This window comes from Perissodus microlepis, chromosome 23 (assembly GCF_051167445.1).
Source record: "Perissodus microlepis isolate ML-2025 ecotype Zambia chromosome 23, ASM5116744v1, whole genome shotgun sequence".
Lineage (NCBI taxonomy): Eukaryota > Metazoa > Chordata > Actinopteri > Cichliformes > Cichlidae > Perissodus > Perissodus microlepis.
Window position 1 is genome coordinate 18,099,738 of NC_140482.1, and position 72,089 is coordinate 18,171,826.

The following is a 72,089-nucleotide window of genomic DNA, read 5'->3' on the forward strand; positions in this document are numbered from 1 at the left end:
GAAGTTACTGCCATTTTAATTGAAATACATATTCCAAAAAGGACAGAAGAAAATCCAATGTTTCACTTTTTCATTATATTAATTTAAATTTCTAACTAATTGGACATGTTGGTTTAATTGCTTGGTTAATCCACAGCAAAATATTTTGTTAAGTATTTGTATTGCTATTAATTTAAGGCTGGTGTTATCTATAATGTCTACTGAGTTTATGGAGTTAAACATAATCCAGCCCTATGTTGTTCCAGTGCTTGGCGATTCACTTACTTTATCTTTGACAGTTTGGCCCTTGGGAAAAGACGGTTGCTACGTTCTTGGCCAGGTCAGTCTGAAATAAATGACATTTATAATCTCAGCAAGGCTTTTACCTGGTTAAATAAAAGATATCCTTTAGATTAATGGGAAGATTTTAACCTGACAGCAGTCAGATTTCATTGCTCCTTCCCCTTTTTTTCCCCCATGTATCCCTCCAGTGGCCGGTAGATTCAGAGAGGAGGCTTGAGAGAAGAAAGAAGTGGAGTAGTTGTTAGAAGTGAAGAGGATTCAGGGCCCAAGGCAACTAATCAACGTGTTTCTCGTGTCACACAAGCTCAAATCAACTTTTCTCGAGGACTGTAGATATCTTTGAATATCGTCCTGCGAGACCTGTAAAATATTCACACAGCTTTAGTTACCTGCTGTTTTTAGTAGGTATGAAGAAGAAGAAGAAGAAGAAGAAGAAGAAGAGGAGTGGGGCTTTCATGCACTTCTGATGGCTTGTCACTTTGCTCAGTGGCACAAACGTTCTTATGCGAGGCTCGTGGCGGACACGACTTTTCATCGTTGTTAATCAAAATGAATAAACATGCATAATTGCAGAGAGTGGGGAGAAGTTAGGGAAATTCAGAGGGAATTTTCAATGCCCTATGAAGTATTAAAATGAAGCTTGGCCTCATTTTTTTTTTTCTTCACCTAAGCATACTTCCCCACCTAGCTTTCTGCCGACTGCACCGACATGTATATCTCTGGTTTTCATCACATGCGCTTTTCTCAAACACACAAACCATTAGGACAAAATATTTACTTTCTCACAGACGTATTCCCGTACTTCTCCCAACTTTGATATTCCCTTTGATTTCCAGCACCCCCTCCTCGCCTGCCCTTTTCAGACATGTAGAAGTTTAAGAAATCTGCGGGTTTGATGTGATTTTTCCCGCCTTTGTACATCATAGGCAAACACGGAGAGAAAAAAAAAATGCGTTAACAGACAGGCAACGAGCTCAGGCAACAGTGGGGAGCTAAGATTGACATGTTTTTTTATTTTGACAGCGCTCACCCTCCCTGCCCTTGGTTTATGATCATAAATAGTGCATGCTGCTTATTAGGAGGCTGCCGCCACGTTCCCATCTAGTGTTGCTTGCCGGTGTTAGCAGACAATTTGCCAGTACACATGTGAGACATTATTAGTGTTTCCCTTTCATCCTGCAGCTCCCCTCTCCGTCTCCTTCTCCCAGTCCTGTGCCATCCATGCAAAGCACTCTGGGATAGGTTGCACTCACTCACTGATTCACGCCGCTCGTCATGCAGCTAAATTTGATGGGAAAAGCGCATAATTTGCCTCTTCTTAGATTAAATCTAACTAATGTGATTATGTGGCACAGACGCAGGAGTGTACGCGAGCGCAAAGGCGCACAAAAGCCGGTATGATGACAGAATTTCAAGATGTTTCAGGGAAGAGGAAAGGGGTGGAAAAAAAATAAAAAGAAAGGCCAGTGCTTTTTAATGCTGCATGGAGCAACATCTGGCTCCAATTACCCACTGTGAGGTAGGTGCTCTATTATAAAAGGAAACTCAAAGGATTTCCTCTCTTGAAATACACGTTATCCCTTAATTCCTGCCTAAATTACCACTTAAGCAAGGCCTGTAATTCATAAACCCCTGGTAGTCCAGGTCTGTGTCCATGCTGGCTGCAGGAAAAACTAAACTCTGTGTCACCTTGACTGTGGAGGTAGCCGTCCTTGGAGAGCCGTGGAGGAGAGTGACATGGCCAGGGCAACTCAGAGCGAGAGATTAGTGGCGTGGTCACACCTCTCCTCCCCTCAGATAGCGCCCCGCTGGTGTGGCGAAAGAGGTGAGGAGGGACATAATGGCCGATGGACCCCCTCTAAAAGGATGTTTTGCAAGAGGTGGGAGAGGAGGTGGGGATGGTGCGAGGGCTCCAGGGTCCCGGGGGATAGATTTGCAAGTGGAGATAGTTCGATTCACCTCTCCCTGACACTGACGCCCGGGGCCCGGGGCGAGCAGTCAGCCTTTGGTCAAGGCGAGTACGACCCCAGCCTCCAGACACATACTGTCTCGTGGAGAAAGTACAGGTCCGGGCAGAGAGGTAGTTTGAAGCTAGGTTCTCTCTCGAGGCCACGCTGTTGTGGTGTGCCGGTGTCAGAGCTGAAGTTTTCCACTGAAGCTTTCAGAGTCTATTAGCAGGGAACAGTGGCCCGCTTGGCACACCACTGTCACAGGCAGGAGACTTGTCTCAAGTACAGGAATAAAAGCTCCAGCTGCACAACCGCTCTCATATCTTATGATTTTTAAAACAATAAACTCTGTCAAACTGCCTTAAACACAACACATTTTAAACACATGTTGTACAAACACTGCTGCTTAAACTGTCAAAATATGAATTAAAGGCTCAAATATTCTGTTCAGAGTTTGATTTTACTTGATTGCAAATGTTTTGGCAGTCACTGGATTCAGTAATGGAAACTCGGTGTTAAGATCTGGGAATATAGCAAACTGAAAAAATATCTGTTTACAGATCAAATTCCTGAACGTCAGGGGAATATTACCAACATTTAAGGTGTGCTTACTTTCAGCTTTTCTTCCATATTAAGTGGTTTAGATGACCAGGCTAAACCTTTGGCCTGTTTCCAACCCATATTTGTCTCGGTGCTCATGTTTTCTGCACTATTTGAAGGCAGTGTAGCAGTGTTGCCATGCTCCTTGATCACAACAGGCTCTTTGGTGAGAACGATGTTATCGTAACTGAGAAGTAATGGCCCATATTGCACTCAAATTGTGATAAGTGCGAGGTTTTTTTTCTGTCTTAATGGTTAAATTTATCAAAGCAGCTCAGAGGCCTTCCCATTACACCAAAGATGGCCAGGCAGTATATTTAGAACTGTCCTACATGTTATAGCTACGAATAAAAAATTACATCATTCCACTGTTTTTAATAAGTAAAATGTACTATTAATATATTTTGGAGATATTTAACAGCTTAAAATGAAATCTAAATCCATCAAATGGAATTTAGTTCCAGATGTCATCTCTAGTAGCATAATGCAACATTAGCAAGATGAAAAACACCTGGGTTTGGATTCTTTTAGCTAAATCAAATACAGATTGCTACCTTTGTTTAGGCCTGAAATCACCCATGTTGCCATTTTGCCAGAAAAGGCTTCTATTAGATAAAATAACTTTTTTTTTCTTTTTTATGTTAGCATATCTAACAATGTAGCTGAGTAGTTAGCTACCCAACATAGTGAGTGAGTTGGCTAAGTTTAACTTTCTTGCTTTCCTTTTTATTTTATTTTTTTGTTTCTATGTGGTATTTTTACTGGACAATCATGTAATATTCACAATTAAGATATAATTTATTAATATTTTTAGGTAAACTAACACACTTTTTCCAATCAAATCTTGCTTTAGCAATTATCCGCCTTAGCAAGCATGCTAGTCTTAGCTATCATTAGCTTTGGAGATTTATTGTTGTTGTTTTTTTTACTACAAAACTAAAAAGAAAGTCTCTCAATGAGTTAAATCCCTTGCAGATGTCGTCCTTTTTTCCTGGTTAATGTTGGCTAAAATTAGATAATGTGCTAAAGCTGATACATTTGTAGCCAGAGGAACCCTCCTATTCACTAAAGACTTTTTCACAAATTGTCTGGCAGAGAATCAGGCTTGGACTGGGACAAAAAATCGGCCTTGTCATTTTGGTCTATAAATATATAACCACGTATATCCTGTATACATATACTATGTGTATATATTCCATTTTGTTTGATTATTTATATTGAAACAAATTTTAATCAGGTTGATACGATTGTCGTTGGCTTAGTTCTTAGGTGCAGCATGTGACAATAACTAAAAGCTACAATTTAGCTATTAACAGTGCTTCATGGTCAAAGTAGCCATGTATTTTAACCCAACCCCTCTCTTCCCAATTATATTCCTCCGTCTATTTACCATGTGAATTTCCCCTTTATTCATCTCTTCCTCACTTCTCTACAGCTGATGCTAGCAGTAGCCTCCAGTCACTATGAGGCCTGGTTATTAGTTGTTGCTGGTACTACCGGTACTTGTTTTCCAGGGGCGATTGTAGGTTCAAACTTTTAGGGGGGCTCAGCTTCCAATCATAATGTCATGCATATAGTGCCTTGTAATTAATATTAATGGAATATGCTGCTTCCAAACATCCCTAACCCTTTCCAAACACATTTCCAAACCTCAATTCAATTGGATAAACATTACAATGTTACCTTCAAAAGAAACCAAATTAGTTGGATGACCTATTGTAGTGACTAAGAATAATTCAGAGTGAATAATCAGAGATTTCAGTCAAATCACGTTGCCACTACACAGACCTGTACAAAAAGCAAACTGGTAATAGAGTTGTTATATATTAAAGTTTTTGAATTCCTACAGTACAAACCCTCCCTTTATTATGCAGACATAGCATCATGTGCCCCCCATGTGTTTAGAGTGGTATGGATCCTGTAAAATGCTACCATTTAATCATGCTCTGTTTAGAATGTCCACTGGCATTTCTTAAGGGCGCTACTGGAAAGCACGCAAAACATCCATGAAAAACTACTTTGTGAAAAATAACTTGTTTTTCCAGCTAACTTCACATTCTTCCTGAAAACGGACCAAACTTCAGTGAGGAGAACAACTGAGATAATCCTTCCCCAGCACAAGGTTAGTCATTAATATACTGCTGCATGGTTTGGATTGCTCACTGTGAAAAATTTCTGCTCCTCAGCTTCATGCACTCATTTAAATCTTTGTTAGTCTCAGAGTGATTCTTTTGTGACTCGTTCAAATATTTGGTGTTTGGCAAACGGTGAGCCGATGGGCTGTAGTTACATCGTAAGGTTTCAAAAACTGAGCTTTAAAACGTGCTGCAGATTAATAGTGATATGAAAAAAGCCAACCAAACTAGCCAGCTATGGATAGCTTGCTTGTTAATGTGTGCTAAAGCTAAGTTAACTTTAGCTCATGTTTTGTTGTGTTGGCTTTGTAGGTGAGCAGAATGGAGGCTTTGAGGCAAATTAAACAAATCTTTTATTTCTATTAGAGACAGCTGACAGTCAAGGATGGTAGCATTTTGCATTTCATTACATTTCATTCATAACACTTTAGCAGTACAAAAGCTTTTAAGTATTGCATATACACTTTAAAGACATGTCTCAGGCTCACAAATTAAGAAAGACACTATTGAAGTAAAAGTTTTATATTTACACACTGACCAAATGAGCTATGGTTTCTTTGGCATATTGTTCAGTTATCTGCCTCTGAGTGACACAGACAGCGGGTGAAATAACTTACTTTCCTTGAGTTTCTCAGAGGTAGGAAAATAAACCGTAACCCTCAAATGCTTCTCCTGGACTCCCTTCATTTTCTAAAACCAGAAAGTGTCGAAGGCTCTGTTAACATTTTTCCAACCTGGAATTTTACTGACCCAGGAGTCCTGACTGAGCAGGTATTGGCACACCACAGGCTGATTTCACAAGGGTTGGGTGGATTTTTAATTTGTGGAAACATCAGTCTAAACCTATAGTCCAGCGACCACAGGGGAACCTCGTCTCCAGAAATCTGCTCCAACCCTGTTATTAAGTGGTAATTCAAACAACTCATTTATTTCATCAGGAACTGCCCAGAAAACACCAGAATTATGAAGTGTCTGTTTTTTGAAGGAGGATCTCTTTCAGGGTTACATGACCTGCATTTCATCTAAGAGCACATTTTATGAAAAACAAGTTATTTTCCTGAAATTACAGACGATTCACTGCAGTTTTGGCAGAATACCTTTGCATTAAAATTATAACTAATCCAAAAGAAACCTAAGACATTGCCAAAATTGATTTTAGTTAGATTCTTTGTACTTTTGTACCTTCATGTGGCAATTTTGTTTGATGTATTTCCCAAAAGTCAGTTGACTGTAATTGTGGGGCTTTTGTACCCCACAGTGGTCTGGGGCAGTTGTTGCCTTTGCCCAGATGATAATCATCCCTGACTATATTCTTGATGTCACAGATTATAGAAAGGATTATAGGTTCAAGTCCGGTTTTCTGGTTCTTGCAACTCTTGACACTGATGTCATGCAGTTTTACCAGCCCAAAATAAACCTGCTGGCCAGTGAATCTGAGGCTAAATCAGTTTGCAATAATGCTTTCTGTTTAATGCAAGTTTTTTTGGAAAGACAAAAGCCTGATCATTCACTATGGCCATCTAAAAGCCCAATGTGGAAGAGTTCCTTCGCTTTAGTCCAACCTGAACAGTGAGCGTTTAGCTAACTCACGATCATCTTTTAAAGTCTCTTCTGAAACTCACTTTCATAGACTTGCTCCTATGTGTTATGTTTTATTAATTTTTCCTGATGCCAGTCTTTTTATGTGATCTTTTTATGTTTGTTGCTTTGCTTTTATGTTTGTTGCTTTGCTGACATTACTCTTTAATAGGCTCCTCTTTTTTTACAACTCGTTTGGAATTTGTTTTGATAAATCATGGCTGGTACTTTTTTGTGAAGACAGCTAATAAAACCAGAATGTGCTCAATCTCTGCCTTGTTGGATTGAAGAACATATTTGTCTACCAAAAACATGCATGATGTGATCATGCCAGATATTTAGGTTAAAAATAAAAATTGAATTAAATCTTTTATAACAAATAGGTAATATTTTGATATATTTGTGTACCTTTAACTGGATGAACCTGTCTTTCTTCTGGCTAATAATACCTTAGGTCCTCTTGCTGGGGCAAAATTTGCCTTTCAGGACTGGTTGTGCGACTCCACAGTTCCCTATTCATTCTGAACTACGTTGAGTCGCGTTCCCTACAAAACAGGAAGTTCTGAGACTGCAGATTTGCCCATGTTTACAGAAATTCTCTGTTACAACTCATAATTGCATTCACCTCCTGGCTGCAATGATTATGCCAGGAGCAAAGTGGTGTAGCTGTACAGCAACAAAGTTGACAAAGTTGAGTCAACAAAACACTGAACTTCAGTATGGGGGAAAAAAAGGTAATTTGCTGTTTTAAGGCAAAGGTAAATTGTGGCTGGATTTAAAGGACTAGTTTTAAAATAACCAAAAGATATAAAGAGAAACTAAAATGCATCTTACTCAGTTTTCTACAGTTCTACACAAGTTGAAACTGAATATCTTTAGTAAAGTTTGTGTGTAATACTGATCGGATTCAGCGTAACATTTAAAAACCGATTGTCTTTAATCTTAACACTGGCTGCATGTGGTAAGAATACAGAAATAAGCCTTTACAACATTCCAATTGTGGCACTTGTAGTCACCTCTAAAATTTGACTCAGACAGCATTAAAGTTGCAACATAAACTGAATTTTCCAAATGACTGTATGGTCAAGCATTACCGCCTGAGCTGATTAATCTTTGTGTTCACCTTTAGTAGTAAACACAGCGTGTTGCTGCATCTGTGAAACACCACAAATGTGAGGATATCCTTCTTTAACAAGGAGGAAAGACAGCGCGGGTCTCTGGGAGTCTTTTGGGGTAATTTAACACTAACATGGCGAAGGAAACAGACTATTTCTGAAGGTAGTCATCCATCAAACACTGAGGAGAATGTCCAGTTGGTGGCTCCAGCAGGCTTAGAATAGCCTTTTGTTCAAACACCTTTAATAATTAAACACCTACTCAGCCCCTCAGGCTTCACAAGATTGAAGACTTTCGCAGGGGGGGAAGAAAAAAAATCCCCTTCCCCTCCCTGTGCTGTTGTAACCTGGAGAGCTTGCCGGAGATGAGGTGCGCCGTATCACCTAATGCCTTTTCCTTGCACTGAACAAATCCCCTCTGACTCCTTTAGTACAAGCATGCTTGGAATATGTTGCCATTTTAGAGGCAGTTTATGCACTAATATTACAGTTAGACTGATTTTTACCTTCTGAGTGGAGTTTCTGCCAATTAGTCAGTATCAGGACATCATAAAGTTAGCCAAACAAACTGATACAAGTGGAAAAGAAAAGATCAGAAAGTATGTGGTCTGCACTCCAAAGGTGCTTCACTATCTTTAACATCACAACGTTATCACACAGTCACTTCTAGATAGCTGCTGAAGTATTCTCCCAAACGATAGTTGTTGCCACGTCGCTTTTCAGTAGCAGAGACATAGTCATAACTTTTATCTTTATTGCACAAAAGGACAACAGGGTTATGGTAACGTGGAGGCCGCATCCAGGACATAAACCACATTACTGCTAACACGACTTTGGTTCTTTGTGGACATCTGCACAGACAGCATGCTGACATGCAGCAACAAACCCAGCAGCCAGAGCCAAAACTTTTAAAGGTAACAAAGGCAGTGATGAAGAGTCGGTGTTGGAGCCTCCGTTTCTTCCTGTACATCTTCCTGCAGTAGAATCACTGTGGCAATCGCTTCTTTGGGCCCTGTTTTTTTTTTTTTCAACATAGTTTTAATGTGTGAACGCAAAGCTGACAACACAAAGCAAAACAAAAGAGCCTACCTGTGTCCTCATCAGGATAGCAATTTGTGTCAGTGTGTGGGTCTGTAAGCTATAGTATATGTAACTGGTATATATTTAACTGGTAACTATGTGACAATGCGTTTCAGGGCATTGTACAGGGTAACGCAAATGTAATGCGTAGTGTCAAAAATTAAGTAATTCAATAACAACCCCAACAATCAGCACAACAGCAGTATTGGACGCCCTGGGAATAAGTGCAGGCTGCCCGATCTTAGACTGTTAGACTGCTACTGTGCTGGATAGGACTGCTGGTCCTAGTCCAGCAGAGGGACTTTTTTTTCTGCGTGTCTTTCTTTGGATAAAATGCTTCCAAAACAGATAAAAGACAAAAGGATACAGATCCATGCATATTTAGAGCTATATTAAGAGAGAAAAGTGTTGATATTATTGTGTTACACATTCACCGAGCTTGTGTCTCAGCTGTGTGCTCTCCTGAAGGGGGTCACAAGCATTTGTAAGAGTGTAGTTTTTGCTTCCTGCCACATTAAACACTCCTTCCTATTCTCCATCCCGTGGGACCAAATAATGACTAATGTAAAAAAGGGGGGTTTAAAAAAAAGGGCTGCAGATATGCTGAGAACAAGCACCTGAGAGAGAACAGCTGTCTTGTAAAAGGTCAGTCTCCCACTGCTCCTTGGTCTTTCTCTCCATTTCCGGCCTCTCAGGCCCCCCTCCTGTTTCCCACCCCCACCCATTGGACTCCAAAGTCACGTAGTTTGGCTTTTTTCTCACACACATTGCTCTCACTCCCTTTGCGCTGCACCTAGAGGATTCTTGGCAGAGCCTGACCACCTTGTAATCCCGTGCAGAGAGGAGGGGGGGGAGAAAAAGAAAAGGAGTGGGCGGATAAATGTACTGCGCTCTGGTTTATAAAACTTCCCTGCAAGTGGATATATATGGGTCTCTTGAGGTGTTTGTTTTTCCCCGTGTAGTGTAGCTATCATCGTTACGCACATGTGTAACCCACCCCCCGCCCCGTCCCCGCACACACTTCCACACAAGCTCTTCTAAACATTGACAAACAGTCTCGAAAAGGCAAAAAACAAACACGGATCGAATTGGTTACATTTGGGCTGCTTTGGAGAGAAATTTCTCATAACCCGGCTGACGAAAAGAGGCCGCTGCAATTTTGCAGACAAACAAACAATGTTTGGAGTGATCACTTTCAATAAATGCCCTACTCACATATTTGAGCTCTAATATTTATCATGAAATCGGCATGGCCGCCAGACCGACTAAACAAATACAGAGCTCCCACGTCTCTTATATCAACATACATGCAAAAACCAACAGTAAACACATGGAAAGCGACGCTGCCGTGTCACTGAGAGCGGCCTCAAACCCAAACTGTCAATAAGGCGTGAGTTGTTGTTTTACAGAATCACACTTGAAGCTGCGAGATGCAACTTTTCTTTTCACATTGTCATTACAAATAAACTCAGCATACAGTGATCACTCTGTGCGCGTTTAGGATACTTCCTGTCTCCTTGAAATGCCCTCTTTAATGTTACCAGGGACATTTTGAGGCGTTTAACATTTCCTGTGGGTGGATTGTGTGGGCGTGGCTGGCGGTGAGTGTATCAAGGTGACTGGCTCAGTTCTGAGGCAATTGGAGATAAGAGAAAAAGGGAGAAAGAGAAGCTGTGCAATGAGTGCAAATAAGTTTGTATGTGCAAATGATGGATTTTGCATGCGAGGTTATCGAATATCTCCTTTCCTAGAGCGCTAAAAGGAGATGCTGTCATTAAGATTCCCATAACGTGAACCCAAGGATCTCACACAAACAATTTGTGCACTCATTTTCATGGTGTATTCTGTTATGTCCTAGGTATGCTCCAAAAGGAAAGGAGTCAAAGTCAGTAGAAAAAGACAGTACAAACAGGGTCTTTGTCTTTTATGTTTGCATATGTACTGTAAAAGCCACGTGACCTACAGGTTATATCATTAAGCATGCCATTCAAACTTCATGCAAACTTCTTACGAATCTTCCTTTGCCAGTATATCAAAAGCAGACTTGCAAGGGCCCCTTAGTGGCTGAGAGCAGGTCTCAGAGCTCTGACTTGATGAGGGACTTCTTCTTCCTTTTTCTTATCATCTGCATGCAGAAACAGGAGTGGATATTTGGGGGTGGGGGAAGGTCGAGATGGTGGGATCACGTATGGACACCACCAGGGATGGCCGGGGTTACGTTGTGGTCAGCACTGCTATCTGGGTCAAAGCCTTTTAATTTTATTTTTAGGCATTTCGGAGTAACAAGGCTTCCGTCCCGAGCTCTGGGAAAAGTTTGAAAGAGAACAGGGAGTCAGGAAAAGACGGTGATATGAAATAAATCAGCATATAAAATAAGGAGGTAATGATGCCAGAGGAGGGGAGGGGGAGCGGGGCGGCAGGTCTCGGCGGGTATTTCAGCCAACCGCTTGTCAAGACTGAGGCGGCGGGAGAGTGCGTGACAGCTCTGACAAGAGTTAGCGGAGGTCCTTCAGCGTTTCTCTTTTGTGTGACAAGGGGAGGCGGGCAGGGAGGGCTGCTGAGCAGCTCTAGACAGCCGAGGTCGCGGGAGCGGTTTCCGGTGGGTCGCATTAAGACCAACCTGCCTGTCATGACTCATGAAGTTTGCTGGGAAGAAGACAGGAGAAGAAGACGAAAAGCATATTTCAAACAGTTACGCAGGGTGCAAGCAGGTGAGAGGTGAACCGGCTCTACATGTGATCCAACGTGTACTTAAACCTTTGAACAACATGAATGTTAATATTGCGTGCAGTTCAGAGCTGCCATGTGAAAGATGTTTGCATCCATCTTGACAAATTTATCAGCCATTTAGTAGAAGACAGTGTGTTCCTCTACCTTGAATGTGACGCTGGATGCAACCAAGGTAGCTTGATATCAAAAGGACTGATGCATCTATCTATTTCCTTAAAACCTTATGCAGATTCGTGTAGAACCTGGAGTCAACAGATTTATACTTTTACATTCATGCCTACTGCCAATTCAAATTCACCTTTTCGATCGAAGTCTTTGTACTGTGGAAGGAAGACGGAGTACCCTGAGAAAACTGTCTATCTGTCAAGTTCATCTCGGGGTCACCAGATTCACACATACCACTCTATATGTGGAATTTCCACTCTCTGTGGCAGACTATAGATGATATGAAGCATAAACATGCCCTCCAATGTCTCAGAGCTGCATTCATTTTAATGGCCACTAGGGGATGACACCTATGGTCGCAAAAAGTCTTTCAGACCTGCAGAAGTCTATGGAAAAATGGCCCTCAGCCCTCATCTATGTAAACGCTTTTGTGATGAGTTTATGGGCACTTATTTTGTAAGTCATAGTTATCTTAAGCTTGATGTAGACTCCTGCACTGAATCAATGTAAAGCACACAACGTAGCCTACACAAGTGACCAACGATGTTGACAACATTATAACTGTGCATGATGTACTTGAGTCAATCTGAAATCTCATGGCAGAAACTGTAGTTTTCAGTGGAGTTTCTCTCTTTCAGTTGATCCATTTTCTTCCAATTGTTTTGAAAACTTAAGTAACCAACTGGGCATAGGAGGCTAATCAGTCTTTGTGGCTCACAAGAAGGTGCACATCGAGCAAACCGACTGGCACACACACATTCATAGAGGGATTTTCCATTACAAGCCGAAGCGCCTTGTCTGAAATTCACACACACCCTCATTCTATGGTGAATGCATAGGGGGAAACTTGGGTTTCAGTGTCATGCAGATTGCAGAAGCTCGGGATCAAACCACTGACCTGCTGATTAGTAGGTGACCCGCTCTACCTTCTGAGCCTCCTAAGTAAGTTACGGCGTAGGGTTTCAGAGGGGTTTGGCGTACCTACAGCATAGATTTAATAGAGAGGTATAATTCCACTGTAAGAGATTGTGCAGTGTCCCCGCTCGTCTCATCTTGATTCAAAACAGCAAAATATAATGTTCAACTTCGAAAGTGATGGTACATCAATAGTGTCTGTGTCACATGACCAACTGGAAATCTTGAGATAGAAGACCTCATGCGCAAAAGAGAGTTAATTTGGAAGGTATGATCTAGTTTAAAGACCCATTTTTGACTTCTGTTGAATAAAAGTCTAAAATTCACCTTTAATCTCATCTCAAGAAAACTCTGCTATAATCAGAATTATGACTTAACTTGGGAGAGATCTACGGCTCCAGGTCCAAAAAATTTTAAGACACAGTGTAAAATGTAAATAAAAAGGGGAAGCAAAGCGAGGTTATTGGGAAGCAAGTTTATACGATTTGCAACAAGTTGCATCCAGACGATGTCTTTTTCAGGGAAGGACATGCACAAAGGTATCACACCTCAAAACCCTAATATAACACAATGCTAGGCTGCAGATAGCAGCTATTACCACAGCTTCACATTACTGTGAACTGCTACGAGCTAGAGTCCACATTCTGGATGCTGAACTGGCCTGTCTACCACTGGGACATTTGGCATATTAACTGAGGACTGGATGGGACAGCATTACTATCCAAAAAGTCCAGCAGATGATCTCCTCAGTTTGAGTTGTGTTGCTGTCTTTAAATTTTTGTTTTTAATACAATGGTACATTGTCTCAGTTTAAACATTGGATATGTTTTCCATATTCCACTGTTAATAAAATATGAATTTATGAGATTTGCAGATCATTGCATTCTGTTTGTATTGTCATTTTACGCAACATCGTTGTTTCGGTTCGGGTCGCTGCTCATGTGGTCGACCGGCCAGTGCTACCTAGCCTGACCTGTCTCCCCAATGTGATGTTTGTGTATTGTATGTATGGTCGGCAAGGTATCATCTATCTTAATTGGCCCTTGGGGATAAATAAAGTCTTTTTGACTTTGACTTGACTTTGACTTGATCCCAGCTTTTTTGGAATTGTGCTTGTATTACTTTTGGCATCTGTGGGATTCTCTACTCTCTCTGGTTTTTCTACCTTATAAAACGGATGCAAGAGCAAGTAAATCGAAACAGTACAAAGGCTATGCGGGCGGGCACAAACGATTAAAAAAGAAAATGGCCACCAAACACGTGAAGCATGCACAATTGCCCCGTTTCTCCTGTTTGCTCAAAAAGCCATTGTTTTAAATTTTTTCATTTTGCCTCGGCGCTCACTGAAACACGCGCTTCTCTCGATTCTCCCCAGTTCGCTATTGTCTTCGCTCAGCCTTTCAACCCGGCCTCACAAACAGATTCTCTAAACCAATTGTCGGTAATAAGAGTTCAGCAGATTCAACCATGAATATGTATATTAATCTCTCAGCACATTGCTAGAACAGTCCACCAAGACAAAAAAAAGTTTTCATCCAATTATACTTCTAAATCAGCAATAATTACAACCCTATACATCATCTGCATATTTCAATTAATATTCAAATCTTGTATAGGGTTTCGCATGCTAATTTATACTATATTCAGGATTAGGTACATTACAGTTAAATCTATCTCTATCCAGTCTCTACCTTGCCTCTCCTTAATAAGCTGTGTTCCCTGCTAATGTTACTGAACTTATTATAATACAATATGCTCAGGCATAAGAATCACACATCCTTAATATTATTTCTTGCAATTAACATGGAGCCGAAAAAATACAGAGGGCCTCCTTCATTAATTTGCTCAGGCACTCACATATAATGCAAAACAGAGGGGGAATAAACAGGTCTCTGTCTGACTCGTGCGCACGCTCACGCGCACGAGTCAGTCAAGTGTTGCAAATCTAATTTAAATATATGAATGTTTTGTTTTGTCCATTTCCCCGGACTTGACTCGGCCGTGCCGCGTCCTCTCAAATGGGAAATGATGCTGCTTAGTATTGCTGCCTAGCTTTCAGAGGGCGGGCAAAAAAACAAAAAAGGAAGGAAAAAAATAAAAGGCACACTAAGACATTTGTCAATACTTTCTGCATTCTCTATCTGTCCAATTTATATGTTCTATACTCTCAAAGCTCAGGGGACTTCAATTAGACAAGTACCTGTATCCGGCGCTCTGCTCTACAGCTCCCAGGAGCCCTTTGTGCTTTCATATTGAATCATGGAGAGACAGTTAATATTCCAGCGGAACGGAGGATCTATAAAGTCGCCACCATAAACCAGATAGGGGCCTTTGTAACATCCAAATAATAGCAGTAAATAAAGAGCTTACACCTGTATGGCAAAGGCCAGGTCCAGCGGCGGTGCCCTGATAGGATGCACCCGGCTGGCCTGCAGACAGCAGTAAATGCTCGGGGTAAAGAACAGCGAGTGGCGTTAATGGATAGGTTTATTTTAAAGCGTGCCATCTGCCATCAGTCACCTAGAAGTATTGGACAGCGGAGAAACAAGTTAGCTTAACGTCCCCTCTTTGTTGCTCTCCTCTTCCTCCTTCGCCAGGAGCCCGATAAAGATGGCGGGGAGGTGGGGAAGAAATGTCGGCGAGGGCGGCCGTGCGGGTACACAGGGATCCCTGAGAGAATAAAGCATCAAACCCACTCAGCAGCACCACTAACAATAATAAAAATGCCTCGGCTTAAAGGTGACATTCCCAATTTACGATTATTTGTGTCTATAAAGTGTATTCCTCGGCTCTGACTCATTCGCGCCCCTCCCTTACAAGAACAATGCATTAAGGAGGGGGTGCCGAGGGTAAATGGAAATTCTATCCATTTTATTAAACCGACAGGCCCCACTATACCTGAGACTTTCAATTTTGCCAGTGTGACCTCCAAGGAGACATTTCTGTCTCCTTTCTGTCTACCTTCGCCTCATTCAATTCCCTGTTTGCTCTGACCGGCCCTCCGAGCACCCGGGGGCCCGCAAAGCCGTTATGGATGAGCTCCGAGGCAATTCTGAAATGGAGAGAGGAAAGGAGCATAGATCTCCGCTCCCTGAGAAAGATTTACTTCAGGGTGCAAGATGGATGAAATCAGCCTTTGTATCTCTCTTAGTGATTGTTTTTCCTTGCGCTCTTTCTGCTTTTTTGTGTAACAGGAGGACGTTCGATGGGATGGGGAATGTGATGGATTGGGAGGCCGAGATCGGAGCAAATCTAACAGCAGAGGTGGAGATGCAGCGTTGACCTGAGTAATGTCGTGATCAGGGCCAGCTGATACGACCGCCGTGTCTTTTCCAAACACCTAAACTGTACCAAGACTGACTTGATTTGTCTCGTGTGTCATAGGCACAGAGAGTTATGGACAACGACAGTAGAGACTAGCAGTTTGATGTTGTGTAAGAAGGCGTCTCTGGTTTATCACTTGCCCAAAACTGTATGTTTCTCCATTTGAAGTTTTTAGTTTTCTTTGCCTGACGTGGACCAGCTTTGGTTTAAGTTTGTGTTATGACTGTCAACATTAGATCAAAATGGGGGTTAGTTAATAATTTAATTACTGTTAATTCATAACAGTAAAATACCATAAAACAACTTCTAGCCTGTAAAGTTATCCCCGCAGCTAAATGTTAGCATTTCCTTTCACTGGAGCGTCAAAAAGCAGCGCAGATGTTGGTTGTTTTAGAGACCACAGCTCATAGTCAGACCATCTGAGCAAGATGACAGATCACAGCCTTCTAAGGAGGTTGGTGGATTAGTTCCCTCATTTCATGCGTTAACAGCAAGAAGATCCTGCTTCTTGTCCAATGTGGACCTTTGTTTTGCTCGCAGTTCTTTATTTTTGCCTCACTTTTGAATTTCACGTCCAGTCCAAGCTTAGATTTATGCACTGAAACAACTTGGTTGGGTTTAGGTGCTAAAAAGACACTTTCAGGTTTAGACACTGCCAACAATTTGTGATCTAAAAAGTACTTTATTAGGTTTCAGAAAAGATTGTGGTTCAGTTTCAAGTCATTCCTCCACAAGAGTAACCCTGCTTGAAGACAAATGAGTTGGGAGTCACTTTTCACTCGTACTTTTGCCATAACCAAGTTCTTAACGGCACAGTTGCCATAGAACACCATGTACATAAATAAGCCACAGCAGTAGCGCTGACAAAGTGGTACTAATGAACATATGCCAACCATCTCCTGTCTATACTGTATCCATAATGGAAAACAATTGATGGACTCCCAAAATTTTCTGGACTCAAGCATCTTTAGTCTACCTATAGTTGTTGTGCTTCTGCAAGCTGCTTTGCGACCCACTCACCACCAACCTCAGTAATAATGTGCGTGATACCTTTCGTGCATTGTTCTTCGCCGTTGCTGACTCTAACTATGATGTATGTTTTGGTGAGAACTGACTTTTTTGGATACAGCATGAACAGTTCTGATGTGTGTCTGTTGCAAAATACAAAGTTTGACAGGCATGAATATAAGAAAAGATGATGAGCAGGTCTAGAAATTTCAGTATTACAAATGACTTGCAGAAAACATTTCAGCCATAAGTCAGCATCAAATCTCAGAGACAGGAAACTGAGTCGAGAACAGTTAGTTCTTTTGAAAGGAGCCATTATTGCCTGAAGAGCCGGTTGTGGCTGCTTTCTGTGACAAGCGTAATTGATAAAAGCTATTAAGGTCTACCACGCTATCCATCATTACATCTGTCAAGCAAATCAGCTCAAGCTCGAACGGTTTAGATTCAATGTTCTGCCAATAATGCAGCCTGGCAAAGTTACAAAAACAACGTCCAGAGAGAGCAAACCGAGCCCATCATCAACAGCAGCAGCAGCAGAGCTTTTATCAGTACACAGATCCACTGCTGCAGAAAACTCTCGGCTGCTGAGGGGGGAAATCTCCTGGACAGGAAACAGACATCACTTTCCCTTCAGTCTCTATCGTAGGGAGGTGATGGCACATAAAGTATTCCCGTGAAGGATGGCGGGAGAGAGGAAGCAGCCTGAGACACAGCCAAGTTTCTATTGAGTTATGGATGTTTTCAGCAAAGAGCCTTCAAGAGCGGCACTGCTCAATGTGACTGAGCTCACACTTAGCATGGACAATATAAATGGAATAGTCGACATTAGTATTTCTTCATCCAAACCCACCTCCCACCCACATCCCCTTTATGTTAAATGCCTTTTTTATGCCTCTGAGGCTGGTGAGGAATGGATGAAAAGCATATGTAGAGTATCAGATATGTCCACTGTGTGGCAAGGGTGCAAAATGTAAGGTTATTTAACCGTCTGTCATGATTGGAGTGCTGGGATTGTAAGTGCATTTCTGTGACAAGCGTGACATGATGTAGCAGATGAATTATTAAGTAAAGTCACAACACATGAGGGGATTGAAAATAATATTTTATATTGAGAAAAAGTTTCCTTTATCCCCTTTCATATTTAGAGATGAAGTAATATTACCGAGATGCTAATCTGCGCTCACTAACCGCCGCCATCGGCGATGGTGCTATAACCGTGGCTAATTGTATGTCTAAACCCTCTTTGGGATGAGCGGCGCGTCGGGAATACAGCAGCTCTGGGTTTGACAGTGATGGTTCACGGGATGACAAACAAACGCCACAGAGGATCAATGTGAGGAGGTCCATCTTCAAAACACAAGAGAGACGGGAAAATGACAAAACTGATCTTCCGTGACAAGTGTCCGTGTCTTATCAGAGAATTCAGCAGGGTGCTGGCGTGTTTGGGGGATACTGTTTGCACTTCGTGGGATAGTGTGAAGAGTTTTTGCTCTAAAATGAAGCCAACTATTTTTTTTTAAGTGCTCATGACTAACTTTTGACAAGATATGGCGCTTTATTGGATAATAGGATAAAGTCTTTGGGGCCTAGAATCAAACTTTCTTTTGGTATTTTATGAGTAATGGATACTGAACTGGATACGGCGTGAAGCTTGAATTGAAAATTAATCTAGAAGTTGGTGGACAGCTTGAGCTAAAGCATATAAAGAAAAAATAACCCATAAAAAGATGGGATTGTGGTACATATCCCATTATGTCTAAGTAGCCCTATGAAAAACATAATAAATAAAAAAGTAAATGAAATAAAAGTTGTTGTAGTGACCATTAACATAAGGTCTATTTAGATGTTCTGATTGGACACTACACTGAGGTGACTGGATCTCATGAGCATGGATGGATAAGAGGATAGCGTTGCTACATGCATTATGCCGAGAACAACTAGATTACATTATGAAAGATTGGGAGCATAAAAATAGAGTATCTCACATATGAGGTAAAGTTTTGACAAATAGGATTTTTTAAAAGTTCAAAGTCCTTTTGAACTCTCCCTGTGAGCCAGGACCTGGGACAGCTGACCCAGTGTTTGTGCAGTATTATCTTCCATTGAATAACCATATGAACTTAGCATGTGTGCCTCTTCTTCTTCCTCCACGTTACATGAATCATCGTGCAATAAGAACAGTGCTGAGATATTTTACAGAAATATGAGAGACTAACTGCTATCGCCAGTGTGACAAATCACAGCCAAATTGTCTGATTTCAGTGCTTTAGTCCTAATACTTAAACACATACTTTACATATGGTTCTAAAAATAAAAATGCATCAATTCAAAACATCTTTTGATCCGTTTCCTTCCTTTCAACATCTAGTCTCCCCGAGGCCCGCACAATCTACATGAACCTGTTGGATGTGTTTGTGAGTCTTAAAAACGCAGGGTTTTTTGTCATTTTTTTTCAGTTACAATTACTTTAAACAAAGACTAATTACTGGACAAATGAGCGACTGTACCACCAAGTCCAATTACTGGAAAAAATAGCTGCTTTGTGCCATTCGCTGATTACATCAATAAGATTCTCCTCGGCATGGGGCCATCATTACATCGGTTCAAACAGTAATTTTACTCATTTATATGGATTTCATAACGTAATATTCCCAGCAAAGTAAACATTTAGATGTGCGGGGAGGAAAAAAATAAACAAACGTATGCATATGAAAGTACAGAAAATATGAAGTTTCTCCCAGAACCAAATTGGCAATCACCAGCCTTCTACCCCATGGTCATAATGAAATTGCGCTAGCAGTGGTTGAAATAAATGACATAATTCTATGTACACACAATTAAAGGAGAAAGCTACAATCGTGCATTCAGCTCAGAGTTAGTTTATGATAGCACAAAGCAAAAGCAAACCTATAAATAATGAATACGTCCATAATTATTCCATCTGAGATTTGCATAATTATTGTTTTTTTTCCTTTCATGGAAGCATCTGTTAACATTGCAGTCCTTTCTTTGTTTCGCACAGCAGCAAGCATACCTTCCTGCAAAAGTACACACATGAATAGTAATAAATTGGCATTATAAGGAAATGCTGTTCATTTATAATTAATAGGTTGGTCACATTTACACTGTAATATTGCTGCAAATGCACCACTATTGCTCTAAATGAGAGTTCCTGTTGCATCTGTAATGCGCAGCAGCACTAGGAATGAGGCTTCCTATTGTTTAGCTAAAAAAGATTTGAATTCTTCTCCTTGCTTTGAAAAATTAATGATGATGAAAGCAAGGTGTGTGACTGATCCGTGAGCACAGTGTTTGCTCTTTTTAATTTCAGATGGATACTTACATTTTTTTCTGCACTGGATCTGAAAGGTGCCCTTCACACCTGTGTATGTCGTGCATTTTTAGTTTTTCAACATGGGAAATTTTCAAGGTTATAAACAGACAGTCTTCAGCAATTTAATTATCTTCTTTTATAAGCCCTGGATACAAATTAGTCTTCCTACTACATGCAGGATCTAGTATGGGCTGTCCTATCAGTCAATGATGGGCTGTAACCACAGACTGTATGTAAAGGATGGACATGGCCACCCTTGCTAGTCTTGTGTTGAACGTGAAGCATCCAGGATATGAAGTAACAGCACACTGTCGAAATGAGAAAAAAGATTGAATCTTGTTAACTGTAACATCGGTTGTGTTTATAGCCTAGAGCATATTTGTTGACCAAAACTGCTTCAGAGATGGGGACGTTTACATCCCAGGTCTCAAAAACACACTGATCTCACCTACATAAGCTGCCTTTATAGGCAGCCAGAGAAAAGTCCAAGCAAACTCCAAGTAGACCAAAATGTGTCATTACAAACCATGTGAGAATGCTCAGTCTCCTTACTGGCCAGATATTTCTGGGGGTAGGATTTACTCCATGTTTGTAGCAGGCTATAAACATGTTTATTTATCCTTTAAAGTTGGGCATTTTAACATGGGAGTCTATGAGGATGGAGTCAGCCTCAAGTGGACATTACAGGAACTGCAGTTTCTGGCCCGTTTGCATTGCCGTCACTTTTCAGCCTTGGAGTTAACGGTTAATAAAAGTTCATCATAAGTTCCCAACACAGAAAATTATATTTTCAAGAGGCTCTCTTTGTCGAATCAACAGTCCAAAACTTAAAGACTGCATTTCAAATTATATAAACCAGACAAAAAGAATCAGATTCTTTCGACTAACCGGGAAATATTTGGGATTTTTGTGTTTACTGCTCTCTCGAAACCATGTCCAACATTCACATCTCATCCAGATCAAACATTCCCTTTTCTTTCGTACCTGGTACTTAACCAGTGTTTGGTGATTGAGCTTGGCTCAGAGCCAAAGTGGCCTCTCAGCTGCTTTCCGCCGACCCTTGAGCTGTGTATAACCAAAGAAAACATTAACCAGGTGACTTATCATGGAAGTCTGTGGCTGACCTTTTAATGCGCCTGTCATTGATTGCATAGCATGGTACACTCTGTCCATCCCAAGGTGATAGATTATTCAATTAACTATTGACCTTTCCCGCAGACTCATTTGTCGATGGAAATGCTTTTATGACAGCAGTGCATTTAGAAAGCAAAGGATGCTGAGTTTTGATTTTAGGATTTACTGTGCACATTATGCTTCTCTCGCCTGCTCTTCTTTCTCCTGTTTACTTTTTGATTTACATTGTAAAATGATGAAGTTTGGCTCTGATACTGGCGTTTGGCTCTCCTGTGGTGGATGACGACTGTACCGGGATAAGTTTTTCTGCCCTCTGGATTTATCCCGCGTACTTCTCCTTTATTCGCACATATTTTATGGCCAAATGCAGCTTGTTAGCGTAGCCCTGAGCTGTTTCTTGAGACTGAGAGAGGTGCATTTGGATTTGCAAAGCAGAGCCGTGATTCAGCACCTACTATGTGCCCATTTGGCATGACTGCAGTTGTCTTCATATCAGTTATCTGCTGTGGCTGAGATTACTCACTCTGATGATAGCATTCAGGGTTTTTTTTGCATTCGTCTACATAAAAAAACCCAACATTTTTTAATGTTTTCAGAGCCTGTAAGAATCACTAAAGAGCAACGGAAAATCTTAACAAAAATGTGGCCACTAGTTTTGGACCAGTTTTCTGATGTCTGATCAGTACTTTTACCCGACTACTCTGCTCAGAAAACAAGCCACCTGCTTTTCTTTTGGGCGGATAGACCAGCAATGCAAAAGGCAACTTTCTGGGCAACAGTCCAGGCCAAAGCATCCCCTGAGTTATCGGACCTGAAGTGAGAAAGTGTAAAGCAGCAGTCTGGGTTTTTTTTTTTTTTTTTTTTTAAGTGTTGTCTTATTTTCATTTCAGCATTTCTGCCATGAAGGTACGACACTTGTTTTCAAACTTCCTGCGACTCTTAGCGATAAATTAAGCACAGCATGACAGGTCAGTATCTTCTGCCAGCATCAACAGCAAATGGCAAAATATAGAGCAGAAATGATCTGAGCGTGAGGTTTCCATGGAATCACTGTGTTGGGACATCTGCTGTGGTAATGCTACCCCACAGTGATGTCCAAAAAGTTGTTCAGTTAGTCGCCGCCCTTTGATCCAGTCCTGACACTAAACTTTTACTACTTTCATATCTCATGCAACTTGAGCAGGAATATAGGAGGGGTTATTGGTTCCAAATGAATCACAGCATAAATAAATGTAGCACCAAGAAAGACATACAAAGAACAAACATGTGACTTTTTTATTTAAAACTTTGTTAATGGTCCAGCTGTGATGTCAGGTTCATTTGGGGATGTATGTAAGGTGCTCAGATCTAGAAACTGTATGATACAAAATCAAGAAAGAAAGAAAGAAAGAAAACAGCACTCAGAAAAATGTTGCATATGTATGAACACACAAACTTTTAAAACAGGCCTCAGTCACACAGGCCTAGAGACCGTTTGGTGACTGCTTGACAACCACCGGTTGCTAGGAAAAAATGTGCTTTCCCTCATGGTTGATGAGTGGTTGCTGAAGGTTACTGACAATTGCTGTGAAGTCAGTTGCCCCCCTTGAAACCACCAGCTGCTAGGAGAAAATGTGTAACAGACCTTTACAAACCCAAGTCATTATGTCACAGTGGCTACATTTATGCTAGGTGCCACAGCAAACATGGTCGAAACCATGGTGCTAACTTCAAGGTCAAAACAAGTCTGATAGCAAAATCTGAAGCATAAATGGACATGGGATAAAACTCAGAGAAAGCAAGCACTATCAGTCAGATTAATGCAGTGAAGGAATTAAAGATTTTATTTGAATAATTGTTTGTAATCCAGTGACAACTTGATCAACAGCTTATTTTGTTACTCAATGGTTGTGAGCCAACACAATGTCTTCCCCATTACCGGAGCCTATTTCACTTCTGTTTCATGGTTGCATGGCAAACTAAACATGCCTGGACTCTTACAACCATCACGTCTCTGCCCCTGATATCATCACTTTGAACCAGTGGTGCGATCAGTTTATTGTGCGATCAGTCGGAAGGAAAATGGACCCCAATGCGGAAGGACCAGGATTTCAGATCAAGAACTTGATTGAGAATATCTCATTTAATTTTGTTGTCATCACTAAAAGGATATGAAAAAAGTTCTTAAAGTCAAACTTTCTTTTGCTGGAAAGTCAAGTTTGGCACAACATTCATTTTGCATTTTAACCAAGGCTGAGACCACCAGCTGATGGTTATGTCATGTGAAACCAATAAAGGCAGGGTAGATAATTACAGAGGAGGGAAGAAAGCAAAGGCAGGAAGTAATAACAAATTAAAAATGAAAGGAAAAATTAATCAGGAAGCTACTCAAATGGAGGCATCCATCCAATTTGCAAGAACAATTACAAGGTTTTGGCTCAAAATGAAAGAAATATCTAAGAAAAGGTACGCAGTCTCTAAACTCTACCTTCGTGCTTTCCTGTAAATGTATGCCAGCATTTCTCAAGCCACTGAGTTCAGATTTCCATCTGCCCCAAAAGGCTTAAAGCGTCTGATTTCCCTGATTAGCTCTTCCTCTGGATGAAGGTGTGCTAATCAGTGAAATCAGCTGCTGTCGTGTTTCGTTGGACTGAAAAGCTCCAGACTCATGCGTTCGTTCCCGCTCCGCCCCTCTGCCATCGCACGCAGGTTAAAACAAACGGTAAGCTGCAGATCCTCCTCGCCTCAGGTTAAATATCCTGTTGTGACTTGATGCCGCATGACACGTCTAGCCAGCGCCAGTTTAAGGACCCTCCTCCTCCTCCTGCTCTGCCCGTCCTCATTGTTGTTAAAGAGGATGTGACAAAGAGCGATATCGGGAGAATGAATATTTAATATCCCCCTCCCCACCCTGACTTATTCATGTTCCTCAGGCATATCTGCCTCGCACGTTCCTGCTCTCTACCTGTCACATTCCCTCTCACCGAAGAAGCATGGAGTCATCATGGTGGCGTAATAACTTTACTTTCAGCCAGAGAAGTAGCAGGGACAAAGGCAGCAGGCAAAGACATCTTGATCAAGCAATCCTCCAGAAATGATGTAGGCCTGTAGAGAGGTGATGGATATCTGTTATCCAGTGCACCTCTTAAATATCATCCTCCCCTTTAACAGTTTTGACAGGAACTGCTTCCCCCCTTGTCAGAGCCAATTGGTTGAGGGATCGAGGGATTGAACATCTACAGGAGGACAGGAATATCGCAATTACCGACAAAGGAGGGAAGGTGGTGTGGGGGGTATCTGTTAGTGATGTTTGATGTGATTTATCCGACAGCGCCGGGAGTGCATTTAAACGGGGGGCCCTGTGACGCCGTGACATTGACGGAGTTGTGTAATCAATTGGACTCGTCCGAGCACGAGCGTTTGAGAAAGCTGCTGTCAGTATCTGAGTGACGGTTCATCATAACTACCTCATTCGACTTTCCCCCCACCCACCACCTCCCCCTTGCTCCTTTATGTGGTGGGAAACGAGAGGAGGAGAAGAAGAAGCAGAAGGAGAGAGACCTGAACAGGGAGAAACTGATAAATCACTTCTGCTTGGAGGAGAAAAAAGGGAAAAACAGGCTTCTGCTCAACTGGATCTCTTTTCTGGACTCGTTTCAGTCACCAAATCTATGGCTGTTCAAAACTCCCACAGTCAGAGAACCTGTAAAACCCTCCCCTCCAATGTAAAACCTGTCACGGCTGTACTTTAATGGACATGTTTGCCTCTTAAACAAATGTTAGTCTGTTAAAAGACATAAATCTAAAGCTGCTGAGGACTACTGTCTGAGGCCTCTAAAACTTTTTGTATGAATATGTAGATCTTCACGGAGGGCTTTGTTCTCACTAGAAAGCACTACATGGACTTCGTTTAGTAACTTGGTCCAATGCCACGCTCAGACTAAAGGACCTATGTATGGCGTTATTTTTGTGCCACTATTCTGAGCGCACGTAAAAAAACGTTTGCAGGTGCAAGTGTTGTATTTTGAGGAGAAATTTATTTTGAGCGAAGAAAAGTTGAATTTGAGTGAACAAAATTCATTTCTGTGTGCAAAAAATGTATTTCGGTGTTTGCTATTATCCACACACACATTTCTGCCCGTGCGCGCTCAACTCTTTCTGCACACCGTTATATTTGTGCCACAAAACCAGCCAATCACAGACTTGATGCAAAAAAATCTGATTGGCTGTTCTGGTCTCCAATCAGCTCGAAATGACGAAATGCAATATCCCAGAATCCATTTCGTCCAAAACTCAAACGAGGCAGTGGCGGAGGAACACAGAGTGGCGGAGTTTGAAATATTACTCTTTCTGGGTCACAAAATAAACTTTTAAGATATTTTCATGTGAGAATGGTGCTGTGTAAACTTCTAATATCTGCTCGATTCATCAAGACATCACATATTTGCATAAGTGCTCAAACGTTTTCGGAGATGCCTGTTACCCACCAGCTGACCGCATAGCTGGACTGGCCGTTGGGGATACCGGACATTTGAACGGTGGGCCGATGATGATTTTTCATTTTTATGTTTGTTTGTTTTTGTAACATTATAAACAATGAAAGGTGGTGGATTAGCCAATTGGTCATGATCAACTCTGGGCTGGACCAATTACAATACATCCATATTGAGAGGAAAAGGAACGCGATTAGTCCCGTACTTCAGCTAGAATGAAAAAAAGACACAAAGCTGGAGTTATTCTGTCTTTACGTTGCACAGCTGCCTCTTCTCCCCTCATTCTCTCTCCCTCCCTCTCCTGTTGCTACTTCAATCATGAAACTGATCAATGATCAGCTGATCGTCTCTCTTGTTTGTTTATCTCCCACTTTGCGCCAGAAACAGGAAACCAGCGGATGTTGCGCTAAACAACAACAGCAGCACGTTCAAGCTTGATCAGCTGTTGTTATAATTTATTTAAAATTAATTTCTAGTATCAGCTGATGTTTGCTGGAGCCACAGCTGTAAAAGCTGCTGCCGATGATATCGGTTTGGAAACAAATCATACATATATACAAACAAGACAGTGTACATCACTGTCACAACAGCGTTTGTTTTAGTTCAAAGGCTTTATGGTTTTTCCTATAATACCTGGTGGGGTAGTCGGTGATTTTTTGTCAGTTCAGCCTTATATATTATGTTTAACCCGAGTGACCACCCGGTCAGCTGGTGGGTAACAGGCATCTCCGAAAACGTTAGAGCACTTATGCAAATATGTGATGTCTTGATAAATCGAACAGGTATTTGAAGTTTACACAGCATCATTCTCGCGTGAAAATATGTTAAAAGTTTATTTTGTGACCCAGAAAGAATAATATGTCAAACTCCGCCACTCTGTGTTCCTCCGCCGCTGCCTCGTTTGAGTTTTGGATGAAATGGATTCTGGGATATTGCATTTCGTCATTTCGAGCTGATTGGAGACCAGAACAGCCAATCAAACACTGAATTACATTTTTTGCACGCAGGAATAAATTTTGTTCACTCAAATTCAGCTTTTCTTTGCTCAAAATAAATTTCTCCTCAAAATACAACACTTGCACCTGCAAACGTTTTTTATGTGCGCTCAATTTTTTTTTACATGCGCTCAGAATAGCGGCACAAAAATAACGCCATACCTATGGACCAATTTATTCCCATATACACACAGGCAGGAAGTAACAGGTGGGTGGAAGACAAATAACTTTAATACTGGTAACAAGGATAACACAAACATGCTGTGTGAGGCAGGTTAGTCCAGCTGAGAGCAGCTGACAGTGAAGAAATCTTTAAATTAAAGCCTATCTCATCAGCCTGAGCACTGACTGTCAAGCTTACAAAACTTGAAGTACTGCTGCTGATTTTAAATAAGAAAATCACATTAGAACAAAATAAAGAATATAAATGGCACAACTACATTCTGATGGCTTTGTTGGGTTGTATCACTGGAGAGTAAATAAGTTGTAAAATGAAGCAAATAGCAAGGTTAAATTTGTAGATTTGTCATAAGGAGAAGTAACATATTAACCTTTTTTACACTGCACACTGCCATATAATCAGTGGCTCAGGCTGCTGGTGGTTTAAACATGGAGTCCTTAGTCATTGTGCTTAAAAAAATTTAAAAACTCAGGACAGGACAATAAACATCAGGCAACATCTGTGTGCTTGTCAATAATTCACAAATCTGAGACAGTGTTTCAGGGTAAATTTTGAAAACAAGGATAGCTTGCACTTATTCCGACCTGGAGTCATGAGAAGGGTTATGGAGCCTTGTCAATAATGCATGAGAGGCACATTTTGAATCCCCACCAATGTTCATACATTTTTTAGGGAAAAATACTTTGCACAGAGAGAGAGAGAAAGAGGGAGAGAGATAGACGGAGCAAGAGGTGGCTAACTGTGTTTTGTCTAAAAATAACCCCCTGTATATCTCTTTACTGCTGATCTGGTGTAGCCTCGTAAAGCTGACACCGACGTGGGTGAGCTGGGAGTGAGGTGGAGCGAGTAAAAATTTCACAATGGACGCCATTATGACTTTTCCTCTTCCTTCTCTGCCTGAACTCGCACAATCAGTCTAAAGACGCATAAAAATGTGTATTCGTATGTTTATATTTGAATATTTCACGCCTGCCAATTGAGTGCTCGAACGTTGACCCTCGATGATCTTTACGGGTCTGATTCTTGTAATGTTGCCAATGCATGAATTTAAGTTTTTGCACATATGTGGTCAGAGGAGGTCTCATAAACTAATGCCTAAAATGGAAATTAAATATATGACTTATGCATTGAAGTGTTTATTTATGCATACATTTGCTGCAGATATGGCCCACACATACAGATATTGCATGCAGCGCAGGAGGTCCAGATGAAGTAAAAAGTAGGTTGTATTCAAAGTTCTGCACATGTGATCATCCATAATACTTCCAGTCTTTTTGAGCTTATTGATTTTATATGTAAATATAGTAAATATGATGCTGATCAGGAAGCACCTTCTGCTTTCTTTGTGTGACCGGTCACCCCTTGAGGCTTGTGCCTGGCGGGCCAATCCGGCTTGAAAGCCAAACTGACCATACTACAGCTGCAACGCATGACCATGTCAAGCTGTGGGAAAAAACTTCTCTATATTTCTGCATAAATATGACCTAAAACTTCATCAGATTTTCATACAAGTCCTAAATGTGAAGCAATGGAGACAAAAATATTCAACTGGGTCATTCACTCATTGAAGAAGAAGAAGAATTGAAATTGCATATGATGAGAAAACTAATCGAGTCTCTAGGACCATTTGTGGAAATCAGGTGTAAGTGGATGTTCTGTTTTATTTAAAGAACAGTTATTGATTGAAGTCTAATCTTCATAACATGTATGAGTAAATTAATCCTTCTGTGTGAAGAAGAAAGCTTCTAGGGACTTAAGCATGAAACCAAATACTTGAAACCTTCAGAAGAGAATCGCTCTTCAATGTCGACATAACACTTGGGATTGGTTTGTTTTCATTAGCGAGCAATTCAAACCACACAGCAACTTGTTAATGCATAAATTTGGGGGCGGGGGGTTGACCAGTTAGTGACCCACTGACTAGTTTTTAGGTCTGGTTGATCAATTTCAAACTGTGACTAGTGTTTGCCTGTAGTTTACATGGAAGCTACTTGCATATGAGAATATATATCTTCAAAGTAAAAGTAATTTCCTTTGAAACTGGTTGGTTCCAGCTGTAAGGCCCAACTTTTATTTTGAAGGCAACAGTCTTTTGCTTTGAACTTTTTTAGGTTTCTCTACAGCTCTGCAAGTAATTTTCAAGTGTTTGCAGACAAAATAACATCTTCTAAGAAAACTACGGGTGACTATGGCAATCTGCTGGAGACCAGTGCAATCACAAATAGGTTTTTTGGTGCAGAACCCTCATCCAACTAATTTCACTCGGGGACTCCCACCAACCTGCGGCAACCACTCCTCAAACACACATTTTTTTCTAGGAACCAGAGGTTGCCAGGGGGTTGCCAACCAGTCTCTAGGCCTGTGTTACTGACGACTTAATTAGCTGGGTCTGTCTGTAGATAGTGGCAATCTACAAATGCCAAACAGTTGCTATTTACTGTCCAAGCTGTTGTGAAACATGAAAAAGTGCAACTAAAATTAAAACAGAGATGGTTCACCTTCAAAGTAAAGTAGCAGCTTTTGAAACATCTTGGTTGTAGCTGTAAGGCTCAACCTTTACTTTGAAGGCAAACATTCTCCACGAGTATTGTTGCTGTGAGTGGTTATCACACATGTAAACTGTGCCAATCTGGTAGCAACCAAGGCAACCACAAGGAGGCTTTTGGTGCAGCGCTTCCTTTTTGACTAATTGTACCCAGCAGCCTCCAACAGTTGCTAGCAAACCAGTCAAGGAAAACACATTTTTCGATGGTGACTAGATGTTACCAGATGGTTGCTGGCCACTCTCTAGACCTGTGTGACTGAAGCCATAGGGATAGTTAGGCATGTCACCTTTGAGTTAACCGTCTCGGGGAATGACCTCCATCCGCCCCGCCCAATGAATTCCTGACACCACTGAAAAGTGCTGTCAGTGTTTTCTCTAAAGTTGACCCCTATCTCTCTTATGCTGGAGTCTTTTTATTATTCCATTTTTATTCAGGTTCTCTTGATGTCTGAAAATCTGAAAATTGAAGATTTTTCGTCATATTTATGCAGATATACGGACAATTCTGAAGGTCTGCCCAACTTTTCCCTGCAGCCGTACATCATACAAAACTGCCTCACAAGCAGTGAACTGAGGTTTTGCGAAGCCCATCCAAAGTCAGTGTTGAGTTTGGCAAGTCACTTGGTAATATAACTTAATATGTTGATAATTCTGGCACTTTAGGAGAGTTACAGGGGTAAAAATGACATGAAATAGAATACAAAAGTAAGGTATTGTGCTGGTTGGGGAATGTATTACCTGTGAAGCAGGAGAAATAGAAGGCAGTAACATGCATGCCCCAGTTTAAAGTCAATATTGCATGTGGTTCTCCACCTGAAATCTTTCCAAAACCAACCTTGGGTACGTCGGGTGTAAGAAGAGCTCTTCTTCTTTGTTTTTTTAAAGTCCTGCGACAAACCTTCAAACTGAAATTGGTCATTTAAAGAGACTAATGTTACAGAAAATGCAACAAAAGTTATGATCTCCCCTTAATGCGCTCTTCCTTCTCTTATTCAGATTTATTAAACAATTTCTCATGACTGTTTGACTTTGTGTCAGCACTCCTGACTCTTTGTTGGCGCTCGAACTGTTGCTGTTGTCGTTGCTGGTTTTAATGATTTTTGGCCCGTTTCCACTTCCTGCCTGAAAAGTGAAACAGCTTAGGAATGTCATTCTTTGAAAAGAAAACAGAGAGGATCCACAGAGGAAGTCCTCCCACAGTCCTCTGGTCTCCATGCACGACTAAAACACACACATACACACACCTCTACTGGGATGTACTCACACACACGCATATTCTCACACCCACACTAAAAACTCTCCCACATGTGTGCACTCACCAACACACCCAGGCACATGCACGCAGAGGGCTTGCAGCAGGGCTTGCTGGGAAACATCAGACACCCGGGGAGGAAGGAGGACAGGCTTTTCCCACATTTAGACTCCATGGATACTTCAGATGTCAGGCTAAAAATAGAGCCAATGTTAACCAAACCAACGCTGAATCAACTGCAGCAAATGACCTGGCCTGCCCTGTGTTGGATTTGGATTCCTGCAGCCTGTGACCGTCTGACAAAATGCCACACAAATGTAAAAGCACAGGGAAGGTGATGAAACTCAACGGATACTCTGGGTTATGTTATTCAAGGCAACCTGTGATTTAAACTGGTGCACATCCATAATTATAATGGAGCGTTAGGGGAAAGGCCAAGGTTTTCTCACAGGTGAAGTTTGACGTTTCTCTTCTTCCCTCTTTTTTTAATATAAAAAAAATAATCTTTTATGGGCCTTAAGTTTCCCAAACCCAACACAAATACGCATATTTGTGTTTTTACTCTGCACTCCTCGCAACGCTGTAGCCCACACATGCTCCACGCTTGCCTCAGAGAAGTTAAAAATATTAGTCCTGGCTTTTAATTTGTGATACGTTTTCACTTGATGACACGAAATAAGAGTTGGCACATAATTAGAGTTCACAAAAGCAACACTGCAGGGTAGCAGCTGACTTTTTATATCTGCAAATTAGCTGTAATTATTTACAGACATGGACACGGAGCACCTTTAGGTTTCTCAGTCATTAGTGTGTACTGTGAACGGTTTTGAGGCATTTTAAAAGATTAAGTATCCACATTTGATGATTTGCTTACCTTTGGTGGTATGTGAAAGCTCAACATTGCCTCTGTAAGCATTGTTTAGGGAAGCCTTGAGTAAAGCCTTTTAATATCTTTGTGACATCCATAGACTAGGCGCAGATACCTGCTAATTAGCAATACGTAATCTTCTTGTACAATCTGTTAGTACTATTAACTGCACAGAAGTTCATATTATTTGTCAGGTAATTGTATAAAAAAGTTAACTGGTGACTCTAAACTGGCGTAAAGTGTGAGTATGAGATCCCTGTGACATATTGGAAGTTGGGTAGGGTCAGCTGCTTCATTACTTAGATAAAAGAATATATTTACACAGGGGTAACTTCATTACTGTTGTATAAAAGATACACTCAAAGAATTTCATCACATTCTGTTGATTGCTGTTTCCTTGTTGGCTGTCTCCCAGCTGGTACTGGCAAACGTTTGCTCTAGGAACCAAAATATAGGCCATTAAAAAAGCCTCCTTTACCTGAGGTACTGAAAGCCTTTCAAAAGGTTCCAGGTACCACCAAGGGAAAAGCCTCAATTACACTTGGTGAAAAACCAAATCATTTATTTTTAGATCGTAGATTTTAGGTGAAGGACTATTTCATTCAATTCAGTTCCATTTTATTTATGTAGCGAAATTGCAACAACAAGGTGCTTTATATTTTAAACTAAAGACCCTCCAATAATACAGAGACAACCTCAACAATCAGATGACCCCCTTTGAGCAAGTACTTGGCAACAGTGGGAAGGAAAAAAATCCCTTTTGACAGGAAGAAACCTCCAGCAGAGGTAATGTCAGCATATTCAATGAAAAAAAAAGTTGGAAGTGTGGAAATGAGAGTTTGTTGGACTCGTTTGCTTTTGGAGTGGTCATGAGATTATTTGCAATACTGGAGTTTTTATAACGTCAGTATTACTTACATATTTTAATCATGAAGTGATTTTATTCAATTCAGTTAATTTTTTCTTCATTTATTCATCACCAGTCAACACTTTTTCCTAATCTAAACCATTTCCTTTTTTAAAAATGTCGTGGCATTTTGTCTTTTAATATTTTTTCTTTGCTTGTCAAGAAGCTCCTTCTGGTGTGATTCTTGATGGTTTGCAGACGCTGACTCATCACACACTAACTAAAGTTGACAGTTTTAACAAATTTTATTTCAGGGAGTTTGTGGGTCCTGGCTCACTTTTGGAGACAGCTGTAAGCAGCCAGTTACGTACTGCAGGTTTTATCACTTCAGAGTTACATACGTTTTCTTTTTAAATACTTGAGTCCTCTTTATTTTTTACATTATAGTTATCATCAGTTGCCATCTTTTTATCAATATATTTACTGGCTTGACAAGATGCTGGTTGTAAGATGTATGCTTTTTCGTGGACAGGCTGTAGACAGCCACTCATCTCAGAGACTTTAAGCCTTAATGTAATTCAAATATGTGGATTATATAAAGTGCCTCCTTTGGATAGTTTTTTTTTAAAGAAGGAAACTGTGCATAGAGAACAGAACTGGGTTTTGTAGCAGGCTTTAGGCATGTTTATTTCTGCTGTAAAGCTGGCCATTTTAACATGACAGTCTATGGGGATTGACTCGCTTTTAAAGAGAAAGTCTCAAGTGGCCACTAGAGGTACTGCAAGCGTTAGCACTTTTGCAATAGCTCTGCTGTTTGCAGCATTATTTGTTCCTCATCTAACCCTTATTAAGATGTTGGTTGCAAACATCATAAAGTATAAAGAGCAAAAGCATCTTCATTGTTGTGTTTTTTCCCTTTAATGTCAGTATATTTGTCGGTTTGACGAGAGGCTCCTTCTGGTGTATTTTTCCCTGACAGGTTGCAGACAGTGACTCATTTCACAGTTTTTTTAAAACCATGTTGTTTCCTAAGCATAAAGACTTTTTTTTCTATCAACACCATGCTTCATATTCATATCGTGTTTTCATATTCTTACCAGTGACCTGTTTGCCACACCCTTTATCCTTTGCTCCAGGGTACAACGACAGTAAAGTTTGCTTGTTTTTTTTAAAAAAGAGGAGAACTTTGTCATTTTTCTCAGGAGGCATTTCAAACCACTGACCTTCCACTCGCAGGCCTGTCTCTCCAACTTTCAGGCAGCCACTGCTGCCATTATGCTAAATAATCTCGTTTCACATTTGCTCACTTCTCCAACTAGCACCGATTGTCCCACTAAGTCACCATCTCCACATAAAAACCCGTCTGGCCTTTTTACATGTTCTCCCTGTTGCCTGACTCGCCCCTGTTCTTGGCACCCTGTCGCGTTTAATTTAGTTCAAATCCTTGCCATCCCATAAGGCTGAAATCCTGTTAAAAGGCATACATGGCAACCACATATTCACAACAAAGCCAAACACATGCAGCGAGCGGACAAGATGATTAAAAGAACCGATCCTTGTTCGAGAGGAATGATGCCGCTGCGTTAGAGCAGCAACATCAATATCGCCTGGAACGAGCCAAAGTAGCGAGGGAAGCTGTATAAATTCATCAGCGTCATCATTTAGAGCCGTGTCTGGACTTTGGTAGAGAAGTGATGTAGTGATGTGCTCCCAACAACTTACATTCAAAGCTGTGACAATTTGGTCTGATGATGTCAGGTTCGAGTGGTGTTTACATGTAAAAAGCAACACAACAAAAACGGCACTCTAATCACATTCAGTACTCACCGCTGAGCTCAGCTGCTCAGAGGATTTCTGTGTTTCTGTCTGTTGAAATTTAGCAGGCTGAGAGGTTTTTAGTGACACCTTTTAGTTGTCAACAGTGATCTTGGATGATTTAACAAATGGATAATCACACTCTTGGGTTCCACAGCTGGCAGTCTGCTGCTTTTTATTGTTTCCTGCCATTGTCCATCAATTTTTTTTTTAGGTCAGACAAAATGAGCTGTTTAAATATGTGAGTCTGACCTCAGGGGTACTTAAAGAGTTCTTCTCTGCTCTTTCTTACTACAAACCTCATTCACTCATTCACACAGGCACCTTTTTCTTTTCCTAAAGACCTAATGTTCACACACATGTATGGATCAGGGGCAACTCTAAAGGCAAACGTAAGTTAATGACAATTAGTGTCACAGTATAGGGATACAACCTATACTATGACTTGACCTCAAATTTGATAGTTGGCCAACTTTATGTTTTTAAATCTAGAAATCCCTCATCACCAAACCAAGAACTGAGGTTTTGCAAACATGTGACCACTAACAAAGTGACTTTACTTTCATGTTGACAATTCAGGGTGAATAAATTCTTGGTCACACAGGCTTTGAGACTGGTCTGCAACCATCTAGCAACCACAGGATACCAGGAACAGTATGTATTCCCCAACAGGTTTGCAAGAACCTCCTGTTTTTGCTTTGATTGCTAGCATATTTGTGGCTGTGGTCTGCAAACGTGGTTCAACTACTCTCTGAGCTGTGGTGAAGCTGAAAATTGAAACAGAAACCGGAAATGAAGACTGTTTGCTTTTGTACTACTTCTGGTAGTTACCATAAATATGCAAAATTAAAGGCCACCGTGGCAATCTGCTAATACCCAATCTAATCACTGGGGAGGTTTTTGGTGCAGCACCTTCTTTGAAACCAATTTCAGTCAGTGAGAGCCAAAAACGTCGAGGACCCACAACCAACCAGTCAGGCAATACAGATTTTATTCCGAGTAACTGGTGATTGTATCATGTCCAGTGTTTCTTGATTCCCATTCACCAGTCTGCAAATATCATTGGGCAAGATACGAACCCCAAGTTGCTCTCTGAAAGATTAATGTGTGTGAATGTTAGATAGAAAAGCACTTACATAGGAAAAGCATGAATGAATGGGTGAATGAGGCAAGTTGTATAAAATACTATATAAGAACCATTTGCCATTTCCAACCTTTATAAAGCTGTGCAGTGGGCTAAACTGGACCCTTTAGTTCTGATTCCTGGGCTTCATGTCTGAGACCCCTACTATTTAAAAAGATGTTTTTAATGTGTTTAATTTACATGTTTCAGAGTGAATACTGTAAAGCAAGTTGTTTAATGTAACCTAAGATTATGAAAAAAAAACCCAGAAAATTTGCATTAAAAAAGCTTTTAATCAGTTTATTGGTGCTAAACACATGAAGAAATGTAGCAGGAGGAGGTTCACAAGTGGACACTTTAACAGTATTATATTTATATAACATTCATTATTACTCCATGTCGCGTTCTCTCAGTTTTCACAACCGTAGCCGGCTCATTGTACATAAGATCTGCATTTTTCCCATAACCACTTTCCTCCTGGTATGAACCACCTTCCTTCTCATCCTCCCCGCCCTGATGCGAGGTGATGCTGTGCTCTTGTATTTGCTTATTCAGTGTGCAAACCCTCTAAATCAGATTTATGTAGTTGCGGATGTCACCTCAGTGCACCGAGCAAAGAGACACCAGAGCACATTAAGACTCGCCCGGGGGAAAGATGTGCCGCCCTCACGGGTCACTGAGGATTATTGCAGGAATGATCATTTACGTTTTATTCTATTTTGGGGTCTAAATATATTAGCACTCTGGTCGCGGTAATGGCTTCATACTTCCTGTTTTGCCCTCAGTTGCAGAGATGTAGAAAGGCTATCAAAAAAATGCAAATTCAATCCTGGGAAGTGATCACGGATTAAATTGTTTTGAAGGCTGATTCAGAAAAAAAAGTTTAGAAAGTGAAAGTAATCTTTTAAAAAACCCACAAATCAGTGAGAATCACATGATGTTATTGCTGTTTTAATTTGAGTTTCCATAAAACATAATCACCACCTTTATCTTCTCACGTGTCAGGGGCCCCGAATTGATGGTACGACAGTACGATGTGAAATTGAAAACGAAGACGGCGCTACTCTTAAAAAAACAGATGATAAATTTAGCTTCCCATATGGCACCGGCATCTGGCATTATCTGAGCGCTCGAGTACACGGCGGCCGACTCAGCAGAGAGGCCTACTGCTGCACGCTGACGTGATTGTGCCTCTGTGTTTGAAATGCCAAAGATTATCTGCGGCTCCGTGTTGAGATATGTACCTCATTGATGTAACGTTTTGCAGATGGTGTAGTAGCTGCGGAGAGAGCGCGAGAGAGAGAGACAGAGCAAAGCGCCATAATCTCCTGATGTGTGATGACAGGTAGTCTCAAAGCAAAGCCTTTACACGCCGTACCTGCAGCGCTGCTCGGTTTGATGGGAGATCAGTGGGCTGTCGACTCTGTTAACAGCCGGGGTGCGCAACAAATCCATAGAAAGGCACGGGAGACAAACACAAACCTCACACGCAGGCACATGAAAGCCTGCCGAGTACGTGGAAGCACAATGTCAAGCTCAGAAAAAATAAAACTGCCTGACACAGGTACGCGGGCCTCGCAGACAGGCGTACAAAAGCTGCGGCTCAGGTTTCACTTTGTATTCTCAGTGTACAGAATCAAATCCACTTATTCGATCCAAATCCCTCAGAATCACCTTTAAAATCTATTTAGGTTCAGCTTCGGAGGCTTCTGGAAGCCACTGTGCGGAATTGGCTGCCTTCTTAGATATTCCACGTTATTCACGGCATTTGTGACGTTGTTACATAATCAAAGAGAAAAAGACACATTTGAAAGCAAAACAAGGCATTCCAAATGTTCATTGTGCAAAATCCATAAAAGTTGTCCCAAACGGTTGATTGTGTTCATCTGGACGCAACATTTTCAGTGGGAGAACTGACCTCACAGCCCTTTCTCCATTCAGTGAGCTAGTTTCAGTTATTGTGCAGATGTACTGTTTATAAGGTTGGGGAAACCTGCAGTCAGCTCAGACTGAAGAAATCACTTGGATGACTGACGAAACATCCAGATCCATCCAGATGAGCAGAATCAACCTCTTGAGATTTACTTACCTGGATGATTTGAGCATGCATCAACACATCCATAAAGTTGTGTTTGTGGATATCATATTGGTCATCTGGACGGGCACTTTTTGTATGAATCGCCACTTCTCCAAGTCTACTGGTCAGATTTTAGTGAAGCTGGAATAATTTCTGCTTTCTGCTTGCCTTCTTGACGTCTCTGAGGATTTCAGTTCTCATTCATTAGTGCAATACAGCCAATAAATGACAATAAAACATCACTTTCTAACACACCTCGTGAAGTGTGATGGTTCATGAGACGGATGAGCTGATAGGTCACCGCCGTTCTGGTATTAACTTTGCTTAACTTTGCTTTTGTGTGTGTGTGTGTGTGTGTGTGTTTTGGAAAATCCAAAAGTTTATTTTGCTAAACTTTTCTTTGAAAATCAGGTGGTTGTGGTCGTCAATTTTTATTTGTTGGTTTGTAAGTCTAACTTTGTTCTTTTGTTTGTTTATTTTTAATCTTCTCTGTCAATCTGAGAGTTGTTGTTTATGTTTTTTTTCTTTTAGTTTGTTTTGAAAACCCAAGATGATGTTTACCTCTCAGGCACGGGACCTCTGCTGGAAGATTTAACACTGTTCAACATTCACAGTTAGCAAACAATAGAGGGAAAAGTACGAAAATCAATGCAGCGGTATGTTTACGCATGTTTGTTGATAGGCTGAATTGCGAAAACAAATTCCTGATTCATTCATTTAATCCCAAAAATGTTCGACTAGCAAGAAAATGATTAGTTTAATGCTTAGTCTGAAGATCATACAGAAACTATCTGAATTTTGATCAACAAAAGTGAGAATCCTATCCTATCCAATAGGATATGCTTATTGGTGGTGCTTCAAAACAACAAGATGCCAATGGTGGAATCGCTCATCTTAAGGTTTGGATAAAATGTGACGTCACATCTTATCCAACCCTGTACAGATTTTGGGATATATGCATCAGGTCAGGTGATTTCCTCCAACAGATTAGATTCTTCTGTTTAAATGTCACTCTGGATTTAATCAATAGTTAGTATTAATCTCTGACTCTCCCTCACCTCATCCCCAACCGGTCACAGCAGATGGCTGATCCTCCCTGAGCCTGGTTCTGCTGGAGGGCTCTTCCTGTTAAAAGGGAGTTTTTCCTTCCCACTGTTGCCAAGCACTTGCTTGTATGGGGTCATCTGATTGTTGGGGTTTTCTCTGTATTATTGTAGGGTCTTTACCTGACAATATAAAATGCCTTCTGTTATGTTTTGGCTCAACAAAAAAATGCATTGCATTGAATAACTCCTCTGCAACCAGCACTGACTTTGACTGATAGCTTAATGCTGGTTTGTGGCTTAACACATCGCACTAGTTTGTGGCATGACCCCTTGAAGCTGATAGCTTAGCATTAGCATTAAGAACTACCACAGAGAAAATAGATTATGAGTACTAACAATTAAGCATAGTACAGCTAATGTATCTGAACTTTTTTTTTTTTGGAGGGTTTTAATTTGGTCAGTATTATTTTTGGTGTGTGAATATTTATAAAGTGTTTGCTGTTCCGTAACCTTGATATGTTGACACTTCTCAGTGGGATAATCCAGTATCCCAAATTCCTATCCTAAAGCTTCAAAATGTTAGCATGCTATCAGGACCTGAACCGCAATACACATGAATGCATACTAATAAATATTAAAGCAGTGTCAGGAGCATGCAAACATGTGCCAAGACATGAACGTGAGTTAGGATGATTTCTGCCTCTCTGTTTTCATTTCACACACACACTAAGCAGCCGCACAAACTCCACACACACTCCACCGCACAAAAAAAAAAAAACCACCGGTATCACTCCTTCAGCGCTCTGAATGATTTTGCTCTCAGCTGAGCCACATCACAGGCGAGGAAAGAGTGCACCACTCCGTCAAAGAGCTCTTTAATGTCCTCTGATGATTCAAAGCAAATATTTCCCTGGCACACTCCTACTGAACATGCTCCTCTGAAGAGCAGGCCCTCGACTGAGTGAGGATGCTACTTTTACGCTTTAAGCAATGCTCAGTGGGGGCGACACGTCAGAAAGAGGGGGGGCGGATAGCGAGCAGTGTTGAAATGGAAATGGATCGTGGCTGCTTGTAGATTAATCTGACCATGGAGAACACAGAGGTTTCTTAACAATGTGACAGCCTCACTAAAGGACTCACAGCAAGGAAACAATGCTTTGTCATACAAATGTGTGCACTTAGATTTGATCTTTAAAGATAACTACCTAAAGTCGGGCAGCTTCAGTTCACATTTTTGAGGTTTTTTAGGAAATGATTTGACTTTTCTGCTCATAAGGAGTCAGGTTTGATGTGTACACTGAAACAAAACAGAAATATGCAAGACAAAAGGAGAAAAAGGATGATTCTTCACTTTTAATATTAGACATCCTCTTCCTAATATATGATATTGATTGACCTGCAGTGGAATAAGTGACTTTTTACCACAAACGTCCAAAGCTATGTGTTCACAGGCATATTCCTGCTGATAGGTTTATCAGTTCCTAGGAATTTCTAGTTTCCTACTTGAAATGGGAGAAAAAACACTAATAGGTTCATTTACAAGTCAGAAAAAGCTTAGAAAACAACCAAATTGATCACAATCTAATGGACATGTTTAAACATTGGGCATTCAAATGTCTCATAAAGCCACATTAAATATATGTAACCTTTAAATACTATCTGCAGTATCCAAATGAAGTCTAAGTGTAACATCTTAGACTTAAATTTGCGACTTAATAAAATATGAATAGTTAGTGTAACCCAACCAGTATTTTTGTTATGGACAAGGGCAGCAATTTTTAAACGTAGACTAACATAAAAGCAGATATCATTATGAAACTTTTGAAGCATGCTTGTCTTTTTACACCGCATTGCATATTTCACCAAGATGCGCACTGGTGCTACTACTGATCACTCTGTAGGATTTTTCAAACTGTAGTTTGAGCCACACCAGCTATAGCTGCATGTTTTTAAATGTAAGATGGGTGAAGATCTTCATCTTCACCCTCTTGACTTTTTTTTTTTTTTCAAATCCCTGAGTTCAGCCCGTTTCTTCCCCAACAGCAAACCAAAGTGTCACATCATTTCCATCAGCTAAGTCTGTTGTGACACTTTTATTTCCCCAATTTGCGACAAAAACGTCGCAACGACGCCTTCTCCATCAGTGTACCAATCTGCTAATAATTTCATTTTCTGCTTGGAAATGTGTTCAAATTAAATCAATCCGGTGTCGAGGTGCAGTATCCACCTTACACCTCCTGGTTTTCAAGGACACCCCCCACCCATGCCGCCCCACACCTCCTTTTCGTTTTTCTCCTTCTAGCAACAGATTGTAAAATCTGTTGACAGCCTTGACAGATTCGCTAAGAAAACGGAGTTCATTATCGAAGTCACTGCCTGGTCCTTAAAGGTTATTCACTCCCTTTCTCAGAGACAGAGCCACGTCTACAAAGTGACACGTTAATGGTTAATGTTGCACGCCACACCGTGAAGAAGAGGAGGGGGGGGGCAGAGTTGCAAAAGATGCGGTGTGAAATAATTCCGGACATGTTTGGGGAATCTTGTCACCTAATGACACCAGCAGGAGAGGAGGAGATGGGAGTGGATGGCGGGGTGGATAGATAACATCGGCTGCCTCCTGTCAGATGTGTCGCTCACGCCTTTGTGTGTCGTGTGATTGGATTTTCCTTTTGACCCCCGCATACACATCAGTGTTTCCTTCTTATTAGATCAGGCATAGAGGAAAATAGAAGCTGCATGCTGAAATGAACGAGAAATATCACAAAGTACCACATTGCCCTGTGTGGATTGGATAAAGCCTTTTGTGGGAGCACCTTTGGCTTTCTTTTTGTTTTTTTTGCACACAACAGAGTACATTTAAGATGAGAAAAAGGCCACTTTTCATGCTCAGTGAGTCTCCAACTTTCACATGAGAAAAGTGAGAGGACGCTAAACTTCCTCGTAATGAATGAATGCCTCACATCCACTTTAGAGGAACATCCTTTTCTCATTATATAGCAATAAATTTTACTGGATGTGGCCTATATTTAGTGCGCTCCTGATCTCGGCCCAGAGATATGCGCCTCCTAGCTCATGATTCCTCCTTCGTCGTCACTTTGGCACGGCACCACATTCGCCCTAAGACAAATCTTTTCCTAAGTGAAAATGAAAAAAAAAATTCTTCTTGTCCAAATCATGGTATCAGACAGCGGGGGTTGTTGGCGTATGCTTTCAGATAAGCTTAGGTGGAAGAATGGACAATCTGACTCACAGTTTTGGAGTTGGATTTGATACAGTGAGGTGTTTTGGGATGATTTCTGAAACGATGGCAGCTGCAATTAACTGTGGCCAATGTACAGAAACCCAGAAATGATGCCTGGGCCTGCTGGTTGGTGTGCAGCGTCAAAACACAGGTTTTAGATGCTGAGAAGACACGAAAGTGGAGGGGGATCCTGAAGCACAGAGAGATAAGGGGAGACAAACAAAAAGAAAATTAAAAAGACAAAAACCCCTGACTTTTTTTTTGTGCACAAATTTTCACTTTGGTGTTGAAGTTTCTCTAAGATGTGTTTGTAGATCAGTGTGGTGCAGCTGAAGTAACTCAGCCTCCCCAGATCTTCCCAGGAAACCGGTGACATCTACGTCCTCCTCCACTCAAGGTTACTCTGACCAATGTTGCTTTATTTTGTTGATGCACCGTCATTTGCCCTGTGATGTCCGGATGGGAATCAGCATCAACTTCCTTCTGATGCTTGGTTTTCAGTCTGATGGCTCACTGCCACTCTTTGTCTTTTAACTTCTGATCTTTCGCCTTCAGGAAGAGCTTAAAAAGCCTTAATTTTATTTGATTACACTGTTTACAAGGTGACTTAATGTGCTTAACCTTTTACTTCTGGATCTTTCTGTGCCAATTATATTATTAAAATGGAACCAGTTGTTTAAAAAAATATGATACTGGTTGCAAAAGACAGACATGTTTAGCTAGACGCTGAACCCGTAAGAGAAGTACAGTACTTTGTGTGCACATGATAGACAGAAAAGCTGGGACAGACGCAAGACCCAAGCAGTATTCATCCAGGTGAGAAAAGTCTGAAGCTCCAGGAAGATAAGCTGATACACCAAGCTATGTTTGTTCAAGTCGAACGTTAAGAAGAACTACAAAAGTTGCCATTAGTCTAAATTAAATCCTCTCGTTCAAATGGTCAAAAAGCAGAGAAGTAGCAGAGATATTGAGAAGGAGGTGGGGACGGTTCAGGCACATCCTGAGAAAGCCAGTCCCAGACCTGGGCCCCACAAGGAAAACGAAAGAGGGGTGAACAGCAAAACAGCTGGTGTCAGGACCTTGTTGCATAGACCCTGACTAACTAACATTAATTTGGACTAAACGGTATAACCAATTGTTTTGCATCACTAGTGCAGCAAAAGAACTGGTAACCATAACGCATACACCATCAACCTGGGTCCAGCAGATTTCCTTAACATTTGTTATGTGCAGTTATGCACTCTACTCAGATTAGCTGTTTGTTTGTGGTGATCCAAACACGTGTTGCCAACAGATAAGTTGCAGAGTGCCTTTTCATGAAAAAATACATCAACGCTCATAACATCGATCGTTGAAGGGTGTTTCTGGCCACTGTAGAGTTCAGATTAGCACACCAGCCAGGAACTCAAAGCTGGAACTTGATTTGAGATGCAGGGATAGTTTCATTGATTGAATGATTTGATGAAAATTTTTCAGCACTGGAGTTTTGGGGGCTTTTTTTGTGATCGTGTGTGAATGTGTGTGTGAATGGGTGGATGACTGGATGTGTAAAGCGCTTTGGGGTCCTTAGGGACTAGTAAAGCGCTATACAAATACAGGCCATTTACCATTTTACCATCGTTGGCATGAGAAAGGATCCAAAAACCTGAGATGGGTAACAGTCAAAAGACAAAAATGTTATTACTAGGGAACGGATGAGTCACAGGAAGTCAGTCAGAAGACAAATGTGAGGCAAAAAAAAAACAGGCAAGAGGATACGAGAAGCATGGAGAATGATAAAACTAAAAGGAAGCAGGTAAGTGTATGTTATGTTCGTGGAGCAGAAACAGAACTAGCAGCAAAATAAAACTGAAGAATAAACTTAACATTGCCTTTGTCTTTGTGGGGATTTCTTTTATGGCAGCAGGAATGTGTGAAATGAACTAGTGTGTTCATGGTAATGAAGGAATGTGTCCCTCAGAGCAAAGACATGGCTCATGGATGAGCTTTTAATATCTTTTGAACTATAGTGGAGCAGTAGAGTAATCTATATCTGTTTGGTACACTATCAGGAAAATATAGCAAACAGAGAGATGTGCCATTTAAATAAAAATAGATTAATTAAGTAGTTTAAGTACATGGCCTTGTTCCTAAGCTACATCTTTGATTTCTTAAAAGTAATCCTTGAGATCATTGGGATACGTCTGCTTTGGTTGCCTGACTGAAAACTAAAGGGTACAAAGTGTTTGCGGTCAGAGCCTCAAGGCTCTGCTGGAGGAAGTCAGGTTGGTGGAGATGGTCACTTCTTTAAAGTCGCATCTTAAAACCTATAATTCGATTTGAATTGTCCTTTTATTTCCTGCAATTCTCACTTTTTTGTTTTATTTCTTCGCTCCTGTAGTGTATTGGAATTATGGAATTATTCTCTTTATTTTCAGGCCCAGATTTTTATTCTTGGACTTTGGCTGCATGATTCACAGTTCAAAATTAAGATGTTCTGGTCCCAAGACAGAAAATAATGTTGTTTTGTCTCCCCATTTAAGTACAAAGTGTCTTTTGGCATCCAATCTAACAGTCCCATTTTAGAGACCTGAAAGCCTGTGTTAGGAGGTCGTAGTGCTGTCAAATGCAGATTTATCTGCTGCAGGAAACTGTGCAACATTTTATTTTTTCACTCTATTTATTTTTAGCTTGCTTTTTACTTTTTCTTTAGTCACTGTTTTGGTTTAAGTACTAAAGTGTTTCTTTTGATTTGGGAAGGCTGGTTGCTTTGAGCTCCACAGGATTATTCGACAGCCTAACCCTCAGTTCATCCTGTTTGAAAGAAGCTGTTTTAGCTCCTCCCCCATTTAAAGCTGGATTTTCTCTGATTGGCTGCTCTCCATAAACGCAAGGTTTGAACAGCAGGTGGGCATGGCTTCTCCATTTGATGTCACACAGCTCCAAGAGCAGAAATAATTGCCCTAAGTTTGAGGTTTTGGCTCACAGGGGTAGCTTGCAAAAACACTGACCTCATTATTTGAAACTTTGGCCATCCTTCATATGAATAGTATCCACTGGAACAGTATAGATACAACAGAAAATAAGGAAAAGCAGAACTGGTCTACTTTAAAGCCTGTTATACACCAGCGTCTTTCCAAAATGTAACCCTTTCCACAGTGGAAAAGCCTCCGCTCCGCTGCTTCTATTCTAGGTCGTTATGAAACTAATGAACTTCTTTTATGGGTAGGAACTCCTTAAATCAGGGTGTTGCACTGACAGCCATGACGTTATTGGAGTGAAATCACTTAATCACCTCCATCATATCAGCGGTGAACATGATTCACTGGCAAATATTTGATTTTGATTAAAAAAAGCCAATGAAGGCAAAAGGGGAGAACAGAGAGCGATGTCCCTGCTGAGACACAAACAATCTTTCCATATGCAGCTCCACAAAAGAAGACCAAAACAATATTTGGTTCCCACAGCATTTATTCATCCTGTTATACATCACAAAGTTGTCATCAACATTTCCTAGATATAAATCAGTGCCAGGATCAGAGAGGAGGGGAGGAGGAGAGGCTTAGAGTCAGAGTGCTCTTAAATCTAACAAAATCTAACACTTGAATCGTGGTCGTTCTGGCAGCCTGGGGGCACAGCGGCGGGCTCCAGGCGTCAAGGCGCCACCTCAAATTCTCTGCTGTGGTCGGGTACAGTCTCTCCCCACATGGCACTCATTTCTGGCTGCTGAGCTCCAGCGTGAGAGCCTTCTGCCTTTCCAGCGGTGAGGAGATGCCTGAACAATTACGCTGGTAATTAGGGGAGGGTGGATCTCCGCTCTGGCACGGCCAGACCGAACGAGGGCCCGCGCCAGTGATCAAATGACGTGCTTCTCGGGGCTGCGAGGAGAGAGCCCTGCCACGGATGAAATAAATAATTTACGGCCGGGGCAGAATTTGTGTTAACTCCAGCACACTTCTGTAGAATAGCTGGGCAAAAAGAGGCAGACAAAACAACTTGAAAGCAAGGAAGAAGAAAAGAAAAGCGTGGCGCCAAAGATCATCAAAAGCTCAGATAGAAGTGACACGACTCACACCCACTCCCATTGTGGGGTTCAAAAAGATTTTTGTCTTCTCCGAGCCCTTTTCTTCTTCTTTTATTTGTTTCTTATTTGGGGAGGCAAAAAAAAAGAAAAAAGAAAATCTTGTCATTAAAGCAATTTTTCTGCGGCTTTGGCTGAAGCGTCTGTGTCACACAGACAAAAAGCTTTGGTGATAAGCTAGCATAAATGACAGATTGCGTCTTTATTGTGCACATTTCATTATTAGCTCATGTTTTTCCTGCAGTTGTATGAATTAGAAGAAGAAGAATCATAAACCTTAACCCAGACTGGCTGACGGCCTTTTATGTAGCAAAAAAAAAAACACAAAATAAAAAATGAGACTCTTTTGACCTCCCTGCTGCCTGTCTAACATCGCAAACACAAATCAGGCAGTTTACACTTCCTGTTTCCCACACCTCCCCTCTTATAGTTGTTTCTATTCTTCTTTTCTTAGACATCACAAATCTGCGAGGTGGGGAAGAGGAGGGGGGAAATCAAGCCCGAAAGATGTCATTTTAAGGAGGTTTCTCTGTTGCCTTTAATTCCAACTCTTGTGTTTACGTCTCCCCCTCTCCCCACTGCGCCACTTCCAGTCGCTTCTGATACAATTTCCACTTGTAATGGAGCTGATCTGGAAGCTCATTCTCGTGTTTCTTTCAGGGTTATCGGGCACTGGAAGTGTCAGCTGAATGCGTGACATGTAAAATGTTAAAACGAGACAGTTTTGCTTCTCTTTTTCACCCCTCGTCTCTTTGATCCCCCTTCGCAACTTAGGAGACGAGCAACTTTGATCTTGACCCATTTCCTTCCTAACAGCTTCTTTGTACGAACGCTCGCGCCGCCACAGCGAGACGTGTCACCGTGCAGACATTTACAGCCATTTCAGAAATTCACTGGACAATGCGATGTGTGTTGCGTGATCGCGGAAGCCGGGAAGTGCCCAATTATTTCGGCCCAGCTCGCGGTTGCACCTAGAGTAAACAAGACACTGACGCCTGACCTGCATTAGAGCGATGTTTCTCTAATGCTCCCTTTGTCCAACCTCGATTTTATCTGCTCTGGTTGACAGAATAAGAGGTGAGAGGTTCTTCCAGAACGTGACTTATCTTGTTGCTTGATATTTTCCTCAACATAAGCACACGAGCACAGATTTTCTTTTTTGTTTTTTGTGACCTTAAACAACTTCAAGAAATCGTTTTAGATCGCGGTTTGCTAAACTGGCACCCTGCGTATGGCACCTGTGACCTGCAGTGTGTCACCCTTTTATTTTTCACATTCCTCTTTTGAGCAGATGAAGAGGGAATTGTGGCCTATTTCTTTGGAGAATAACCTCTTTATTTGCAATTAATCCACACTCCTCTGAGCTCTGCCTTCAATTTAGTCGAAGAAGACATAGAAGGCTAGAGTTACTTAACCTCCGGGCCTTTGGAGGGGAGGGGGAAAAAAAACGCCACAGACACATGAACTCAACCTAGATTTCTTTAAACTGACATCGCTGTTATGCAGAGAGCAATTTTCCAAGTTTGATGTAATAAAATGGCACAATTAAGTCATTTATGGAATACGGTAAAGTGATGTCTTCGCCAATGATTCTGTTGACATGTGGATGTTTAAACAGAAACCAGGAGGATGCACAGGCTTTACTCACAATCATATGTCATGCAGAGCGGTGGCACGTAAAGCAGTGGAAGTTCGGTGTGTGTCAGAAAATGTGAGAATTTGATGTAAGATGCTGCTTCACGTCAACTCACATCTACTGATAAATCAAACGTGGTTCAATTTAGCGCCTTGTCGGTGACCTGAAGGGAATTCTAATCTAATTTAGACAAAAATATGAATGGGTGACTAATCAGGAGATAAGAGGTGATGGCTCAGTTTCCCGGACAGGAAAGAGATCTTTTAATTTTTCTTGTAGTTTATGACTATGCTTAATCCGTGACTGGGTAACTTACTGAAAGAGATTAAGGTAGAAATTACAATTGCTAATTAAATACAAATGAATTAAATTTACAGCTAATGAAATTTATTGGCTGGATAACTACTTCTGTTTGCATGTGAATGTGGTCATTGTCTTTTTCTGCCTCTGCAAGAATGAGACATTTAGCCCAACACCAGGAGTGCCAAACTTAGTTTAGTTCTTATGCAGCTCAATTTGTGCTTAAGTGACCCAGACCAGTAAAACTGTTCGATAATAATGCATTTGAAAAGAATCTACTCAAAAAAATATTAACATTCCCCTTTTTCACTGAATTTGGTCCTAAAAAATTGTAACATTTCTTGAAACATTTGTTTACTATAAACAGCCTTAGATGTCCTAAAAAGAAAAAGAACGACCATTGGCATCTACTTAGCTGTGTTTTTACAATTTACAGATCACAGTGACTCTACACACACATACATATGTGCTTAAACACACACACACATATATATATATATATATATATATATATATATATATATATATATTAGAGATGGCACAATACCACTTTCTTATGTCCGATACCGATATCATAAATTTGGATATCTGCCAATACTGATATGAATCCGATATAGTGTGTTTTTTAATCAATAAAACTGTTTGTTTTTTATATTTTGCTGCTTTTTGTATACGTTCATACTCAAGTTAAAAAAAAAAAAAAACACTAAAGCTATTCTGTTATACCTGTATGCAAAAAATACACTGCACCCAAAATATTTCATAGTTCAGCAATACTGATCAATCTAATAAACTTAAACCTACTCCATCCTCCCTATTCTGGTATTTTAAAGAGTAAGCAACCTAACTAATAGGGTTCTAAAACTCCCAGCAAAAAAAGAAAAAAAGAAAAAAGGGAACCACCCTCCACCTCATGATGCTTAATCGACGTAATCAACTTCAATTTGATGCAGTGTGAAAAAAATGCCCAGAAATCAATTATTTTTCAAGAATAATTAAATAGATTCAACATCTTTCTTCAACAGAATTGCAGACTGCACAGATGGTACCTTCCCAAAGGAAAAAGTACTATAGCTTACTAGGGTATATTAGACTTAATAGTTACTATATACAGTAATGGACTTCTATACATTTTACATCAGATTAAAGCTTTGGGTGTAAGATTCGGATAATTATTTATTAAAAGCTAGACATTTTAAATGAGAATAAGAAAGAAAAGTATGTCTTTGTGCCCCCTTTTCCCTGTTCATGCCCTATCGGCCCCCATGGCTAAACTTTGCTAGATCCGCCCCTGCACAGTTACCAGCCGTCAGCTACGTAGAAAAAGATCCTGGTGTACAAAGTAAATAAATTCCAACAACAGCTTATCAAGCTTAAACGTGCTGCTGTTGTTCAGCCGCTGGTTTCTTCTTTCTGGTGCAAAGTGGGCCAAAAACAAACAAGAGAGACGGACTCGGGACAGAAAAGCCGATCAGCTGATCATTAAGCAGTTTCATGATTGAAGTAGCAGCAGGAGAGAGAGAGAGAAGAGGCAGTCGCTCCATATATCGGTTGTTAAGCTTAAGGCGGGAATGCTTTACAAACATTCAGAGATGAACTTACACACTTGCTTTACTTCTCTCTGGGATAACTTCCTCGGAGATGAAATGCTGGTTTGGTAGTGAGGCTACAAATACACACAGCCGCTCTATCACGTGATGCATACTGCAACGTGCTATGGTTATGAGCCGAGTTACGCTGTGTTGCAGGTTTTGTGAGGTGCTTTTTTGATATTTAATGGATCGGATTACATTTTTTATTTCTCTCTGATATCCGATCCAGTAATTTATGTCAGTATCGGACCGATACCGATACGTAATATCGGATTGGTCCACCTCTAATATATGTATATATATATATATATATATATATAGGCACAATTCCAAAATATTAAGTGACCACTTGAAGGTTTTTAACTGTCAAACTCCCAAAATGTTGATGATTTTTATTTCCACACACTTGCATTATTTATTCTCATCAATTACACAATGCTTAAAAGTATTCCTTTATTTTTTTATTTGTAGGTGTAAAAAATAAAATATAACATAAAAATATTTTTATGAATAATACAATAACACTAATATAATAACACTATATCACTAAAAATAATATCACTTATTAATAATTCACATATTTTGATATAATCCAAAGAATTCTTTTGATTTTTTATGAGTCAGTCAACATGTCAAGATCTTCTATTTCAAGCATTTGAATCACCACACCAGGATTAGCAGGGTTTTGTTTTAATTAAAGTTTATTATTAACTGTAGAAAGCTAACTGATTTTGCTCTACACAGCATGGCTGTACTCACACTAGCCTTGTACCGTGCTTGAGTACCTATGGCTGTCTCTACTACCCTGCAGTTCCGCATTCCAGCTATGTTTCACAGTCTACATTGAGTTTCTGTTCTCTCATATAGTTGTTAATATAATGATTTTTACAGAGGCAGCTGTCGTTAAGAAAGCACAGGAGATCTGTGTTGGAGTGTGATTAGTGATAAAACTACATGCCTATCTGAACCACGGGTGGACCTCATCAAGTAGCATCAGTTAGCATAAGTGCACCTCTGAACAGCTCAATCGCCAAATAAGCGCTGTATTGTTAGCCTAAATTGTTGTTAATGTCTACATTTAGCACAAATCTAAGCAGACTGACGAAAAGTCATGTTCAGGAATGTGCCTGAACATGTTTTTACTTTATGAAAAAGAAGACTTTAAAATTCATGTCCAAAGTATGAGTATTAATAGATTAAATGTCATGACTATTTCACAAATTTCATGAAACTCTGGGACTGTTGTGGAGGGCCACACCTATAAGCTCATAGAGAGCTATTAACACTTAACATAATTTACCAAATTATCATGTTTTATGAAGCAACAAAAGACAATATGAGTTTACAGAGGTTATAAATGAAGTGAGAAATAAACTAAATGGGCAAGTAAAATACATTTATTAAAAGAATATATGTCATATATGTAATATATATTGTATAATGTACTGTATGTAATATAAAACAATATAATGTAAACTATGGTCCCATTTAGAGCACATATATGTGGATAAAGCAGAGAATGCTTTAGGGCAATGGTGGGTGATTGATCTTCCCAATGGCCCACATGAGAAACTGGGACTGTTGTGGAGGGCCACACAAATAATGTGAACTCAGTTTTTCTCAATAATAATTTTATCTCCATGAGCTTATTGGTGCAATCCTCCACAACAGTCCCAGTTTCTCATGTGGGCCATTGGGAAGATACGCTGACAAGTCAATGTGTGGACAACACCCTGAGTTAAGTATTAGCACGCCAGGTAACAAACTGAAAAGGGCGATACTTTAAATTACTGGCTTAGGTTTAGAAAAAGTTCACGGTTAGGTTGGTATATATTTTAGAGCTCAGTGTTGTCCTCACTGAAGAGTCCCAAAAACATATGTGCTTCTGCTTCGAGTCATGATACCAAAAAATGTGACAACTAATAAAAACAAAGTAACGTATTCGTTACTAATTTATCTGAATGTAATCATTAAGTAGAGGATTTTACTTCCAGTATGAGTGTGATCAGAGCTGTATTTGTGCTTGTGTGTGTCTGTTGATGTGTTAGAATAACGCCTCACCCCGGAGATATTCAAATTCCTACGAGACTGCAGTCGACTGATGGGTGGTGATGACAGTTTAAACAATCCGGGCTCTTCTCCAAATTGATTAACATCAGTCTTGTGCGTCTTTGTTTGTGTATGTGAGCTGGTATTGAGAGGGTGGAGTAATATAAACAGCTACTAAAGTAATAAACCACCAATTGTACTTCCGTGTGAGCAGTGATAATTACAATAACCTATAAATTAGATTTAATTGACTTGGTGTTGCTTAAAAAATGCAGCTGATTGGACACAGTTGTGGAAACCTGCTGGACGGATAGACGGCAGCAAGAAGTTACACAGCTTCAGGCAAAACAGGCAGAGGTTTTTTTTTTGCCAGCTATAAACACACTGTTTTCATATAATCTGTGAGGGACCAGCGTGCTGCTTTTGGCATATAATCACAAACATGATTTCCAAGCCTGAAAAGATAAATGAGGCAGTTTTCCTCTTAGATTTCTTGAAGGAACCCTTACATATGCATCTCACTTTGCCACATTTTTCTGCCGGCCCCCTCCTTTTCTTTCTTTTTTTTCACCCTCAGAAATTCCACTAAAATATTCAGGAGGATCCTCTAGTCACCATATTTTCATTTTTATTGTGTACGATATAAAGATGGGCAATTATTTGATTTCAGAGTTATGAAAACATGTATGTTATGAGAAAACAAGCAAGTTAAGCTTTAATTGGTGCTATTTTTCACCGCGGTGGCAAGGTACTTACCTCTTTGGCACCTTTTTTCTCCTCATAGAATTACACATTCATAGTCCTGAATGGAGATGGAAATTTCATTTTGCTTTATTCTGCCATAATTGGGATGCATGGTGTGTACCTGCAAACTGGAAGACATCCCATAAACACACGCGACGCATTTATTCGAATCTAATGCAACTATATTGCTCTCAGTAATAGCGCTCATAATGTGGAAAAATCCTTTCAATTAATACAGTAAATTCTGAAGTTAATACAGTTTGTTTCGCGTTGGCTTTTTTCAGACTTCAGCCTGCATATAAAGGCGCAATATACTGTGGGATTTGGTTCATCTGCTGCCAATAAGAAGACGTAAACGCTAAGGCCTTCTGGTAAATATCACATCTCACATAATTGTTCGGTTTCTGGTGTAAGAAAATCATCATCTTCTCTTTTTATGTCTTTATCATCAAAGCAGGGGGTGGTCAAGCGAACCGAAGAACCAAATCTAGGCCATGTATAACCAATTTGAAACGCAAATCGAACCCAAGTTTGGCCATACACGTGTTTTCCAAGTTAAATTAAGTCTCATTTGTCTGTGGTGTTGTGAAAAAACTCTTTCTCAACGCTACATTGACCAGTCATTTGGGGGAAACTGATGTGGGATCTATGAATCAAACTTTATTGATGCTTTGAAGGCTCTAATAACACACTAGACTTGATTAGATGTCCAATTTATTGACCCTGGAATTCAGATAAACACGTTCTTTAAGAACCACAATGAACTCATTTTCACTGTCTTGTATACAGCTCCTTCAGCTGGAAACCTCAGTAATATTTAATTCAGCGTCAAATGAATTACATCTATAATAGCTGTCGTCATTACAGTTCTAAATATTTACCCAAGACTGAAATTAAAGGAAGATTTAATTACAAATGACTCCTAAGTGTGGCAAGAGAAAATATTTCACATAATGTTTTGATATACTTTTTCTTTTTCCTTTCAATCAAACATATGGGCTCAAAAATAATTATTAAATAAAAACAGGAAATTTACTGTGTCTATTTCACATCTTTCTCAGTGTGAACCATGAAATAAAAATGGCCTTAACGCTTGTAATTAAAGAGCTAATTTTCAATGCGGTTTCAGTGTTATCCTGTGTCTCTCGGAGATGAATGACCTAACTGGTTCTGTGTATTTACTTTTTTAAGTATTTTGCACACTATTGAGCACACATCTCCATGACAGCTGATTACGATGCTGCAATATGTGGTCGTTTTTAAGTAAATATTATGTTTTGGGGCTTATTGGCAGTTGTTTTTAAGAGGGATTTGGGTTCAATTTTAATATGAAGTAAAGCGAGGTAAAAATTCCTGAGGCCATTTTAAAAATCTTTAAAACTCTACTGGTGGTCATTTTAGCTTTCTTTTTTTATTTGTCAGGCATCTACTACTAGATTTTAAACAGTCTTAAGTTCAGATTTATAATCAGCTAAAATTTTGAAGAACTTGGTGCAAAAATACAGAGGGCAAGAACTGCCAAATTTTCAAAAAGAAAACAAAAAGGGTGTCATTCAATGCATCATAATAATGTAAAAAAAAATGTAAGATGTAATTAAAATGTAAATTTAAGTGATTTTTAAAAAAAATTGTATTCATGTGCCTTAAATAACTGCTGCTAGCCAGCCAGAGAAGCATGTTTAGTATGCACTAACAAGCAAAAAGTTTGGCGTTTTCAAAGTGAAATGATCTTTAAAATGAAAATAAATAGTGACACTAATACATAGCATTAAAGCAACTACATATAATTTAAAGACACTTTTTTAGTTTTATATTTTGTTTTTGTTTTTTTGCATTAAATAGTAATTCTTGTTTAGCTAATCTGTTTGAAGGGTCAGTGAGCTTGTGTGATGGCCTGACATCCAGCTACTTCTGGGACATTAGATTTTAATCGTTTTGGTTGGGGAAAGTAAATATTTATTTGTCTCCAATTGTTCAAATATAACAAATGGTTTCAGCCCTGGGATGGGAAAGAAAATAAGGGCAAACGGGTAAATAATACATGGGAATACACAGAAAACAGATAAATACATTTAAAAAAGAATTGGGTATATAAATTGAAAATTGAATTGCAAGACAAATACACAGCAAAATTGATCAAAGGTGTTTTTGTTAAATATTTATTTATGTTTGAGGTTGTTTTTTTTTATTTTGACAGGTTTGGTCCTCCATATACACACACACAAATCCCCCGCTGTATTTGTGCTGCAGATTTTTCAGTATATTATTATTTTGACCTAAAAACCTTCTGAACAAATGACTGCTGAGCTACACAGAGAGCAGCACAGATGTGCTTTTAGAGAAACGAATAGTACTGCATTCTGATGTATTTCCACAGAGAATTCCCTAAGAGGCGGTGGCTTCATTCTTGCGGGAACTCCGAACATTCCTCTGGGATTTGTTGGGTGAAATGCAAGCGCTCCGTCCTGACATTCCCTCTGGACTCCAACTCCAATTCCGACCAGGAAGTCTGTGTGTACATGGAGAGATGCTGGTTGTTTGCATGTGTTTAGGCGTGCAAACAGGCACACATTCGCAGTCAATCATATTGGATATTGTAAAAGTGCAAACACAAATGTGGATGAGTTCAGCAGACGCCATCTTTTTCACCCTGATATGAAGATGTAATCTATCTCAGGTGAATGGTCACCTCAGATTAGAAATGTAAAAATCTGTCTTACATATGAGTGGAAAAATAATTTGCAGTCCCGTGAAGTGGCTGCAACAAACATGAGGTGTGTGATGTCACAATCGCTGAAAGCCCCCCCCCAAGCAGCAAAGTAAACCATTTAGGGTAAAAGATCTCTGTGCTCTTTCCTTTGATTAGTGATTCTTTGAAATGGTATAATGCTGTGATTATGTGAAAAGCTCTGCGAGCATGTGGTTGGAGCTGAATATTTTCACTGAGACACTGGGGGAAAGGAAGAAAATGGGAGCGAGAATGAGAGAGAGATAAAGTCAGGGAAAGAGAAGGAGGAGGACTATTACAAGAAGAGAGCAAGCCCTCTTTGTACAGACATTGCGACGCCAGATGGCTTCTTCTAATAAATATTCAACCTTAACTCAGTTCCCATGTAACTTCTCTTTCTCTCTGCCTCTCGTTTTTTTGTACCACTGCCAGCACACCCACACGTTTCTGGGCCAGCAAAATGATTACAGTAAAGCAAACAAAAAGGAAAAAAAAGGAGGGGAGACTGGGGGTGTTTGACAGAGGAAACGGGCCGACAGGGTCCTGTATACAGAGAGATAGGGTGGTAGAGTGTGCTGAAAGCTGGTGATTTTTTCTTCTTCTTTTTCTTCTTCTGGGTGGGGGTCTATGTTGTACAGAGAAAGAAAGAAGTGAGAGAAGGTGGGAGAAGAGGCGAACTTAGCGGAGGGGGGTGGTTGGCTGTGGTTGGAGCTGGTGTGATTGTTGGAGCCGGAGCAGAGAAAGAGTCTGTTCTCAGGGTTGATTGTTTACCTAGTGGGGAGAAGCTTTTCCAACATCCTCTAAAGTGGCCTGTTCTGGAGAAAAATCTTGTGCCGTGTTGCGCGATAAGAGCGGGCAAAATAATTTGGAGTTGATTAAGAAAAAAAATAAAAAATAAAATAAAAGCTGCATCACAATGGCAGCTAGGCGACTGGTGGTCTATAAAGTTTTTGTGATAAAGGGATGCTAAAGAGCAAGCCATTATTTTAACACTCTCCCACATGCATATCTGCAGGAAAAGGTCTTTATTCCTTATAGTTTTAAAATCTGTCTGCAATAGTTTTAATCTTCTTACCTTTGTTTTGTCTAACTTAATTTTTAACTGCTCCATAAAAGGAGGATCTTAACTTTATCATTTTTAGATTTTTGCGTAAAATTGTTGAATTTAACAAATTTAGTTTATTAATTCAACAAAAGACTGAAATGAAATCAATAAATAAGTCAATCACTGAAAGTAAATTAATAAACATCATTAAAAGAGTTACTTTCAAGAACATTTTTAGGTGAATGTCCTTCCTGATGCGACCGCAAATTGGATCTGTGTTCACTTGCTGAGCAAATATCGTTAACCACTACACCATTACAAGCACAAATAAACACACATCAACTTAACAAAAATAATGCTAAAACGTAAGCTTTAATTTAAAATTGTTATTTTAAAAATTATTTAAAAGTGCACTTTTACAGCAAAGACATATTTCCAAGTGTCTCTTCAGCTTGCCTCCCAGCAAGCCAGCATTATTGACCTCCTTCTAAAAACTAGTTTGAAGGACGTTGACATGCCTGGTGAGCATCTTTCATAGCAGTTTCTACTGTTTCTACTGTTTTTACTATGCTTAAAAGCTATTCAGTTTCTCTGGTCCAGGTGCTAAAAACGATTTGGCTTGGTTTAGATTATTCATAAGTCTGAGCAGGAGCCCTCTGCTTGGGAACATAACATAGGCGTAGTTAAAATCTTGAGATTGGATGCTGTTTGGTGCGAACGGCAACCTTCTCACATTGTGTAGTGCACATTGTTTAAGTGAATGGTCATTCAGAGAGCCTGTTTCTTTATCAGCTTCATCAGTGTTTTATTGCTGCTTATTTTTACACACTAAAATGTTTTTACATTTATTTATATATATATATATATATATATATATATATTATAAGCATTTTTTAAATTAAGCATTAAATCAGTGACAGTTCCTTACAGAAGGTGTAAGTTTGGTGTAAATTTGGCTCAGTACATGTAGTATTTCATGCCTTCTTTAAGGTGAAGCCCGTCTTGAGAAATAATGTAATTGCAAGCGATTGGTAATAACATAAATAGAGAGTTTATATATGGGACTCTGTGGTTTCTGCTGTGATCTGTGGAAGTAGTTTCCCCCTTTGCCAACCTGTCCTTCTCCTAAAAGCAGACTTTTTCATCCTTTAAAAGTGGAAAATCTTTGCTTCATGTGTCCAGGTCCATGGTGTGAGGCAACCTGTCTGCAAGTGAGTGTGAGTGACTGCAATCACTCTTAAAGAGGTTTGACGAATGCAAATCTCACATATTGCCTTGAGGGAGATCACCTCGGTTTCTCAAACTGAGGTGATCTTCAGCTAAGTTCCCCTCTTTCACCACCTTCATCACCCTGCTTTGTGCTCCTCTACCTCTGAAAGCAAAAGTAAAACATGTGCCTGCGAGGCAAATATTCAGGAATTAGACACTGCAGGCCTTTCATCCTAGCAACAGGCCTCATCACCATCTGTTCACCTAAACCAGCCCAGTCATCATCAGCGCCACCGTCTCCGCGCATATTCCATCACCTGCGAGAAGGATGAGGCAGGGAGAGGCTGACAAGTGTCTTAATTTTATTTTTTGTCGACACAAGATAAAGTGTCCTTATTAAAAAAGGCCCACCCACCTTCCCACCAGCATTGCCCTCCGTCACCCCCATGCTTCTTATAGGAATATTCATCGTGCAATATTGCGAGATTAGGCTGCGGAGATTTTGACAAATACGACCAGCTTTCACGGGAAAATATTTTGGCACGTTTTTCTTGATGCGAAAATGATTACATTAAGAAGAGACGCCTTTTTTTTCTTTCTCCCCCCCCTTCTTCCTTCCTCCCTTCCTTCCTTTGCGGGTGGTGGAAATAGCAAGTAGAAAGCACGAGTAAAGATTTCTCTTTTTGGTGATAGACAAGTTGAAATGTACGTCATTAGCTTCTCCGCTGTATAACGACCTTGTAATCACTTCAAATGGCAGTCTGGCTCTTGAGGTGTGTGCCACCGTTAACAACAATTCTTCACAACAAGAATCATTACTTAATCTCAGCCACCAAACCGCTCTCTCCTGACAATGTCAGCTCATATTGAGGCTGTAATCACTAGACCAAGGCCACCGTGGCTGCTGTCGCCTTGTCCCTGCGGTGCTATCATGGGAAAAGGGAAAACTGGGGCTTATCTCTCAGCGCGCGGATATGACAGGAGGGGAAGAGGGGGGACTATACAGAGAGCTTTGTCTCATATCCTGATTGAGTTCACGCTCCCTCACTCTGTTGCTGGGGCGAAAACCTACCTGAAACCGAACCAGAAAGGTCGACACTCGGGGGTCCAGTGGCGTGGTGTGAGGGAGGATAAACTCGACTTCCACATGAACAAAGAGGAAGTGGGAAGGAAAAAAACATTTGAGGCCAGATAATGCCTGCACTGAGCCCCATTAGGATTGAGGTATTATCCCCTGGTTGACTTTGGCTATGAGAAAATGTGTCCCCCCTCCCCCCTTGCTTTGCCGTTTCCCACTCATAACAGACCTGTTGGCCGTCGTGGTTTATCAAGCTCACAAATCTAAACAGGACAGGGGCCCTGACCGGGAGAGGGCCTTGTACACAGGAAGGGCCCTAATTCTCTCTGGATTAGAGAGCAAGTAGCAATTTAGACAGCTGCTTGCTTGTAATATCCCAGTTTGCTGTGTCTGTATCATAATGTGGAATAATGGCAGTAATATTTTTCATTATTACAAATCTGTTGTTAAGGCTGAGCTGTCGATGAGCGGAATAATGGTCAATCGAGGGGAGTTCTACTAAACTAAAAGTGGTGGTGCTCAAACATGTTAATGAATTAGGGCACATCAGCAACCATAATTAACCATGTAATCGGGAAATGTGCTGGGTTTTTTTTTTTTTTTTTTGCAAAGGCAGAATGTTCAGTCTTCAGTGTAACACAACCATTATAACCTGTTTAGGACAGCATGAAAATCTATATCAGCTACATCTGAAGTACTTAATACACTACAAACAAAGGTATTAAATGCCAGTGTATTTACAAATCATAGCTCAGATCCCAGATACCAAATATCGATACTATCAATGTTTGGTATCGATATCTGGTATCGGAACGATACTAGCATGTTAGGATTGATATTTTGTTTCTATCCTAAAAGTTCAGTATGTAGCACATTGAACTGTGTTGAATAATAATGAATAATATATGAATAAAGTATGAAGCGCCTTGAGGCGACTTTTGTTGTGATTTGGCGCTATATAAATAAAATTGAATTGAATTGAATTGAATAATAATAATAATATAATAATAAAAAAAACATTTTTGTGCAGGGGGAGAAATTTAAAAAAAAAAACTGTACTTCAAACATGCACTGTGAAAAAGGTCAGTGTTGACTGTCATTTCTATGTTTTTATAGGCTATAGTACATTTAAACAACAGAAGCTGACCCAAAATGCTCTAACGACGGCCGCATTTACAACCGAGGTCTCCAAAAAAACACTCACCAAAAGAACAGTTTCACCATACATGAAAATCTGAGAAATGTGTATTTTTGTGTTCAATACTTTCATTATCTTTAAGTAAAAATCACAGTGATTTAGTGGTCCTTAATGTGTTCATGCCCTATTTTTAGTCGTTTGACTGAACCATTATCTTCTACTACGTGGACTGAGATGAGGAGAAAACTCAAACTTGCATCAAGAGTTAAAAAATGGCGAAACACTCTCAATTGTTTTGTATTCATTTTTATATTTCTCATATCAATTTAGTATTTCCTATCAGCATTTGTTTTAAATACTCAAATTACACTTGCAGAAAAAATGTCCTAAGCTAACTTAAGTTGCAAAAAAAAACATTTAAAAAATGTCAGCACTTTATATTAAAACAATGGTAGACTGGATTCCTTTTTTGTATTAGCACATGCTATTATGGTAGCAATATTAACTAAGTCCTTCCCAGTGATTATATAGCTGGAAGGTCATGAGTCTGATGGCTGTAAGTGCCCTCCAGCTGAAGGATCACTTCAGCTAGTCTCTGTTCCACTGCAGGATCGCTGTCTCTTGTTCTAAGGCAGAGGCAAATGTATTTCTCTCTCTTTATGTGTGTGTGACTTTGTGCGTGTCTAACAAAGTAAACCAGGTGCAAAGAGAGCACAGAGGCTGGAAAACATACAACACGTGCTTTTGGTCCCAGAGCTGATAACATAATGTACTCTTTGTGAAGAAAATGAAAATTATATTACATCTAAGGGGCATTTTCTGCAATAAAACTCAAAATAACCATCTTCTGTTGGGTTTGTTGTCAGTAGTGACAGTGCAGGAAGGCTGGGAAAGGTTTTCATCTGAGACTAATCAAACACCGCAGATGTATTAGTGCAGTAAACATGAAGATGCATGACAAGCACGTAATGCACAAACTGCACGTCACTGATGGAAGTGAGAAACGTTTGTTCAAATTCATAATTGCAGAAGCAAGACAGCACACTGAATGCAGATGTCTTCCTTTATTAGTTGCTTAGGAGGGGATCCCCACCTTAATGGCAAGGAAAGCAAGCTTTGATGGATGAAATAATTCCTAATCTGTGGGCATGGCGCTGCCACCACGGACCAGGACGTGTTGGGTGGGGCAAGTGGGCGGCTAGCATGGGTAGTTGGGTGGGGGTGGGGCGTGTGTGTGGGGGTACTTCCTTCGACTTCTGAGAGATTTCCTGAAGGCATGCAAAACACACTTAAGATTTCTGTTGCTGATCCAAATCAGCTTTTTTTTCTGCCCCCTCCCTCTCCGACACTGTGCCTCACAGCCACATACAGGCGACTACTTTCAATTGATTAATTCTGCTGTAATTTGGCCGCAATGTGTGACTATCGCAATAAGCCCATTGCATGGGGGAAAAAGGCAGCAATAGTGTGGATACAAAGTTTTGACACAAAGTTGAGTCAAAGGGAAAGCTGTTTTTTGTGTAGTTTATAGCGGCTGGAATTGTTTTACCAATTACCCTATTGCTTTTAGCCCTAACTCTTCTCAGTTGTACAAAATCAAAAACTTTGCATAGATCCACAACAACAGGGATGATATTGTACCATGTAGGTTGCTGTTTTAAGATGTGTTTTTGGGGAATATTCCATGTCTTTCCTTCCATCCATTTTCTTCTGCTTATCCAAAGCAGGTATTCCAGATGTTCTTTTTCTTAACTTTCCCGTCTCTCCTGGAGGACGATTCCAGACCAGACAAGATATACAATCTCTCCTGTGAGCCTAAGTCTTAGTCTAATGTATAATTTATGCTACCGCAATTGTCTCCGTTTTAGATATGGATTTCTCTACCTACAGAGAGCATACTGAGAGGGGTTTTAAACCACCGCAAAGCATCCCCGTGCAGTTCTCCAAGATCGAAACTGCACATTGCTTGATGTGAAGGACTGCTGGGTTCATCAGGAATGGGAGAAAAAACATCAAGGATCAAAGATGAAGTATGAAGAGCATAGACAGTGGACACTTTTAATCGTTTTTAACACTTGGTTTCAAGTCAGCTCTTTGTAGTTTATAACTTTGCTCTTCTCTGCACCTGACTGATGGACTACCAATAGCACAAGTAAGAGGAGCCCAAAAACTGGTTGTACCATATGCTTTGCACACTGCCTATATTGACAACAGATGCTCTATGCAGGTAGATGGGTCATCCACAGACTACCATCCACCATAATTCCAGCATAAGCCAGGATCCCTTATCAGCTGGGCATCCAAAAGGAGGCATCTAGGTGTCCGGATCAGGTGCTTGACCCATTTCAGCTGGCTCCTTTCAATGAAAAGAAATAGTGACTGTTCTGAGTTCCTCGTCCTTTTTCTAAAGCCACGTTATGGAAGAACCTTAATGGGTTAACCCTTGGCTTTGGGTTAGAGCTCCCGACCATAGGTAAGCATTAAATCATCTGCATTACTGTGGATACAGCCCCAATCCGCATGTTAACCTCACCCTCCAAATGCTACCTTTCATGAAAAACAACCTACGCTGTTTGAACTCTCTTGTTTATTTCTAAATATTTGGGTTTTTGTTGATGTTTTTCCATTTACAATAATTAACTAAAGTAGTTAGATAATCGTTATCATTACAAGTCTAAAACTGACAGCACCATTTTTAACTTGAAAGTGGACACTGGGCTTTGGTTTTGTTTTGATCACATGCAGTTTTTCAAAAAGTAGATGCTGGAGTTATATTTCAAAAAATATCTTAACCAGAAACTTTGTTTTTCATCTTAAAAGCTCTTTTCTATTTAGGTGTTTCAAAAAGTCTGTAAGAAGTGGGAGATGTCACTTTAACCCTATCCCTAAATAGATTTTGCTGGTACACATAGTGCCACACATATTGGCTGTTAAAAAGATTCACATTGACTTATGAGGTTGTAAAAGTCTACTTCAGCTTTTTTACAATTAGAAAATCTCAGAAATTGTTCTTAAAAATACATTCTTACATTTGCTAAGTGAACCTATTTACGTCAAGTTTAGGCAGCTCTCTAAGATACAGTTGAAAGAGGAACCCAGAAGAATAAAAGTAAATACAATTCTAAAGACGAGCTGTATTAAAAAGGTCCACAAAGTAACAGTAAAGGTACAAAAACCAGACTAAATATCAAGCAGGGAAAACATCTGGACGGATTGGCTGCCCTGCCTTAATTGTTCTCACCTGTCTGTCATTCCCAGTCAGGAAAGGAGGGAACAAAGGCAGGAAGTAAAAACCACAATAAGAGAAGACTGGCCTTCAAAGTAAAATAGGCGGAACCTAAAAGGCAAATTAAGCACACCGGCAAACATGAAAACAGAAACAGTGGAACACAAAAGAGAGAAGGAAACGTATGAAACCGAATATGTTGGTGAATGTTAGCATCTCTGAAATATAGCTGAGATTTGATGATTGATGATTTGTTGATCCTAAACTGCAATCTCATACTTACGCTTTTTAGCAAGACTTACCTCGAGCATAACAAAAAAAAATTGCAAGCAGCTTATCAGGTACATTTATAGGTAAGTTTTAAACATAAGCATTCTTTAGCAGTTCTCTGAATAAGTGAATATAAAATGTTTACCAATGCTATCGCCTATAAACAAAGCAAACCCAGAAACCTAGCAAGCCTGGGTTTATCATTGTAACAGGGTAAAAAAGTGTTAATAAAACCACAATAGGAAATTTTAAAATGAGATTTTAACCTCAGTCTCCCGGTAACAAAAATCATGCACATGTGTGCTGCCACCCTGCAGTAATTGTTTCAGATATTTCAGATGGCAGGAACAAATATCAGATATGATCCTGGTGCAAGCAGAAGAATCGGTGCCTTCAGGAGAGTCAACAGGACATGAGATTTGTTGGCAATATGGGCTCAGTTTAAATGATGAAAATTGTTGAGTTTTTGCTGAAACAAATAGCAACAACCAGGGCAACAAAAAACACCTCTGCTTTGTTTATTACAGGGTAAGAAGATAGACTGTGTAGTACCTACTCAGCTGGGGGTCCTGAGTCTTTTCAAAAATGTGATGTCAGCAGACTGCATGCCACCGATTGGTCAGTAGTTGGTGTCACTCAATGAGTCATGGTTTTTTGAAACCTTACCCACACCGTGGTCTCTCAATTTGACAAAAAGCCGTAAACTGACTACCAGGTACACCATCACCCGGCAACCGTCGTTGTTGTGTTTGTGTTTGCTTACAACTGAAGTCATACAAAATGACCCCACGCACATTGGCGGTACTCAATTGTAATAGAAAATGACTGAAACCGAGTAGAATAGAGTCAAGTCGTGCCAAGTAGGTACTAGCGGAAATGACAATAGACTCCTGTGGTAAAATGTCAAAATTTACAAGTTGGCCTCAAGGTCAGAGGTCAAGTTGTTTGAAATCTTGTGAATGCTTTAACTTGAGAAGGAAGTCACCTAGGATTTTCAAGTGTATCGATAGGTGTATCTATTCAGATGAGTTTGACTGTTAGTGGCCTCAAGGTCAGGGGTCAGAGTTCAAGTTTCCTGAAAAACCTGTGGACGTGATAACAAGGCCACATAGGATTTCGAAATTCATACAATAAGAGGCTGAGGGGTAGTCTCACAAATATTTCACAAATATTTCTATTAGTATTTCTTTATTATTTCATACATCTGTGAATTGCACTTGTGCAATTTAAGAATTCCGTTTTAGTCTTCTCTAACCTCTAATCGAAATATTGCTCCAAAAAACAACAACGCAGGAGTGATTAAAAACATCGGCTTTAACCTGTGTAACTGTAAACACACTTAAATATGTACATCACCTAGCATATATATGACCCCGCAGTTGATAAATGTATCATGGATTGTTCAGTCTTATCAGCCAAACAGTGTTGTAGTCGGCATTTCCACTTGTGCAGAACATCGGTGATGTCTGTGTCCTCTGCAGAGCAGAATAACCTTAGAGCGACCCATCATGCATTGCAGAGGTCACGCTCAGTGCTACGTGGTTAGCGGTAGCTTGTTAGCAGCCTGATCCATTTAGAGCTGCAACAAAGCTGCACACATTTCCCAAAGAAGAGGAATTACAACCATAATCGTTCTTGTCATTTGCACAGCAATTTTACTCCTGAATGCCTCGTTTTAGGGAGGAATTAATAATAAAAAAAAGAAAGGAAAGAAATCGTATGAGCTTCAGGTGCCGAGGAGTTCACCCCTTTCCCACTCATCCTTGCCTGCAGCCCTGCGATGCTCTCTCGGTCTCCCTCTCCCTCTCTCGGTTTCTTATTATCAGTTAATAATTCTTTCTCATTCAAGCAAATTAGAGAAACTTGACTGTGTTAGAGCGAGTCCAGCATGGAGCTGCAGGCAGAGAGAAGGCTAAATGGCAGAAATTCCCCCAAGAGCAAAGAGCGCATGAAGCACAACATTGTGTCCACCACAAAAGCCGCTCTGTAGTTTTGATCCCCTCTAATTTAATTAGCCCAAGAGGTAGTGCATTAATTTGCCAGGAATTCTTCTGATGCAGAAAGCCGCCCCCGGTGCATGGAGGGAGAGAGAGAGAGAGGGGAAGAAGGAACCTCCTTGCTGCTTTTGTGCAATCGGGGAGGAAAGGAAGAAATTTGCTTCCATTTTATGTGTCATGGTGCCGGAGCTTTGATAGTATTGATCCCTATCAACGTTTCTGTGTAATTCCCGGGACTTTTTTGTTGTTGTTGCGAGGCTCATAATCATTTAATGGTATTACTTTTCTAAGTCAATTGAGTCCTTCTGCATCCTGTGGCAACAAATAGGGACTCCAGCTTTCACACATAATTAAACATCAGCTGTGTCTAACAGCATGAACATATTTATGTCAAAATGTATGCAACCTCTGCCGCTTCCAGTGAGTGGCAACCACAATATTAAAACCCACAGTGTGGAATTAACTGCGCTGTATAGCCATGGTATACAATTTTTTGGTTTTTTCTAATATGTTTAATTTCTCTGCACCTCAGAGTTGAAATAAACCCAGATCCAGTGCACGAGATATTGTGCTGGTTAATTAGCAAAAAGCAGGATAGTAACCCTTGAATCTCACAGGATTTATCACTCAAGACAATATTTGTGTTGCCACCACAAGGCCCAGTGTTTATCACAAAAATATCTCTCTGCAGATAGACCGGGTTAGCCGAGTCCTGTGGCAAAGACTCAGTCTGAGTATTTTTGCCACCATCTTTCTAGCTGATTATTGTGCAGCAGATCTGAACAGATGCTCGTAGGCTAGCAACCTGTCAACCACACGCTAAAGCCAAGTTGCAGAGTGCACTCTGTTGGAGAAACTACGCAAAATCAGCACTCAACATGGCTGAAGGGTGTTTCTCGCTTCTATACTTCTTAAATTTTCAATTATTGACCTTTATTAATGTCAATAGTGCTAAATCGGCTAATAGCTAATATTGGGACACTATGTAATAGGTTGTGCAACATTAATCTTTGTCCTCAGAGAACATGCATGTACAGCTAGTAGGGCCCATTTGTGTTTGCCCCATTGGTTGTGCCATTTATGCAAGTGCTGAGAGTTCGAGTAGTCACTGAATGATAGGTGTCACCACTCAGACAAAACCTCCACATTGTCGCTGATATTGGTGGGGAAGAAGTCAAAACAGGAAGCAAAGAAATCATTGGGTCTCATCTTTTCAAACTGGTGCAGCATGTCTCTCTGTATAATCTTGAAATCTTAAAAAGCAACCCAATTGCATGTGTCCTCTTCAGCACCTGCATGAGGCTAAAACCAGCAGAAACAGTACCAAAGGATGGCATGCGCCAAAGGATGTTGTGTCACTTTTCGCATAAGTAGGCCATTAGATAAATAGTGTGTTCAAGGAGCACGAATCAATACTTTGGAGGTCGTGACTACTTCAAGAACTACCCTGAGTTTGCGCTGTTGCTTTTGATTTTTCCTGTCTCCGTATTAATATGAGGTTGAATCATACAGCTTCACCGGCCCACAAACAATAATCTCCTCCCGGAGATTTTTTTAGCCAGCTGATAGGACGAGTGTGTGCAAAACTACATCAGTTCACATCTTTGCATAGATTTTGTATATAATCAGCTTGGCGTGAAAACTCTGTTTGGTCAGAAAACAGCACGGGAAACGTGCAGATAGTGTTTCTTTTCACATAAATCACATCAAAGCCACTCTTATTCACACCACCCACATACTTACATACATGATGATACCTTTAAATAGCTCTGGTCTACCTCGCTTTCTATTTTCTGTTGACTGTTAACAAACATTTTATTTTATTCAGCGCTGTGTGGTGGTCAGAAAAAGAAGAAGTTGGATCCCCCTCGGTTGTCACAGGAGAGGAAATGTTTCAATTAGGGATAACTCTCGCTATCACAGTAATTTTCATTTGAAAGGAAAAACTGAAAAACTTTCTTTAATTAACATGCAATATTCTTGATAAGTGAAGATCTGTGCTATTTGATAATATTAATTTTTTGAGCTATCGCACACAGCTCCTTTGATAATCTTTCATCTTGAGACACTCTCTTGTGTGATTATACCAAATTGAAGAGGCCCACACCATAGCCATTAAAGAATCACTTCTCATTTTGTAATTAGAGTGCTTGCAGTGGTCCACTAAAAGATACCAGCCAGCAGCACGTCATGGTACAAAGAAATGTGCATATTCTGAAAAGGTATAGCTTCTTCTTCTACTCATATTTAGTTGTACATTAATAATTTAAAATATTTAAAGAGTTAACCCCAGGTCAGGTGGTCTTGTTCATAAAAGTAGAGGTCAGTTCCTAGACTTATTCATAGAACAGGAGGGTATATTGTAAAAGGAATGGTCACGCTCAAATCGATCATCAGTTTAACAATGCTTTGCCTGTTTTTGGTGAGTGCTGTGGAGGTCAGAGGCCGTCTTTTCTCAACTTTGACCTGTGAAGTTGCACAATCAGCCAGTAGAAACAGAGCTGTCTTGATGGCTGAAAACAGGGAGGTTGTTATTTTAGAGTGAGCATCGTAGCCAAGGAGTGACCCCGAGAGCCAAAAAACGTCCCCCTAAATAACTGCAATTCACCTAGTGACCACTTCAGGCATGCTTCCAACAGTGAGCCCATGTAATAATCTACAATGAGGTTACACTGTGATACAAAACAGTATCTCATCTTGTCATGGGAAGTTTCCCGCTTCATAACAACTGTTTGAAAACTTTACCTATTCAGATACTTCTTGAGCCTTAGCATAACAGACACACACAGTTTGATTGATAGGTGTGTCACCACCTCTTTCAGTTCGTGCCACTTAAACAGTATGAAGATGAACATAAGCAGTGGGTAGTGAGGCCAAATCATGGAGTTTGGAGCAAAGACCTGACACAGAACCTGAAAGGTGCATCTGGACCTTCGGTTAATCCATCTACTGTTCACTGACGCCATCAGAAACGGTCTCAGTGGAAGGGCGGTTGTCAAGAAGGCATTCATAATGAAAGGAAACAGGGAGAAAAGGCTGATCTTGACAGAGAACAGAACAGAAGGCAGAAACTGTCAGGGTCTTGGGTCTTTGACCCAGCATTTAGAGGTTATTTTGTATTTGTGATTCTTTCTGTGACATTGTGAAGAGTTTTACAGGTTTTACAGTTTTACAGTTTAGTCTTGGTTTTAGTTCTTTCTATGTTTCTTAGTTACTTCTATTTCCAGTTTATGGTTTCTTGTCTGTGAGGTTCCTCTTGTGTCTTTGTCTCAACCCCATGTCTCTTGTGAGTGTCATCTGTGTTTACGTCTCCCTCGCCCTCTGTGTGACTTCAGTCAGTGAACCCCGGCTTGCTCTACAGAGAATTTATCATCATCGCAACAAGCAAGGAAACGAACTGCATTTTGCTCTTTATCTATGTCCAGGAATCTGTGGGGGAGAGCACGCGAGAAAACCAAGTTGGAACTCACTTCACCGGGAGCTAGGAGATCACTGTCGTCACGTTTTGGAACTGTTTCACTGTGCTGCATTTAGGTCCTGCTTTCTTGTCTGCCTTAACAGAAACATCCAAAGAAGAGCTTTGAATGTCCTTCAAGAAGCCTGAGAACTATTCCTGATGACTACTTAAAGAAAGGACAAGAAAGCTGCCTAAGAGAGTTCAGACTGTACTGAAGAATAAAGGTGGTCACAACAAATATTGACTTTCAAACTCAGTAGAATTGTACAAACTCTCTTTTTGCCTTATACACTCCATTTACATGTATTTTGGGATATGTTTCAATAAATCACTGCATCCATTTCTCATTTTCCTTGCAAGATATAAAGAAAATGAGCTCAAATTTTTTGCACACTACTGTCTGTGCATTGGACTGGACCCCTATGTTGTGTTTGTGCAGTCTTTGCCTTCTGAAGCATTTTGATGGAACTACCTCACAAAAATGTCTGTTTGTGTGGTCAATCTTAACTCACTCCTATAAATCTATAAAAGCAACTTGTATGTTCTGTAAATTTAAAATCTCTCAGCTTCAGGAGTCACCTGAAACTTTCCACTCTTGTGCCGCCATCACATGTGAAGGTATGCAACTACTTTGTTCCAGGGAAAGCGCAACACGTAGACCTTCTAGTGATCCACTTTGGGAGCTCATCTATAATTCAGAGGCAATCACAACCCTCGGCTCAAAACTCAGGTTAACCAGCGAGCGTTGCATTTGTTTTGCCGCCGGCGACGTTGCTTTCTCCGTTCTCCAGGGCAGTAATCCGCCGCTCTCTCACGAGTTTCCTTTTTGTCCGCGCCATGGCCCAAGGTACATTTTCACCGTGACGAGGTAAAAGCATGGGTGAGATGTTTTATACTTGAAGTACAAGTGCACAGTGCAGGGGCTCAGCAATCCTGCTGAATAATTCAGCCGAGCATGTTTGAACAGGTACGGAAATAATCTTTCGGCAAAGTGAGAGTGGATATATCCCCCACCTCTCCTCGCCCTCTCTCTCTCTTTGCATCTTGCTGGTTTCAGAACAACTTGGAAGTGCAGCGAGGTCTCAGAACGTATCGGCCCATGCCCAATGAAATATTAAAGGTTATTGGTTAGCGTGAGAGCTCCTCAGATGTCTCCTGTGTTGAGATGAGCAGGTAAACTTAACTTCCCTTTCAAAGCAGACAGGTTAGGATATCTGACACTGGTAAATATTACATGGAAGTGTTTGCTAGCCAAGGGCCAGGTAGGCTGTTTTTACAGCTCCACAGTCTCTACTTTAAACTACTTTTTACTTTTATTTGATCAGTGATGATTTCCTTTTTCAGTACTCTTCTACATCTATACACATATGCCTTAAATCATATTTATAGGAACAAACGCACACACAGCTGCACAGCAAAAGATGTCAGAATCGCTTACTAAGAACCCCTGAGAACCTCCAATCGTGCTATTGTGACAGTAACGTGTGCTCAAGAGGGACTTAGCACAAAAGATTTAGTAGCAGTTAGAGTTCAGAGGGTTTAAAGGCAATGGTGTAATGAACAAAAATGAAATCTGGAAGAGCTGTAAAAAACAATAATGATGAAACCAAGTACACAGAAGTAACTGGGGCATCCTAAATCCACTGAAGATGGTGGCAGATTGCTTAAAGCGACCTGTCTTTAAAAAACTTTGAGCATGTGAGCCTGGAGAACTGGACTTTACTGTGTTTTCAACAAAAATGCAGTAAAAATGTAAATAAAAAAGCTTTCTTACATTGCACAGTATTGTATACGATATTCAGTCATGGTAACAATGAAGGTACACCCCCCTGTCAATTCTGAGATTTTATATAATAAGAAATGATGTGATCTTTACCAGACCTTAAAACTGGTTAACCTGAGATAGATAACAGCACATATTAAACAATTATTTATTTATTTAACAAAAACAAAACAAAATGCAGATGCAGCTACACTTCAGCAGCAAAAACCTAAGTAATCATGTTCTCTTTGACTTCATCAGTCTCTCACATCATTGTGGAGGAATTCTTAACCATGTTATACTCCAGTTCACCAAAGTTTCCAAAGTATCCACAACATTTTAGGTCTAGACTTTGACTGAACCACAGGAGAACCTTGATGCTTTCTACTGTCGATTTGCTGCTGTGCTTGGGATCATTGTCCTGTTACATGACTCAAGTTGTTGGACAGATGGCTTCACATTTAACTCTAGAATACTTTGGTATATAGAGGAGTTCATTGTTTACTGAAAGGTGTCCAGATCCCGTGGCTACAGAACAAGCCCAAATCATGACCCCTCCACCACCGTGCTGACAGCTCGTATGAGGTGTTTGTGCTGATATGCTAAGTTTGGTTTTGTGCATTATGACTAAAAATCTCCACTTTGGTCTCATCTGTCCAAAGGACGTTGTTCCAGAAGTCTTGTGCTTTGTTCTGATGCAACATGGCTTATCTAAGCTGTGCTGCCGTGTGCTTTCTCCTGGTGAACCTTCGAAGCAAGCAACATTTGTTCAGTCTTTTACTTGTGCTGGCAGGAACTTTAACATTTAACATGCTAACAGAGGCTTGTACAGTCTGAGATGTATGAAGTGCAGATGATTATCAGTACTTGGATGATACTTACCCTCTTCCCATGGAAGCAGTAAGGCTATACTTACTGCACTGCTTCTGCATTGCGTCTCAGCTTTTGTTAAACAGTGACATGGTGTGATACGTCATGTGTTTTTGCTCATCTGAGGTTGTATTCATCTAGTTTTAAGACCTGCTAAGGACCAGATTATATCATTATAATGTCCTGATATATAAAAATAGAGCACTGTACTTGAACTTGGCTATCATGTCTCTCTGCTGTGAGTAAGAGTGACCAGTGAGACATAGAAGAAGACTAAACTCATTCACCCACTTTAACCTCTTTGTCTTTTTGCTCTGAGCGTCGTTGCAGACCTCAGGAAAGGATGGGAAAGATGGGTGGAAGGGTGGGGTAGGAGGCAGCAGTGTCACGGTGGCCGCAGGCGGGAGGGGTGACGGGGAGAAGGAAGGAGGGGGTGAGACGGAGGGGATAATTAAGCGAGCACTGTGACAGCTGCAGCAGGTCCCGAGCAAAAGGCCCGAGCTCCACTGAGCTGAATTAATGGCATCAGTGGAGCCCGGCAGTGCCGCCACCGCTGCTAACATTTGATCATTAATTATTAACCTTTTGACAGAGCCGGGCCTTGTAACCTCTCACCTGCCCGCCGGCAAGGCCTCACCTGTACCACACACAGCTTACATCCACAATATGAATTTATGGGATTAGAACATTTTTAATAAATTGAAGATATTTATGCTACAGTCTGCAAATTAATGTTAAAATGTCTCACCTGCTTCATCCTGTGGCCTAATTACTTTCTGATGCCAAAAATAAACGCTTTTAATTAATGATTATTCTGCACAGGTTAGTCACTTCCTGTTGGATTCCCATCTTGTCAGCCGCTCGCTGGAATATCACCACTCTCATGCTGGTATAATTACATAAATGGCACAACTGACACCGATGAATAATACAACCTGATATTTTCCCAAAGGGGATCCGAGGCAGACAATCATCACTCAATAATACAAACCTAAGAAGGTGACACTGACAGGGACTGTTATGAAAAGAGTTTAACCCGTTGCTGTTTTGAAGCTTTTACTCAATTTAATTTTTTTTCTTCTCCTTCATTTAAAAAGTCGGGTTGTTAGAGGACAGT